Source organism: Lotus japonicus, chromosome 5 (genome assembly GCF_012489685.1).
Source record: "Lotus japonicus ecotype B-129 chromosome 5, LjGifu_v1.2".
In the NCBI taxonomy this organism is placed as follows: domain Eukaryota; kingdom Viridiplantae; phylum Streptophyta; class Magnoliopsida; order Fabales; family Fabaceae; genus Lotus; species Lotus japonicus.
Window position 1 is genome coordinate 53,057,490 of NC_080045.1, and position 72,089 is coordinate 53,129,578.

Here is a 72,089-nt window from a genome sequence, read left to right on the forward strand (position 1 = left end):
AAATGTTCGTGAAAGGGTAACCAAGAAGAAAAAAATAAAAACTTAATTTTCAATGTTATATAGAAATCTTGTTATGTTTTATATAACTCTTAAACCCTACTTGAAGAGACATGATCATTAAAAATAATTTCAAGTACCGTAGAATTTATATTTAAGGTTATCTAGGCCGGTTAGCAACTTTATTTCAAAAAAAAAAAGGTTAGCAACTTTCTTATACAATTAAATTTAAAATTGAATTGAATTAATGAGTTGTGTATGTTAATATACAAAGAATTTCACGAAAATTTTCACTTTAATTAAAATAAAAAATTAAGGTAAATATTGATCCGACGTCACATAGTGTAATTAGCAGGGCTGGTCCCGACATTTTGGAGGCCCTGGGCAAATAATAAAAATGGACCCCTAATAAAGAAAAATATCTCTTGGAGATACAACTGCCAGATACCTTTACATAAAAGTAACATAAATACTCCCTCCGGTCCTATTTATAAGCAATAAAAAAAAATTCACATAGTTTAAGAAATGTAGTTAAACTAGATAAAATGCATTAAATTTGTCTTAAATTAAAATGAACTTCCAAAATTACCCTTTGTTATTAGTGTTGGAAAGTGGAAAAGAGAGAGAATAATTAATGAGACACATTTTACAAGTTAGAATTAATAAGGACATCATTGGAAAAAATTAATTAATATAGCTCAAACTTTCATTTGGTTCTTATAAAAAAGACCAAGATTTTTCTTCTCTTTCATGCTTATAAATAGGACCGGAGGGAGTAGTTGCTAACCACTAAACCAACTAGAGTCATTAATAACATCTTAAACATTAATTATTATAACTAAATTGTTTTTTTTGAGAAAAGTTTAATGTAAAATTTTTTTTTGGGGCTCCTTCTTTTTGGAGGCCCTGGGTTGTGGGCCTGCTTGCACAGGCCCACAGCCGGCCCTACTGATTAGATGTCAATGTAAAATTATTTTTGATTTTACACTGAAACTAGCTAGCAGTTTCTTGTTGTTTATTTTTTGATACATAGGAAATTAATTTTTTTATATATTATCAAAGCGTATTTTTAATTTATTTTTTGTCCCAATTTTCAAAATTTAATAAAAGTAAGTAAAATATTATTTTATCATCATTAACAAGAATATGTTTGGCAATACCTAGCTAATACTGTAAGTTAATTGAAAACTGAAATTTTAGCTGAAATTTTTTAAGCTAACTAATAGGTAAAGACTGAAAGCTGAAAAGGTAGTTGATTGCGAAACTAACGGTTAAACAAATTTAATTTTTAAATCAAATGATACAAAAAACAATACTTATATATTTACACATGAATACCAATACGATATTAGTTTTAAATTTACACGATAAATACAACAAATACCAATGAACAGTAGTTTTTATATTTAATATTATTTCATTTACCCATAAATACCAATACGATATTAATTTTAAAATAATTATCACTTAGCATATTTTAATTTAATTTTAATTGTTTTTTATTTTATTTTTATTTTTATAAATTTTATTATACTAATAGGATAATAAAAGTAAAATTATATTTTATTAATAAATTATTGAACAATCAAGGGCTTATACGATGGCACGTGTTTCTCAATTTCTTTGTTAACGTTTCTAACCCAGTAGGTTCTAGCTCGCGACGTGGCGTCTTAGTGGTTGGTGGAGGCTTAGATCTAGATGGAGGACAGGGAGATGACGACGAACTGATGAAAGAGGGAGATGATGCGACTGAGGTTTCCAAAACTTGTTGATTACTACTAGATTCATGAAATTTTGCCCAAATCGGGACGCTCGTGAATGTGTGTAAGATCAAGTTTTGATCGAGTAGTACAACTCTATGTTTTGATGATTACAAGTTAACATTTTAGTATGAACAATTATGGTACTCTAACGTGTTTTTCTGAGTGTGCTATTTACAGGCTCTGACCTCAATTTATCTCACACAAATCAGAAGCACTGTGCTTAAAGAGTGACCCAAGCAACGCTTTCGCAACATCTATGTTCTCTCTGAACAGTAGAAAAGCTTCAGAAGATCTGAAGCCTTACAAGCTCTGATATGGACTCAGTCACTTGAAGTTCTGAAGATCCAGACGTTCTGACAACCCAGACACTCTGAAGGTTCAGATGTTCTGATGGTGTAGAAGACTATGAAGATCCAGAAGCTGAAAAGTGGAAACTCTGATGTCCAGAAGCAAGATGACTCTGAAGACCATGTACTTCCCTCTGAGTTCAGAATCAGAAGATACAACGGTCAGAGGATCTCTGCTTCCCTCCGACTCTGATCAACGAGCTTCACAAGTTCCAATATGAAGCCTTCCTCTGATCAGAAGTCTACTAGGTTAAAGGTCAAGTCACTTTCCAAAGTACAAAAGCAAATGTACTATCCTGACGACCTACCTAACATTCTCAGCCACAGCAGAAGCTGGAATTTCCAGAACTGCCCTCCAACGGTAGCATTCTCATGCAGCGTTCAAACCCTAATCCTTGGAGTATAAATAGAGGCTGAAGATTGAAAGATGTGGTTGGAAGAATCTCACACGCGCAAGCTATATTCAAAAATCTTCTAAGCATTCTTTCATCTGAATTCATTGTGTTTACTATTAGCTTTTCAGAAGCAAATTTCTTTGTAAACATTCTTTCTTAAACAGTTGTTTAGTTACCTTTAGGAGATCAAGTTTGATCGGATCCTAGAGAAGACTAAGAGAGTGAATCTTAGTGTGAGCTAAGTCAGTGTATTGTTAGTCACTTGTAGGTTTCAAGTGCAGTTGTAACATTTACCTGATTAGTGGATTGCCTTCATTCTAAGAAGGAAGAAATCACCTTAACGGCTGGACTGGATTAGCTTTAGTGATTCATCAAGTGAACCAGGATAAAATCCTTGTGTGCTTTTCTATCTCTTATCTTAAGCACTTAGTTCTCGAAAGATTTGTTAACATCTTTAAGGTGGAAGTTTTATTCTGAAAACGTTATTCAAACCCCCCCTTTCTACCGTTTTTCATACCTTCAATTGGTATCAAAGCGCAAGTTCTGATTACCACACCTAACAGTGTTCAGTGATCCGGGCCGGTGTGAAAAACAATGGCTACCACCAGTGAAACGCAAAAAGATGGTTACAATGCAAAGCCTCCCATGTTCGACGGTCAAAGGTTCGAATATTGGAAAGATAGACTTGAAAGTTTCTTTCTGGGTTTCGATGCAGATCTCTGAGATATTATTGTGGATGGCTATGAGCGTCCAGTTGATGCAGAAGGCAAGAAGATCCCAAGGTCAGAGATGACTGCAGAGCAAAAGAAGCTTTACTCACAACACCACAAAGCTCGAGCTATTCTTCTAAGTGCTATCTCTTATGAAGAGTACCAGAAGATTACCTATCGTGAGTTTGCTAAGGGCATCTTTGAATCCTTAAAGATGTCTCATGAAGGAAACAAGAAAGTGAAGGAATCGAAGGCGTTGTCCTTGATTCAAAAGTATGAATCCTTCATCATGGAGCCAAACGAGTTCATTGAAGAAATGTTCTCCAGATTTCAGTTGCTTGTAGTTGGAATACGACCTCTCAACAAGAGCTACACAACAAAAGATCATGTCATAAGGGTCATCAGAAGTCTTCCTGAAAGCTGGATGCCCTTGGTGACCTCAATAGAGCTTACAAGAGATGTTGAGCGTATGAGTTTAGAAGAACTCATCAGCATACTGAAGTGTCATGAGCTGAAACGCTCAGAGATGCAAGATCTGAGGAAAAAGTCAATAGCCTTGAAATCCAAATCTGAGAAGGCTAAAGCTGAGAAGTCAAAAGCTCTCCCAGCTGAAGCAGAAGAATCTGAAGAAGCATCAGAAGATTCTGATGAAGATGAGCTGACTCTGATCTCTAAAAGACTCAACCGCATCTGGAAGCACAGGCAGAGCAAGTACAAAGGCTCTGGAAAGGCAAAAGGAAAGTTTGAATCATTAGGCCAGAAGAAGTCCTCAATTAAGGAAGTCACATGCTTTGAGTGCAAAGAATCTGGGCACTACAAGAGTGACTGTCCAAAACTGAAAAAGGACAAGAGGCCAAAGAAGCACTTCAAGACCAAGAAAAGTCTGATGGTGACTTTTGACGAATCAGAATCAGAGGATGTTGACTCTGATGGTGAAGTCCAAGGACTCATGGCTATTGTCAAAGACAAAGGAGCAGAGTCAAAGGATGCTGTTGACTCTGACTCAGAATAAGAAGGAGATCCTAACTCAGACGATGAAAATGAGGTATTCGCTTCTTTCTCAACCTCTGAACTGAAACATGCTTTGTCTGATATCATGGATAAGTATAACTCTTTATTGTCTAAGCATAAAAAGTTGAAAAAGGACTTATCTGCTGCTTCTAAGACTCCTTCTGAACATGAGAAAATCATTTCTGATTTGAAAAATGATAACCATGCTTTAATAAATTCTAACTCTGTGCTTAAGAATCAAATTGCTAAGTTAGAAGAAGTTATTGCCTGCGATGCCTGTGATAGTAAGCATGAATCTAAGTATGAAAAAGCTTTTCAAAGATTCCTGGCTAAAAGCGTAGACAGAAGCTTGATGACTCCAATGATCTATGGCGTAAGCAGAAATGGAATGCATGACATTGGCTATTCTAAACCAATTAGAAATGAGCCTTCTATGCCTAAAGCTAAATCTTTGTATGAATGCTTTGTTCCCTCTGGTACCATATTGCCTGATCCTTTACCTGCTGAAGTTGCTAAACCCCCTCTTAAAAAAGGATCTTTCTCCATGTCTAAATATCATGCAAAAATTCCTTTACATTACCATGTTGAGAAACCCAAGGCGATCAGAACCTCTAGGGTAACTAACAAGAGAGGACCCAGAAAGTGGGTACCTAAGGATAAGATTATCTATGTTGCAGATATCCTTGATAGCTCCACTGAAACACCAATCATGGTATCTGGACAGTGGATGCTCGCGTCACATGACGGGAGAAAGGCGTATGTTCCAAGAGCTAAAACTTAAGCCTGGAGGCGAAGTTGGCTTTGGTGGCAACGAAAAGGGTAAAATTGTTGGTACTGGTACTATTTGTGTAGATAGTAGTCCATGCATTGACAATGTTTTATTGGTAGACGGCTTAACTCATAACTTATTGTCTATAAGTCAATTAGTTGACAAGGGTTATGATGTTATCTTTAATCAAAAGTCCTGCCGGGCTGTAAGTCAGATCGATGGCTCTGTTCTGTTTAACAGCAAGAGGAAGAACAACATTTATAAGATCAGATTATCTGAGTTGGAGGCTCAGAATGTGAAGTGCCTTCTGTCTGTTAATGAAGAGAAATGGGTATGACATAGACGGTTAGGGCATGCCAGTATGAGAAAGATTTCTCAGCTGAGTAAGCTAAACCTTGTCAGGGGCTTACCCACTCTGAAGTTCTGTTCAGACGCTCTTTATGAAGTATGTCAGAAAGGCAAATTCACAAAAGTCCCTTTCAAGGCAAAGAATGTTGTCTCAACCTCAAGGCTGTTGGAACTTCTGCATATCGACCTGTTTGGACCAGTGAAAACTGAGTCTATAGGTGGCAAGAGATATGAGATGGTCATTGTTGACGACTATAGCCGCTGGACATGGGTAAAATTTCTAACCCGCAAGGATGAGTCTCATGCTGTGTTCTCTACCTTCATAGCCCAAGTGCAAAATGAGAAGGCTTGTAGGATGTGCGTGTCAGAAGTGACCATGGTGGAGAGTTTGAGAATGACAAGTTTGAGAGTTTGTTTGATTCCTATGGAATTGCACATGATTTCTCTTGTCCCAGAACTCCTCAACAAAATGGTGTTGTTGAGAGGAAGAACAGAACTCTTCAGGAGATGGCTAGAACCATGCTCCAAGAAACCGGCATGGCTAAGCACTTTTGGGCAGAGGCAGTAAACATAGCGTGTTACATTCAGAACAGAATCTCTGTGAGACCAATTCTGAATAAGACTCCCTATGAATTGTGGAAGAATATAAAACCCAACATTTCTTACTTTCATCCTTTTGGTTGTGTTTATTATGTTCTTAATACAAAGGATAGATTGCATAAGTTTGATGCTAAATCGTCTAAATGTCTATTACTTGGTTATTCTGATAGATCTAAAGGTTTTAGATTTTATAATACTGATGCTAAAAGAATTGAAGAATCTATACATGTTAGATTTGATGATAAGCTTGACTTTGATCAGTCAAAGCTAGTTGAGAAGTTTGTAGATTTAAGTATAAGTATTTCTGACAAAGGCAAAGCTCCAGAGGAAGCTGAGCCAGAGGAAGATGAACCAGAAGAAACTGGTCCCTCTGATTCACAATCTCAGAAGAAGAGCAGAATCACTGCGGCTCATCCTAAGGAATTGATTCTGGGCAACAAAGACGAACCAGTCAGAACCAGATCAGCCTTCAGACCCTCTGAAGAGACTTTGCTTAGTCTAAAAGGATTGGTGTCCTTAATTGAACCCAAGTCAATTGATGAAGCTCTTCAGGACAAGTTCTGGATTCTGGCTATGGAAGAAGAACTGAATCAATTTTCCAAGAATGATGTTTGGAGCCTAGTGAAGAAACCTCAAAGTGTCCATGTAATTGGAACCAAATGGGTGTTCAGAAACAAGTTGAATGAGAAAGGTGATGTAGTCAGAAACAAGGCAAGACTAGTTGCTCAAGGCTAAAGTCAGCAGGAAGGAATAGACTACACTGAAACATTTGCTCCAGTAGCAAGACTAGAAGCAATCAGACTGCTGATCTCCTTCTCAGTGAATCACAACATAATTCTACATCAAATGGATGTTAAGAGTGCCTTCCTAAATGGATACATATCAGAGGAAGTCTACGTTCATCAACCCCCAGGTTTTGAGGATGAGAAGAACCCAGACCATGTCTTCAAGCTGAAGAAATCTCTTTATGGTCTGAAGCAAGCTCCCAGAGCAAGGTATGAGAGACTCAGCTCATTCCTTCTAGAGAATGAGTTTGTAAGGGGTAAAGTAGATACAACTCTCTTTTGCAAAACTTACAAAGATGATATCTTAATTGTGCAAATTTATGTTGATGATATTATATTTGGTTCTGCTAATCAATCTCTATGCTAAGAATTTTCTGAGATGATGCAGGCTGAATTTGAGATGAGTATGATGGGAGAACTCAAGTACTTTCTGGGAATACAAGTTGATCAAACACCAGAAGGAACATATATCCATCAGAGCAAGTACACTAAAGAACTTCTGAAGAAGTTCAATATGCTGGAATCTACAGTTGCTAAGACTCCAATGCATCCTACATGCATTCTGGAGAAAGAAGATGCAAGTGGTAAAGTTTGTCAGAAGCTCTATCGTGGTATGATAGGATCACTTCTATACTTAACTGCATCTAGGCCAGATATATTGTTTAATGTTCATTTATGTGCTCGTTTCCAATCAGATCCAAGGGAAACCCACTTAACTGTTGTTAAGAGGATCCTAAGATATCTGAAAGGCACCACTAACCTTGGCTTGATGTATAAGAAAACATCAGAGTATAAGCTTTCAGGTTATTGTGATGCTGATTATGCTGGAGATAGAACAGAGAGAAAAAGCACTTCTGGAAATTGTCAATTTCTGAGAAGCAACTTAGTCTCATGGGCAAGCAAGAGGCAATCAACCATTGCACTATCTACTGCAGAGGCAGAATATATCTCAGCAGCAATATGCAGCACTCAGATGCTCTGGATGAAACATCAGCTGGAGGATTATCAAATCCTCGAGAGCAATATCCCAATCTATTGTGATAACACTGCTGCAATTTCATTGAGTAAGAATCCTATCTTACACTCAAGGGCAAAACACATTGAGGTAAAGTATCATTTTATTCGAGATTATGTACAGAAGGGCGTACTTCTTCTGAAGTTTGTTGATACTGACCATCAATGGGCAGATATCTTTACAAAGCCCTTAGCAGAGGATAGATTTAATTTCATTCTGAAAATCTGAATATGGACTTCTGTCCAGCATGAAGATGGATCAGAACCTCTGACTATGATACTTCTCTATCAGAAGATGTCTAGTTCAGAAGGTAACTCTATCAGAGTTTAAGTACCCATTGGTGCTGACTCTGAAGCTCAGACAGTAAATGCGTGTCAGTATCTCTGATACATAGTTCCTTGTGCCCGTGCTGACAGTCTGTCGTAATGAGTGTTGATGTGCTTCTCTCCTGCGTGTGATATGTGTATTAACTGTTACTATGATGTCTTTAATTTTTAACCGTTGATTTTAATTTGATTTTTGATCAACAACGGTTATTTTCAAAAACCCACTATACACACACGTTCTCCTACACTTACGGTTTTACCTTCTCTCTCTTCAGTTTTTCAAATCCTTATCCCCACGATCTCTCTCTCTCTCTCTATTCATCCTTTTCCTTTCTACCCAAAACCTTCAACCGCCTTCAAGATGGTTAGACCCAACAGAAGTGAAACTGCAGATGTATCCAGATTTCCTACTATGGTAGTAGGCCAAGCTACAGGTCAATCGGGTCCTGAAACTCAAAGTCAAGGTCAAGCTCAAGAGAAGATGATTCCAATTGCAGAACGGGGTTGTGCCGTTCACTGCGTCTTTGCACCTGAAGAACTCCAGGTTCTTGCTGAATGGAGATTCGACCTGGATAATATAGCTGCTAATGGGTATGATCTTCGTCCTAAAGTTCATGTTCAAGGATGGGAACAATACTTCAACAGACTTCGAGGTCCAATCTATGACAAATTGGTCAAGGAATTCTGGAAACATGCCGACTGCGATGACACACAAGTGGTTTCTTTCATTGCTGGTAGAAGGATAATCATCACTGAGAAGTCAATTGTTGACCTTCTGGGTGCGCACACCGGGACAGGCTATAGATTCCAACTGACGGAATCAAAGGTGAAACCCAGAACAAAGGACCAAACCAACCAGGCTCTCTACACCAACTACAAACCTGGCAAGAGTGACTACAAAGTGGTGGATCTTCATCCCAAGCTAAGGATCTGGCACAAGATTCTGCTCCACTGCTTCAACCAGAGGCCAAAGGGAAGCTCTCCTGATTACATCAACTTCTGTCAGAAGGTGATGCTGTTCTTCATTCAGGATCATAGGAAGATCTGCCTTCCTTTCTTCTTGTTCTCTTACCTGAAAGAGTGTATCAGGAAATCCAGAACCACTGCTTCCATCAAGTCTGCTATCAAGTACATCCCTTTTGGGAGACTGCTTTCAGACCTCTTCACTGAGAGCAAATTCATAGAAGATCTGATCAAGGCAGGATGCACAGAGGATCTATCGACAATTGTTAGTGATGTCTTCACATCCACATCTTTGAAGAAGATGAGATTAATCAAGAAAAAGGTTGCCCCTGCTCATGAAGATACTTCTGATGAAGTAAGACAAAGAAGGGTGCCTCTGATTGATTACCCTCTGTGGTCTCAAGCAGATAATCCGAATGCAATCCTGTGTTACATTGATGATCTGAGGCAACAAGGGTATGAGATAGATGTGGACGAGTTCTTCAGAAACTTGCCACCAGCTCCAGAGTTTGACTCTCCTCCCAAGAAGAAAACTCAGAGAAAAATGGTCTTGGAGGAATCCTCTGAAGAGTCTGATGATCAGAAGAAGAAGAAGAAGGCTGGCAAATCTAAGAGGAAGCACGAGGAACCCACCAAACCAGATGCTTCATCTGATGGTGATGATGGTGATGCTCCTCCTCCTAAGAAGAAAAAGAAGCAAGTTAGAATTGTGGAGAAGCCAACTCGTGTGGAACCAGCTGCTCAAGTAATCAGAATGGAGACTTCTGCCAGAGTTACTCGGTCTGCCGTGCGATCATCAAGTAAGTCTGCTGTTATTGAATCTGATGATGATTTGAATTCACTTGATGCACTCCCCATCTCTTCACTCCTTAACTGCACTGCCACCCAACTCACTCCTATCCCAGAGTCTCAACCAGCTGACCAAACCACATCTCCACCAAATTCACCTAGGTCTTCATTTTTCCAACCTTCCCAACAGGAAGCACCTCTTTGGAACATGCTTCAGACTCCACGTCCCTCTGAACCAACCTCACCCATAACCATTCAATACAACCCATTAACCTCTGAACCCATTATTCTCGAACAGTCTGGACCTGAACCCAGAACTTCTGATCACTCTGTCCCCAAAGCATCAGAACGTCCTGTTCGCAGAACCACTAATACAGATTCTTCAACACCCTATACTTCTGTATCTTTTCCTACCAATGTTGCTGACTCCTCACCTTCAAACAACTCTAAATCTAATCGCAAATTTATTCAAATTGCGAAAGAGAAAGAGTCTGCCATTCCTGAGTACTACCTCACAGTACCTAGCCCTAGGAGATACCCTGGACCTAGACCAGAACGTCTAGTTGACCCAGATCATCCTATCCAAGCAGACCCTCTGAATGCTGCAGACCCTTTAGCCCAACAAGTTCAACCAGACCAAGTTCAACAAGAACCCATTCAACCAGAACCAGAAAACTCAGTGTCTAACCACTCTTCGGTTAGATCACCACACCCTCAGGTTGAAACCTCTGAACCAAACCTTGAGACCCACACCTCAAACGTCCAAACCTTCGATGTTGGTTCTTCTCAAGGTGCCTCTGAGGCTAATAGCAGCAATCACCCCACCTCTCCTGAAACCAATCTCTCCATTGTTCCCTATACCTACCTCAAGCCAAACACTCTTTCTGAGTGCATCAGTGTTTTTAATCATGAAGCATCACTGATGATTCGCAATGTGCAAGGTCACACTGACCTTAGTGAGAACTCTGACTCTGTTGCTGAAGAATGGAATCGTCTGAGTAATTGGTTAGTTGCTCAAGTTCCTGTTATGATGAGTCATCTCACTGCGAAAAGGGATCAGAGGATTGAGGCTGCTAGGCAGCGGTTTAACAGAAGAGTGGCTCTGCATGAACAACAGCAAAGAAATAAGTTACTTGAAGCTGTTGAGGAAGCCAGAAGAAAGAAAGAACAAGTAGAAGAAGCTGCACGTCAAGAGGCTGCACAAGTTGAAAATGCAAGGTTAAAAGCTGAGAGACTACAGGCTGAAGCTGAAGCTCTTAGATGTCAAGCTCTTGCACCAGTACCTTTCACACATGCTGATTCTGATTCCACTCAAGCTCCTCACTCTGCTCAGAATGTCCCCTCTACCTCTACACAGCCAAGTTCTTCCAGACTTGACATTATGGAACAACATCTCAACTCTCATGAGATTCTGTTGATGGAAATGAATCGAGCTCTTAAAGAACTTCTGCGTCGCTCTGACAAGCCATAATTTTTAGGATTTCTTTCGTTTTTCTTTCTTAATTTATTTTACTTTTATTTTTCATTTGCATTATTTGCTATACTTTTGCTTACTCGTCAGTTCTCATTGCATATATATATATATATATATATATATATATATATATATATATATATATATATATATATATATATATATATATAACACTGTGTTTGCAAATATTTTTTCTTTATTAATATCAATCATGTTTATTACATCATACATTATTCCCTATATCTAGAATGGAGGATCCTTCCTCATTCTTCTGCATTCTTGGCGCTGCTCCACTCTCTCCTTCTCCAGACGATCCAGTGAATACTCTATGTTACTGAGTTTGATGCTCAAATAATCTCTCTCCAGACTATCTTCTGTCGTCTTGAGTCTCTTTTCAACAGCTTCCTTCTCTTCTAGCAGATTCAGCTCAAGCTGGCACAGCTCCTGAATCTCCTCCACGAAGCAGAGGAATTCTTTCAGATCTTTCTCCATCTCTGGACCAAGATCTTCTTCCAGCAGTGTCTTCGTCAGCTCTTGTATGGTCTTTGTATCATCAGGATGCCTTATATTGAGGAACATATCTTCCTCAAAAGCCTTCCTACTGAGCTCTTCTAATGTCATTCTGTATGATGCCATTTTCTCTTAATTGGTATTGATCGAGTTGTGAAGCTTACCCTCTTCTAAATCGCTTTATATAAGCTTCATTCTCTCTTTGGAAGTTATTGCTCCTACAGTTTCTCGAGGTTAAGTCCTTGGTAACTGAAGCTTCTTTTTACTCCCGTGGCCGGTGGTAAACGTTCTTCTTTTGCATTAACTCCCTTCTTTAATTCGCTTAACTCTCATTCATGCATCGTTTATTTCTCCATCCTTTTGAAACTTAGACCTTCTCTAAGGGGGAGTACCTTGTACTTCAAGCTAAGTTTTTCACACCCCATTCTTTTTGCTTATGACAAAAAGGGGGAGTACACCCATTTTTTGATGTGTAAGCTGTGTTAGTGTGATTTATTTTTCTTTTGGAGAATTTAAGAGTTCCACCTTTATGACCATAGATGTGTCACTGGGCAAATACAAGGAATACATTTCACTTCTTCTGAAGTGATTCTATTTGACTCTGATACCACTTATTGTTGACTCTGAATACTTATGTGCTCTGATTATTTCAAATTCATCTATGTCATACATTTTCACTCTGAACTCTTATATTATTTAGCTCAGAATCTAGACATTTCTAACGTTTTCATTAAGTCTTAGATTCAGGGGGAGCTATGCTCAGAATCAAGCTGTGACTTGGATTCAGAATGAGCAAAATAAACTATTCACATCAGGATAAGTCTAACTCTATCTCTCTAAACTCTGAGTGAATTTAGTTTATTGTTTAAGAATTGTTCATCAAAATACTTGGTTTTGTCATCATCAAAAAGGGGGAGATTGTAAGATCAAGTTTTGATCGAGTAGTACAACTCTATGTTTTGATGATTACAAGTTAACATTTTAATATGAACAATTATGCTACTCTAACGTGTTTTTCTGAGTGTGCTATTTACAGGCTCTGACCTCAATTTATCTCACACAAATCAGAAGCACTGTGCTTAAAGAGTGACCCAAGCAACGCTTTCGCAACATCTATGTTCTCTCTGAACAGTAGAAAAGCTTCAGAAGATCTGAAGCCTTACAAGCTCTGATATGGACTCAGTCACTTGAAGTTCTGAAGATCCAGACGTTCTGACAACCCAGACACTCTGAAGGTTCAGATGTTCTGATGGTGTAGAAGACTATGAAGATCCAGAAGCTGAAAAGTGGAAACTCTGATGTCCAGAAGCAAGATGACTCTGAAGACCATGTACTTCCCTCTGAGTTCAGAATCAGAAGATACAACGGTCAGAGGATCTCTGCTTCCCTCCGACTCTGATCATCGAGCTTCACAAGTTCCAATATGAAGCCTTCCTCTGATCAGAAGTCTACTAGGTTAAAGGTCAAGTCACTTTCCAAAGTACAAAAGCAAATGTACTATCCTGACGACCTACCTAACATTCTCAGCCACAGCAGAAGCTGGAATTTCCAGAACTGCCCTCCAACGGTAGCATTCTCATGCAGCGTTCAAACCCTAATCCTTGGAGTATAAATAGAGGCTGAAGATTGAAAGATGTGGTTGGAAGAATCTCACACGCGCAAGCTATATTCAAAAATCTTCTAAGCATTCTTTCATCTGAATTCATTGTGTTTACTATTAGCTTTTCAGAAGCAAATTTCTTTGTAAACATTCTTTCTTAAACAATTGTTTAGTTACCTTTAGGAGATCAAGTTTGATCGAATCCTAGAGAAGACTAAGAGAGTGAATCTTAGTGTGAGCTAAGTCAGTGTATTGTTAGTCACTTGTAGGTTTCAAGTGCAGTTGTAACATTTACCTGATTAGTGGATTGCCTTCATTCTAAGAAGGAAGAAATCACCTTAACAGGTGAACTGGATAAGCTTGAGTGATTCATCAAGTGAACCAGGATAAAATCCTTGTGTGCTTTTCTATCTCTTATCTTAAGCACTTAGTTCTCGAAAGATTTGTTAAAATCTTTAAGGTGGAAGTTTTATTCTGAAAACGTTATTCAAACCCCCTTTCTACCGTTTTTCATACCTTCAATGTGTTCGTGCAGAGGCAGAGGAAGATTAGGAGGATATCTCAGTTTGGATTTGTGCGGTATTCATCTTCGGAGCTTGCATCTCGGGCGATCAGTCTCTTGAGCGGTGCTCGAGTGGTTGGTTCGGTCTTGAATTTCTCTAGCGAGACTTTTTGCGATATGTGTGTTCTTGTTAGAGAGAGGAGGCGCTCAGAGCTAAGGTCTCCCTTGAGAAATTTGAGGCCTTTCCTTCCTCAAACGGTGGGAGGTCTTTCTTTTCCTCTTGGAGGGATGTCGTTGTTCGGGAAGCGAAGGCTCGGTGTATGGCTTCTTTCTCTAAGGATGAAGAGAGGATTATTTCCAGTCTATCAATGGTTTTCTCGTCGTGCTCAAGATTTCTGATCACGACTCGTTTCCCAAAAATTGTTCTTGATAGGAAGATTAGGAGGATATCTCAGTTTGAATTTTTGTGGTATTCATCTTCGAAGCTTGCATCTCGGGCGATCAGCCTCTTGAGCGGTGCTCAAGTGGTTGGTTCGGTCTTGACAATGGCTCTAGCGAGATTTTCGCGATATGTGTGTTCTTGTTAGAGAGAGAAGGCACTCAGAGCTAAGGTCTCGCCTGAGAAATTTGGGGCTTTTCCTTCCTCAAACGGTGGGAGGTCTTTCTTTTCCTCCTGGAGGGATGTCGTTGTTCGGGAAGCAAAGGCTTGGTGTATGGCTTCTTTCTCTAATGATGAAGAGAGGATTACTTCTGGTCTATCAATGGTTTGCTCGTCGTGCTCAAGATTTCTGATCATGACTCGTTTCCCAAAAATTGTTCTTGATGGTTGTAGGGTTGTTGTTATTTTGGTACTAGAAGAGGAGGTTGTTATCCCTCGTATAAAGGTTACTTCGGTTCGTGATGGTGGTTGCATCTCTGTGAGGGTTATTCTTGTTTTGGTTTTCTCTAGTTTGTTTTATTTATGTTTCTTTAGGTTCTTGGTCTATGGCGTTCTATGGGTATTTTGTTGTTTGGTCTTTCTGGTTTGCACAGCTGGGTTTTGTTTCGATTTTGGTAGATTTCGTGCGGATTGATAGAATCTGATTCGGTTGAACTTGTCTGCCAGTGTTGTTCGGTGCTTATTTTGACGTTTTGGTGGGTTATTTTTTTGGCGGTAAAAGATGTGATTATGCTTGTGGCTTTTGTGGGTTTTTTATGTAATAGTTTGATTTTTGCTAGTTTGATCATTGTACTCATGTTGAGTGTTGAGAATTCAAGTGTGAGCTAGAGTCCCACATTGGTTGAGAATGAGTGAAGTGAATACTCTATAAGTGATGTGACCCATAAACTCAATACCTTAATGTTTTGGATAAATATGTGGTATCCAAATCTCTTGGTGGTTTTTAGTACTAGCACATTAGTGCATGATCTCATGCTTTGAGATACCTCTATTTTTCCAACAAATTGTATCAGAGTGAATGGTTGTGTACCCGTGATTACGACTCCTTATGTCGAAAGTCTTCTTAGCGGTATAGATAGGTTGCGTGTCCCGTTAACGTGGTGAAGCGAATGATAGGGCAAGTGTTAATAGGCGGCGTGTCCCGCTAGCGTGGAGGGAGAGCATGGTAATGTAGTGGTGACTCGTATTTGAGGAGAGAATGTTAAGAATTGAAGTGTGAGTTGGAGTCTCATAATGGTGAAGAATAAGTGATGTGAAGACTTTATAAGAGATGTGATGTCCAAATATCTTGGTGGTCTTTGATGATGGCCTATTGGTGCATGGTCGCATGCTTTGAGCTCCTCCTATGAGTTGAAGTCTCACATTCGTTAAGAATGAGTAAGGTGAAGACATTATAAGAGATGCGTGACTCATAAACCAAATGCATTAAGATTTTGAGTTCTCTTAGTGTTTTGTTTCCTTTACCCATAGGCTCTCTATGTCTCCTCAACAAGTGTTATCAGCGTCGATAGTTGGTGTAACCATGATGATGACTTATTGTATCGAAAGTCTTTCTGATAGTGTCACGACTAGGCGGAGTGTCTCGTTGACGCGGTGAAGCGAGTGGTGGTGCAAGTGTGGATAGCTTCAGGGGAGGAGCTGAGGAGGAGTATGGTGATGTGACGGTGATTCACACTTGAGGAGGAGAATGTTGAGGATTCAAGTGTGAGTTGAAGTCCCACATTGGATAAAAATGAGTGAAGTGACTTTGTAAGAAATGTGACTCATATATCCAACGTCTTAAAGTTTTTGGTTAAGATGTGACATCAAGTTCTCTTAGTGTCTTATTTCTTCGACTCATTAGCTCCCCCAATCTCCTCAATATTATTGTAAAAGGTTGTTTCTCAACTTTATATATTTCGATGAATTTTCCCTTTTGAAAAAAAATCTCGCAAACTCCTACTATAATGTGATGATAAAACTCTCTCTTACTTTATAAATATCTTTAAACATAATGACATATAAATTAAGAAATGTAAGAGCCTGTTTTGTTTGAGAAAACATTTTCTGTTTTCATTTTCTGATTTCATTTTCTGAAAATGATTTTCATTTTCAAATTTTTAATATTTAGAAAACACGTTTGGTTCAACTTCCCCATTTTTCATTTTCTGAAAATGCAAACATTGAAAATGTGTTTGATTCAACTATTTTCAAACTAAATAAGAAATAAATTTTATATAAAAAAGATATGTACACAATATTAATGATTTTTTTTGAAAATCATTAATGAATAATTTACATGTTTACATTATATATATATATATATATATTTATTTATTTAATAAACAGATAAAAATGTTTGTATATATATTTTATCATATTTTTCTATTAGAGATTCATGTATATTGTTGATCTATTTGTTTTTTCTGTTTTTCTAATTTTGATGTATGTCGTCACTCATTCGGGAACGATTATTACAATCTTTTTTTGGTTATAGGAGGAAGATTAAAGACATAACAAAACTAACTAGATGCATCTAAATAAAGTGAAGCATAAACATTAGATGGAGGGTTACTCCAAACACATCGCTGCGAGCCCTCACTAGCCGCTTCCCTTGCCATGATTAATACAATCTAATAATATATATCTTTTTCTTTCGGAAAAAAAATACATATTTAATATATTTACCAAAATGATTAATACAATCCTCTTGACATGCATCTAATCATTAATTTTATCATTAATTTATTTTTTTTATTGATGCAATGCAAGAGTCAAGATTGCAAACCAAAACCATTGGTGGAGTCTCCCACAAAATGGGGTGCACCGGTGTCCCTTACAAAAAAACTTTCATAAAAAGGGGGACACAGTATGTATATGAATTTTACACCGTAGATATATTAATTAAGTATTTAAACGGTTTAGATTAAAGTTATGGATTTACTAAATTGCCCTGCCTTTCACTAAAACAATTCCTCTTCTTCCTTCCTGGTTATGGTTGTCTCGTCCTACTCCACTCACAACAATGCCGCTTTCCACCTCCCACCTGTTTCTCGCACCGGCAACCCAACTTCTCTACCTTAGCATAAACTTAATTTATTGGAGAGCATTTTGACCCTTTCTATTCTCCATTTCAAACCCTAATATGTGGAAGAATATGGGTCTCTCACTCTCTCAGTATCAGCTTCGTGGTGGATTTCATCCAATATCGCATCAACTGAGAAAATATTTCAGGCATGAGGGAAAAGGGAGTCCAATTCAGAAAAGTTACTTCCCAATTTAATGAATCAGAGCAAAACAACGTCAATAACTTGGCTTTGTATTTGTTGATTTTCATTTTTAAATCGGTGTTTTGGTTCCAATCTCTCCTCTGTTTTCTTAAATTGATATTCTAGAGTCTTAATTTTTTAATTCAGAAAGAAGAGTGAACCCAGATGAGAGGAAGGGTTAGAGCTATATGAAGACATGATGTTAGGAAAAAGGAAAGAAAGAAGAAACCACACACGAAGAGAAGGAAGAAGAGAAAATTTCTGGGTGTCGCCCACTGAAGGTTATAACCGCCAGCAATGCATTAGGGATAAATTTGTAATCTTACTTCAAAATTATGGGGGACACAAGTGCACCCCTTTTTATGGGTGACACCATAGACTCCCATCAAAGTAACGAAGGAACAACAATGCAAAAAAAACAAAAAACGAAGGAACAGACATTTAAAAAAAAAAAAAAAGTAACGGAGAAACTATTTCAAAAGTCTAGGTTCGAACTCGCTACTTGGAAGAAGAAAGAATCTGTTTTAAATAAAGTTCCCTCTATTCACAAAATTGCCACCGTGTTTTACCATTTTCATTTTCTCAGTGTTTCACAGAAAACGTTGGAAACGATTTTTATTTGTTTTCAAATTTAGACCTGTTTTCAGAAATATTTTCAGTGGAAACATTTTCTAAAATGTAAACAAACACATTTTCAGCTCTATTTTCAATTTTCAGTGGAAATGGAAATAGAAAACAAGTAAACCAAACAGGCCCTAAGCAATCTGTTCGCTCATGCACAAAATCTTTTTGAAATTTTCAACATACCCATCTTTTTAATCTATTACCTTTCTATAATTATATGCTTGTTGCTAAAACATGAATGCTATATCACATGACCTATAAGGTGCACTGCACACACAACCAAGTATATTTTAAAATAGGAGAACGATTAAAGCTAAAAAAAGTAGCAATTTTATTTTTATATTTAGAGTTAATGACTAATCAGATTCATTCGTGCATGATAGTGCTTTTACTTTATCGTGAGCTAAAGCATTTTCCTTCCTAAATAACATCATCAGTTTTAAATTGAAAGTTTTAAACAAGAATATTTTTATAATATACTTAAAATTGAATGATAAAAGAATTTATTATTTAAATTCTATAATGAATGCCTGAAAGAACATTTGTTAAAAATAAATAAAAAAAAGTATCGATAGTAAGTACAATGCTGATTTTTGTTTACCTTCAGCGGGTACCTTTTATCGCACGCATCACTTTGATGATTATGAAAGACATACATACGTACATAAAACTAACAATATCTATATGCAAAACATTTAGATTTGAATATTCTATGAGCTAGGATGTAATTTAAAGAATAAAAATACCAAAAACACCAGTTAGTAATAAAATGAAAGATACATTATCAATTTAAAATGAATGCTTATAAATTCGCGTCTCCTATGTAGCTAGATAGTAGAAATTTCCCTTGTAAGGTGAAGAGAGAAATTAATTAGCTACTAAAGGCTTGCAAAATGGAGATCCAAGAGTCATGGCTGGATACGAGGTTCACTTGCAGCAATAGCAATGGCGGCTGTGACAAGCTCAAGGTCGATCGATACAAATCCGGAGCAACTCATTCCCTCCAATGTTTCAGGGTCCTGACAAAAAACGTTGTCCTTGAAGGTTGGTCGGAGGTTGAGAAGCGCTTTGACGGGTTGGCAATTGAGGGAAAACTACTCAAGACTCGCTTCAACGAATGCATAGGTACATATTAATTTCATCATTACTTTCACATTTGCATTGTGTATACCACATTTGAGTATTTGCTTATGCAGTTTAATTAAGTGTTTATGTAAATAATTTTTTATCCTATGAGAGTTAAAGTTGTAATTAAGTCTTTATATTTTGAGTTAATTTTCAAGTACTTAGCTTACAAGTTTATTAAAATTATAAGCTCGCATGCATACATTAGTGTAAATGTGAGCTTTTGTTCTTGCTTTTTACGACCTGAAACTGCAAATTAATTGTTATATAAATGGTTCAATCACATTAGTTCTCTCTCAATGATTTAATAAACTCTTATTGAGACTAATGTTATTGGTGATTTTAATCTGGGTGGAAATCGCAATTAGGAATGAGCGAGTTGAAGGATTTTGCTTGTAAGTTGTTTGATGCATTAGCTCGTCGTCGAGGCATAACATCAGCTTCCATAACCAAAGATGAGTTGCGTGAAATTTGGGAGCAGATTACAAATCAAAGCTTTGATTCAAGGGTTCAGACCTTTTTTGACTTGTGAGAGTTCCTTTATTTTTTATGAATTCCTTTTCTCCTTCCAATTATATTTTTATGATTCAAACTATTTGAATATTCACGCTTGTATTGTCCATAAACATTTATTTTAAAAACTTAAGCTGTTAAGTAAATTGTGCATAAATAATTATATTGTTAATTTTTGTTCAAAAAAAATTATATTGTTAATTCAGTTCTGATACTATATTAAGAACAAATTATAAAAAAACTTACGTTATTTAATATGAGTCACGTGAAGATTTTATATTAATATTTCTAACATATACTTCTAAGCAAGTTTCATTATATGAGTAAAATAGTAAAAAAATAAAACAAATAAGAATAGTATTATATTTGTGGATTAACAAACCAATGGACAATGGTTATGGATCCTCATGCTCCTAACATGAACCACTTTCAAAGTGGGCCAAAATCACCAGTGAAACTTAGGGGATATACTAAGTTATACCTTTTTGACATAAAATAAAAAATAAAATATTCACCCCATTACTCTGTTTGGTAACTCTTTCAAAATAAGAGTTTAGAATTACTCAATTCATTATGTAGAGCATAAAAGACTAATTCATAAATTATAAATTTCGTTATAAAAGAAATCATGAAAAGTTAAGTTTAAAGGATATGAAACCCTTCACTTGAGGAGGAGGAGGAAGGGGCAGAGCTCGTCGAACACTACCGTCACAGTGTGACTCCTGAGTAAAGAGAAGAAAATGTTGAATTTTTTAAAACCATTAAAATGTTGGACTGCAATTTTTTTTTTATTGAAAGACTCTACTTTTCCTCTTTATTCATGATGAATTTTCTTTGTTGTAAACTTACCTCATAACAGGGTAGACAAGAATGCTGATGGACGAATTAATGAAGAACAAGTAAAAGAGGTAAAAAAAAAAATATTACTGTCATTTTTCATATATAAGAATATGTGAATCCTTAATTTTTTAAATTGGAATAGGGAAAACGTCAACTTGTTACTAAGTCCGTGACCATTAGACTATTGGAATACAAATTTCATTCTTTTCTCTTTGCATTGTCTAGAATTGGGTGTTTTAAAACTCTTGTATAAGGCCTCTATGAATTTTTAAGGCTAGGTAAGTGAGTGTGGTTGTGTAACTCTCTTAGTCCTAGAACTTTTGTATATGGGTTGGAATATTCCTTGTACTCCTTAAGGTATTTATAAGTTTCTGTTGTTGTTTAAAAGCAAAATTTGAAATACTAATTTCTATATGGTAGATATCTTATTTTACTAGAGACTTGTGGAAGTTTGAAGATTGTTGTATTTATGATTCATTTTACAGATTATCTCCCTTAGTGCTTCATCTAATAAGTTGTCAAAAATACAAGAACGCTCTGGGGAATATGCTTCCCTTATCATGGAGGAGCTGGATCCGGACAACCTTGGATACATTGAGGTTTGTACTCTGCACACAAAATAATTGAAAACAGATCAAGTTGATCAATTAGAAAATGGACTTGTAATTGGTTTGCAAGTAAATAATGTGCGATTTCATGCAGTTGTACAGCTTGGAAATGCTTCTATTGCAAGCCTCAGCACAATCAACCACAGATAGTAAGGTGGTGAGTCAAATGTTGAGCCAAAAGTTTGTTCCTACCAAAGAGAGGAACCCCATCAAGCGGGGGCTCCAAGCACTAGCATACTTTATACAGGACAATTGGAAACGTATTTGGGTTATGGCCCTGTGGCTCTCTATTTGTGTAGCACTTTTCACTTGGAAATTTTTCCAGTACAAAAACCGTGCCGTATTCGATGTCATGGGATATTGTGTTGTAGTAGCTAAGGGTGGCGCTGAGACACTCAAATTTAACATGGCCTTAATCTTGTTTCCCATCTGTAGAAACACCATAACTTGGCTCAGAAGCAAGACCAAGTTAGGAATGGTAGTCCCATTTGATGACAACGTTAACTTTCATAAGGTAATATAAATTTACATCATATTTGTTTCACTTTTCCCCCTTTATGATGTTACTCACTACTAAAACCAAGTTACCAAATATTGAACACTATAATAATCATGAATAGTAGTCAAACATAGGATGAAAGTTACATAATGTTAGGATACTAATCTAAGTTCCATTCGACTATAGGCTACCCTGTGAGTTCTAATATCCATTGATCACAAGATGAATATTCTAAGAAACATCAGTTGCACTAATGTTTTATAAATTATATTGAGAGAAGAACAAAATCATAGAAAATAATGTAGCAAACATTTACACATTTTTTATATTTATTTAGGTTATCGCTTTCGGCATTGCAATTGGGATTGGATTGCATGCAGTTGCACATTTGACTTGTGACTTCCCAAGGTTATTACACACAACTGCAGCAGAATATGAACCTTTGAAACCATTTTTTGGGAAGAACAAACCCGACAACTATTGGTGGTTCTTGAAAGGGACCGAGGGTTGGACCGGAGTGCTCATGGTGGTGCTTATGGCCATACCTTTTATTTTGGCTCAACCTTGGGCTCGTAGGAACAGACTCAAACTCCCTAAACCTTTGAAGAAACTCACTGGTTTCAATGCCTTTTGGTACTCCCATCACCTTTTGATCATTGTCTATGTGCTTCTTGTCATTCACGGACACTTCCTTTACCTTAGCAAGAAATGGTATAAGAATACGGTATGTTGTCTCATTCATATACTCTCATGTGATAACTTCAAACATGGCATTGTTATGTTTTTATCTGTATATCATAACCATTGAATTTATGAGATCTTTTGAATATTTATGAAGAAAGATAGACACAATGTTTCACTTGACAATATCACATGTAACGTGAGAAAATTCTAATTCATTATCATCGATTTGGATTCTCTATGTGTAGAATTCAGGCAGGCGCTCTTTATTCCCTTTTTTTTTTTTGCTTGCAAATATGTTTTTCATCTTATTGATTGCTGAATTTGGCTTAAAAAAATTCTCTGATATAGACGTGGATGTATCTCGCCGTTCCTATGATACTATATGAAAGCGAAAGGCTAATTCGTGCTTTCAGGTCTTGCTTCAAATATGTGAGGATTCAATCGGTAAATATTTTTAAAAATCTTCACTATCTTTTTAAATTTATTTGTGTTATTAATGGTGTTGTGAATGAAATTTCAACGTTGTTCTTTTTAAAATCCAGGTTTCCTGGTACACAGGAAATGTATTTGCATTGAAAATGTCTAAACCACAAGGATTTAAGTACATGAGTGGCCAGTATATTTATGTTAACTGTTCAGACATCTCCCCATTTGAATGGTATGCAACTAATTTAATTTAAAAATTCCTATTCCTATTGTTATTATTTCCATTCATATAGAAAGGTGACTTGATTATGTTATACTGGTTTCTTTCATCAGGCATCCCTTTTCTATTACATCAGCTCCAGAAGATGACTACTTAAGCGTTCATATTCGAACTTTAGGTGACTGGACCTCTCAGCTGCAAGCTATTTTGGAAAAAGTAAATCTTCTACAATAGCATTATGTTTTTTCAAGAGATTCTTATGATGTTACAAATTGTATGTTTCTAATTAAATGTTCATGAAAATTCCTGGATCATCTTGAATTGATACAGGCATGTCAACCATCAAGTGATGACCAAAAATGTATTCTACAAGCTAATACATTAGCAGACACCAGCAAACCAAGGTATGCTAAGTTGTATTTGATGGTTGGGTTTTAGTGCAACAATGCCACTCACTTGTATGGATATGTATTGGCTTGATCAACATATGTTTAGAAATAGAAAGGTGAATTATGTTTGGATATTTGTAGTGAAATTATGCATGTCTTAGGAATGATTTCTTTGTTGTGACTTGTGAGTAACATTTTAGAAAAGGTACAATTGATGTCTTGTAAAGGTTAATAGTTGCAGCCATGCAGGTGCAGAGCATCATATATAGTTCCCCTAATCTCTTGTGGTTTGAAAACCCCCTTTTTTTTAAGGTTTGACCTCTGTATTTGATAAGGTTCTATGCTCTGGTGTTGGCTTATGTCTAGTTTTGTGTTTGTAAAATGAGTCTGAATGGGTATTTTAGTACCTCTTTTGATTACACACATTTTTACTTGAATTTTCAATAATAATACTATTAGATTGGTCTATATATCTAGGATGGAATTATTTTATACCACAGGGTGTGTTGGACAACTCCTTATAAAAATTCAAGCAAACAAGTGGGTGTAATTCCCAACACACACAAATTGGTTCATCTAAGATGATGTTATTTAATATTTGAGGTAAGTTAGAAAACCCCTAACTCAAATAAATATTGCAGGATTCCAAGGCTCTGGATTGATGGACCTTATGGGTCTCCAGCACAAGACTACAAAAACTATGAAGTCCTCCTTCTCGTGGGGCTAGGAATTGGTGCCACCCCTTTGATTAGCATACTCAAAGGCATGCTAAATAACATTAAGCAGCAACAAGACATAGAAAATGGAGTGCTCGAAAGTAGAGTCAAGACTAACAAGAAAAAACATTTTGCCACCAAGCAAGCCTATTTCTATTGGGTTACTCGGGAGCAAGGTTCCTTCGAATGGTTCAAAGGGTTGATGAATGAGATAGCAGAGAATGATAAGGAAGGAGTGATTGAGCTTCACAACTATTGCACCGGTGTGTATAAAGAGGGAGATGATGGTTCTGCTTTGATCACAATGCTTCAATCCCTCTACCAATCCAAATATGGCGTGGATAAAGTTTCTGAGACAAGGGTCAAGACACATTTTGGTAGACCAAATTGGCGAAATGTCTTTGAACATGTTTCTCTCAAACACCCTGACAAAAGAGTCGGTAAGTATTGATTTTGTTCTTTTATTGCTTAAATTTAACTTATAAGTCTTGCATAGCTAACTTCTAATAAACTAATTTATTTGTAGGTGTTTTTTACTGCGGGGCTCATGGATTGATTGGAGAACTAAAAAGGCTTTCCCTAGACTTTTCAAGAAAAACCAGCACAAAGTTTGATTTTCACAAAGAGAATTTTTAGACACCTGTCATATTTTTTTCCCTTTCAATGTGACAATACATAGATATATATAGTTCATAGTTGGATCAAATTTGCAGTAGAGCTACATGTTTAGCTAGGTGCTTTTGCCAAGTGATATTGTCTTCACATGTAGTATGAAGTGGATCGTGAAGTTGAGTGCTCTTAGATAAATCATCAATTAACTATGAGTTATCTATTTATGTAATAATTTTGTAGAATAAATATGATTTTTTCCTCTTTTCGTTTCTATCATTTTATTATATGCCACACTCAGATACTCGTCTAAAATGCATGATTTATACCTTATTTTTCTCATGTTTTTACACTTAATTGTTGCAATTTTTTATTCATAAATTTCTTAATTAACTTATGAATAAACACTTGAACTGCTTTCTCAAAAGCAACTGCAGTCAAATATCTATGAGCAAAATTGAGACTTAATATTGCAATGAAATCCGCTAGTTTATATTTAACAGGTCATACAATTTCTATATGTCAACATCTTAGCGGTGTAAACAGCGTATAATACCAATGATGAAGCTAATCATCTTGTATCTTTTGTTTATGCTTCTTGATGAATGTTATTCAGCCTTGACCACTTGTTAATACCATTACGAGCTATGTTAACCTACACATAATGATTTCATCATGTTAATCATTATACACTTAATAGGAATGTAATAAAAAATTGAAGAAATCAATTTAGTCAAATGCCTGCTCGTCCCAATCAGTTTTGTAGGTGATTATAGTTAACACTATAGTTTGAACTAGAGATCCAAACAACATTTCAATCCAAATTCCCTATGAAAGTGAATATGGATTTCTATAAGGATTTTTTGATGCGGATGTTAATGAATATGGACCATTTTAATGCAGGTGGTGTGCCTCAACTTCTATTATAATGAAAACATTACAAAAATATAAGAGCATTATTCGTAATCAAACAACACACAAACATAACTAAGACACCTCATCACCACAATATACCAGAATTTTTTATAGAATCATACCGGATAAATCAATTTATCAAATTACTTTAATACATACTCAAAAAATGTCATTGTATTTTAAAATGATTTAAGAAATTTATTTAATAAATTAGCCTTTAGTACTATTTAATGGCCAATTTATAGACTTTATCTTCAATGGTAGTATCTAATGTTAAATACATGCTCATATGAGTATCTATTATTATTGGAGTACATATTCAATTCTAACATAACAAAGATGAGTATGTGGGAATAGATACTATACACGTATTATACTTGAAAAATGAGCTTGTATTTATTACAAGCACTTACAATTAATTAAAATGGAGATAAATAATAAAATATACAAATGTGATGTTGATGGTGAGATCCACTATATAAACTTTTAAGAGTTGTTGGATTGGAGTAAAAAGTTAGTAAAGTGGTGTAGATGATGTGACATTATGGAAAATTGTAAAAATGAAGTTTAGGTATTTTAGTGGGTGCGTTTAATGTGCACCAGTCAATTAGATGGTGTATCCATACACCATCAAATTTCTGTGGGAAAATACCAAGTTGTCCCTGTCTTCTACCTTCCAACCCTAGTAGAGTATGTCTATGTCAGATTCTGATTTTCCTCCTATGTCGCCGACTACAAATATTTCAAGAAAATTATCCGCGACCGTAAGCCCTCTCTTCTCTTCCCAGACCTTCCTTTATCACTATCGATTCATCAAATTCCTCATTTGCTTCATAACTTGCTTTCTTTCGTTCCATCAATATATCTGCACTAGCAAGAACTTCCTCATTTGTTTAAAACATGCTGATTTTGCCAACTTTATCTTCATGGGATAAACTATTTGATTTCTGCGTGATGATATTGCCTCCAGGATTATTACATGAAATGGTCAGGTCAGTAAAAACAGAGGATTCAAAATCAACTTGGAAGGTATATTATGATGCAATTAGTTCTAAAACCCAACATCGATAGCACCACAGATCTGGGTTCTTCCACCTGAATCATTTTCTTAAACTGATTGAGGACAAATTTGAATGGTGGATGGCGCTATGTGCAGTAGGGGTGGAAAACCTGCAATTGATGAATCCAGTGACTGGGCTGAAGACGCTGGCGGAAAAGGACGGTGGAAGAAAGGTTGTGGAAAGCGAAATCTATGGGGGAGAAACTGAGCTGCTTTATTCGCCGCCGTCGCCGCTCACCTCCTCCGCAGCAACGCCGATGAAGTTCTTCTGTGTGAGACCCAAGTTTTTAAGCTTAGAATAAACCGATAAAATTCCTATTCACGATTAGTTTCGATGTAACGTGAAGGAAAACCTGAACAAGTGTTTATCAAATGGAATTAATTTATGAAGGAGAAAGTTCAGGAAAAGGCTAAGGATAGTATTAAAGTCGATATAGGTTATAGCGCAAGTAGTATTCGCTTATACGTAGGACGAGAGCGTTAGTAAACGACTAATTTGCACTTAAAGACACAATGGAAACTAATTCCAAAAATCTTCAGATAAATGTTAGAACTTCTCTTAATCTTTCCATGACAAGCATTTCGATACGAAACCCTGAAATGTACGAACGTCCGATTCTAGTTCTCGGAGGTTTGCCGAAACTAAATCCCTGATAACTCAAGAAACTTAAAATAAACGGTCGATGAAGACTTTTTCTATTAGGAGCTTCAAACGAAGATTTCACACGCGTGCACCTATTTATTTCGAGGTTTCTAACCTTTCTTCAGAAAGAAGTTTTCTCATCCGACATCAACTGCAAAAAGTAGTTTTTCGGGTAAAATAGATTTACACCGACTTTGGATCGTTTGTCTTAATTCCAAGAAACCTATTCTGAGTTTTGGAATTCTGTCGCCAGAACCTATCTTAGAATTCACAGAGGAAGGCACAGGAAAAATTGGAATCGCGAAATTTTCATTTTTCCGCATTTTCCATTAACTATAAATAGCTTGAAAAAAATCAAAAAAATTCTCACCACCATTAACACCAAACCCACGAGCTTGAGAGGAGGAGGGGGAGAAAAGATTTTTTGCCGTTTCTTGCCTGATCGATGCACCGTTCATTGCTGCTCGAAGACCTCGAGGTATAGATGTTATTCCTTACTTATGATCGTCAATTCTGTCGCTTTTCTCTATGTCTTTCTGTGCTCAAAGTTTTGAGCTTTTCGTAAAACTGTCCAAATAACTTGATTTCTCTGTCTAAACTTATTCCCTGCATGCCCAAGAGCATGTTTAGCGGATTACATTTTGCCGAATCTCGCCGAATTGCCGCCGAGTTTCAATTCTGCTCGAAAAAACCCATTTTTGGCCAAAGCTTCGTCCTTTAGACTTAAAACTCTCGACTTAGCTTAGCGCTAGTAGGATTAATTGTCATAAACGTCGTTGGTGACGTCCCCATCTAATTTGTTTTTCGAAATTCCAATTTTGAAATTCCGAGCTAAAAACACTGACCAAAATACCCCTGCGACAGTTTTCGATCCGATAATTTTTCCGAGCTTTAATTCGCCTTAGTTACGACTAATGATAACCTAGGAACCAAGTCTGATCGAAGAAAAAGCGGCGCAAACAATTAGTGTGTGTGGTCGAGAGCACCCTTTAATGGGGGAGGAAATTTCTTTTTTCGAAAACTTGTCTTATCGCGTTAGATTATCGTACTTCGAAGTTTATGATGCTTCGTGTAACTTTAGTAATTGTTGTCTGCTGAGTTTCTGACTGATTGTGATTGAATTCTGTGGTTTTCGCTCTAAGGTTCGTTTGAGGAATTCCAAGGAGTGGAAGGAGGAGATTGTGAAGGAACGCTACAGGATCACACTGGAGGAGCTACAGGTGAGGGCTACTCACTGAATACTAGATAATGCTTTAGGTGTCGATGAATTTGACTTGATTTACTGTTTATGCACTTGATTGTGATTTACTGGGAAATGTTTTCTGAGGCTTCGGCTGACAATGATGATTATTTATCGCTGGATTTGTTTTTGATATTGATTCACATGCTATGTGCTAAATGGTTAATCTAGGATGTGTTGATATTGATTCACATGCTATGTGCTAAATGGTTAATCTATGATGTGTTGATATATGTGTCATGAATGTTCGATTGTGCCATTTGATTATGCAATTACACATATATCTGTTGTACGTCAGAGTGAGGATCACGGGCTGTTATGCCACACTTATCATGAGATTTTGGGAAAGTTTGACGGGACGAACGGAGGTTCGGGCCTCGTTATTGTTTTAGTGGATCGAGACCTTCTCTGGGAGTTACTTGGGATTATGCGATCTTTCAAACTCATAAGATTAGAGATAAAACTAAATGGAAACTATTTTACAAGGTAAATTCATAAGACACTAAACAACCTCTGAACCCTTTAAATAATGATAACAATCTCAGATGAAAGCTTAGGGTTTGAATATTAGTTTTGGAAAATGAGAAGTGTCGTCGAATCCAAGTTTTGGGGAAACTAATAAGTTTCTGAGTATGTTGATACTCTTTTGCTCGATGAGCAGTCTTGTTGTTTGGCTATCTAAAAGATAAGCCGGGAAACGGATAGTTTCCGAGTATGTCGATACTCTTTGCTCGCTGAGCAGTTTTTGACCATCGGATGGAGATGAGTCGGATGATTCGAGAAGTCATCATGAGATAATACACTTTTTATAATTAATTGTCTTTTGTCGCAGAATCGACATTTACCTTAGGGTATTCTTTTAAGAGACAATAAGTTAGCTAGAACACGTGACGACGTGACGAGTGAGGTCGGAGACGTTGTTTGGCTAATCACTTTGCATTCATGCACACATTTTGAGGTTTATACACGGTGGGATGCCGGACCTCGGTGGATTCCAAAATGGTCATAAGACCCGGATTTCCACATAAGAACACTGCGGTGATTCTTAGTAGCAGACGGAAATGGCAGGCCTGCGGGTATACTGCTGATCTGACTACATTTTGTTTGGTATAAGAGACACCCGAGCAGAAATGGTCCCACTTTGGCCGGTGCTAGGATTTACTCGTTGGTGCCCATCCTTCCGGATTGCATCTTGTTCCTCGTCATCTCATTCATGCACCATGCATACTGACTTAGTTGTCGAGTGTGATTGTTAATTGTCATTATTTGTCATTTATATTTCTTGGAAGATATACAATTTATAATGCTATCAAACTTCTAAGCCTAAGTAGCTATCCCTTAAACTTTATCTACTGGGTGTATTACTTATGTAATTCTTTGGAGTTGACCCTCGCGCCTTCTGTTTGTGTTTTGGCGGACTACGCCCATTGTCAGATGTCCATGGCGGATTGGTTCACGATGGTCCACCCTTCGGGGGGACTAGGTTTGAGATGCTTGATCAGGAGATCCCCGGCTCATGGGTGGTCGACCCCGCTGGCCACAGAGCGATCTACTCGGGGAGAATAATGGAAGATCGTGTCGACAGTCTGGGACACTTGCCGGAGGGAGTTCTGAGGCAAGGCATTACACTGTCAGCTTCAACCTGCCACCCGGCGTGCACTGTGGACCCGGTGTAGTAGTACCACCACCACCGTCGTCTTCTGACGACGAGGACCCCTCAGAGGAGGAGCCTGTGGGAGGGACTTCATCGGACTCTATCTCACCTACTGTTGTCGTTGCTGATGACCTTGGTTCGGGTCCTGGACCCGTGAGACCAGCATAGGAGCATGTTGCAGTAGTGAGAGGAGGGATGGTTGCAGACATTGACCTAGTCGTCATGGATTCTGATTCGGACGATGATCACGCTAGCATGTAGTTGTGAGTGCTGGGGTGTACTCCTCTGGACAGGATTAGGGTAGGAGTAGAGTTATAGCTCTGGTTGTCATGTTCGTATTTTGGGGCAGGGTAGGTTCCCGACCGTTAGCTTTTTGTGTGGTTTTCTTTATGGAAATCACAGAGAGTTGGTTGGACTAGGAGGTCTTATTCAGGCTGTTTTGGGCTGACCTACTTTCATTTTGGAGGACTGTATTGCGAACACTTGACCTTTCACTTTGGTTTGTACATATTGCCCACGGGCACTACTTTCGGTTACTTCCCGTCACTGGAGGATACCCGTGACGTGATTCACTACTTAAAGCGGGGGCTGTAAATATATTGTACATTAGTTATGTTTATCATTCGCTGAAGAGTCTTTATTTCGACAAGTCTTTAAGTTTATTTTTCTTAAAACGAATCAAAAAAATATATATTCACGTTTTTCCGCTTTATTTTCTTTTTGGTTACTAAAGTGACGCCACCGAAATCGGGGTGTTACATTCTGCTTCACAACTATTTTTTCATTTTATTATTATAAGGGTATGAAAGTAATTTAAACCACCTATCTATCTTCAATCTCTACCATTAATTTTTTTAATATTATATCCTGTGCTTTATTTTTGTGGTGTATGGATACACCACCTAATTAGCTGATGCACATTAAACGCACCCTATTTTAGTGAGTATGATGAATGTATACTCTGAGAAACACAAGCAATGCAGCACATAATCATATATATGATAATATAAAATAAATATATTTAATTCAAATACATTTATAATTTAAAATATATAATGGGGAAAACCTGAAAACAATTATTGAAAGCATTTATTTTTTTGAGTTTTCAAAATATAAATGCTTCAGAGAAAGCCCAACCCAAGTAAACTTAGAGAGGAAGCCCATGTGAAATGGAAAAACAAACATTACATACCGTGAATAGTGTAAAGTGGGCTTGGAGAAGTTTGGAAATTATGGGGTAGATATTATTTTTTAATTTGTTTTCATTTTTCACATTTTTATTACATCAATAGATAGTAAAAAGTAACATTATTAATTTAATTAATATACAAATTCATATTTACCTAAATAACAAAATATTTAAGACGGCCATGGAAACTTCACGTATAGCTTATGAGTTTGATAGGAAAATATCATACTTAGTATATAAGGTTTTTTTTAAAATATAAAATAATAGTGATAATAAGTTTTGAGAGCATATGAGTTTAATAAGGATCATTTCAAAAAAAAAAAGAGCTTAATCAGGATAAAAAAAAATGAAATCAAATCAATAAGTTTTGAGCTACAAAATCTATCTCAAAAACTTTTTAAGAAAATTATAAAACTACTAAAATGAAGTCCTTTACCAAACATTTTAAATGAGTTTTTAAACTTATTAATAAATCAATAAAATCAGTTTTTTTTATACATCGGAAAACTACCAAAATAAAAAAACTAAACAACACTGAGGAAATCCTTCAAGAGAAGGATTTTCAATTCACTATGAGGAACCTCAATCTCATGAATCCATGTAGTAGGGAGAAAGGGGCCACATTTTGCCAACCAATCTGCAACCATGTTTCCTTCCCGGGCTACCCATGAAAGCTCAACTCTCAAGTTCCAACGCAGCATGTCCTGAATCTCACTGAGAGTGACACGGTGAACGTGAACACGCACCCACTCCATATCATCCAGATTATTAACCAGCTCCTTGCAAACCGATTCACACAGCAAACAACGACAACCCCGCTCCCAAGCAAGTCGGAGGCCATCCCGCAGCGCCATCGCCTCCGCAAGAAAAGCACTGTCGGCGAGCCCATGAGACATAAAACTAGCGAGTCACCTTCCCGAGCTATCCCGCATGACTCCACCACCACCCATCAGACCTTCGCCTACTATATACTTGCCATCAACGTTCAACTTCAAGAACATTGTCGGGGGTGGCCTCCAGGCCATGTTCAACCACTCATTTTTTTCGTGCATCATATCAGGTTGAAGAAACCTGAGTAAATCGTCGTGTTTGTGAGCGACCTTCCGCCACGCAGTCCACAGAGAACCATCCAGGACCATGTTGCAGCGCCCTTTCCACACTCCCCACAAACCCGCTAGAAACCTCACAACATGCCATGTTTAGATTCCAGAAATTAGGCCACCCCTATGCACCCACCTTGCCCCATAATTCACAAGAATGGGGACAATCCCTGAGACTATGTATCCCATCTCCCCGAGTGCATGAGCACCTAGAGCAAGCTTTCGAAGTAGCCAATTAACACCTGAAACGATTTGAGTTTACCGGAAGAGCATCATGGAGGCAGAGCCAAACAAATAACTTCTTCCTCTCCGGAATTCAAAACTTCCACATTCAATCCCAGTTCTGCGATACCGTCAACGCCTGATTTTGGTCACTAAGCCAAGAATAACAATTTCTAACCGTGCATCTCCCCGAATCCTGGCCCTCCCACGTCCAAACATCAGCGCCAGAAGCCTCCATAGTTGGGGAAACCGCCAAAAACCGATTTGTCATCTCCGCGGGAATCACTATATGGAGCCTATTCAAAGCCCAGCTATTATTCACCACCAAACTAACTAAAATGTAAATTCAAAAAAAAAAACTAAAATGTTTAACTTTAGTGCCTATGACCTATGTTATTGTTATATCTCCTCTCTTGTATCCTTCTGTTTTCCCTCTTTCTGTCCTTCATTGAACAAAGTGTCAGAAATTAAAGAAGACTAACCAACCACGGCAATTGAATGAGTGACATACAAAGAGAAAAAGTTTATATATGCCACGATATTTTGTCTTTGCTTTTTTCATAATGTCCTTCACTCCTTTTCATAAAGCCTTTACTTTCATTAATTCACTTTTAAATACTAATAAATTACCTGCTCATGTCTCATTCCCTTATTCTCTGCTTTTTAAGCATTCTCATCAGTTTCAGACTACCCTTCCCCTCTCTTCTCTTTCTCTGCAAACCGACTCTGCTGCTACCACAATCTTTGAAGTCCAAATCAAATGGCCGCAACAGAATCAAAAGCAGAAGCTAAAGAGGTGGAGCAACATTCAGAACCTCTCACAGGCAAGGTAAATATCTGCTTAACTCTCATTCATTTGTTTAACAACTCTTTGGTTTTTTCTCCAACATGTTCTGAACTTGTTACTATTTTTTGTCCCAGATCACTACGTTGAGAGTCTCCATTCACTGCGAAGGCTGCAAGAGAAAAGTGAAGAAAATTTTACAGAGCGTATATGGTAATCATCTTCAAAATCCAACCATTTTTTCTGGGTATTTGATTTCATTTGTATTGATTTTCTCAACAAAGTTTAACCTTGTGCTTAACACTGACCTTAATCTTCTCTGTAATCAAGGTGTTGATGACATAAACATTGATTTGAGGCAACACAAAGTGGTGGTAACAGGGAACGTTGACAGCTACACTTTGATTAAGAGATTGACAAAGGCAGGGAAGCACGCAGAGTTATGGCCGGAGAAAGCAGAGTCGAAAAAGAAGAAAGAAAAACCTGCAGAAAACAGAGAGAAACAGAGTGATCCAGAAAGCAGGGAAGAAACCACCCAAAGCGGAGAACACCATGAAGAAACCGTTAAAGTCGTTGACGCATCAAAAAACGTTGAAGCCGCCACCACCGCCGTTAAAAACAGCGACGGTTGCGGTGGGGTTAACGTTAACAAAGCTAATGAAGGAGGTGTAACCGGCAAACCCGGTGTGCAGTTTCAAGAACCGAAGGCAGCGGAGGTGAGGCAAACCGTGGTGTTACCGGCGGGACCGGTGACCGGGAAGAAGGTCAGCGTGGCTGTGCAAGTTCCTCAGGAAATTGAAGCACCGGGGAATGAACAAATTGGCGGCGGCGGTGGTGGTGGTAGCACCGGAGAGAAAAAGAAGAAAAAGAAAGGGAAAGCAAAAGTGAATAGCAACAACGGCAATGAGGGTGTTGCTGCTGTTACAGCTGAACACCCTGGTGGTGGTGAAGCGGCAGCTACCGGTGGTTTGGGTAACCGGTCAAAAGGTCAAGGCCATGTCCATGTCCCGGGACCTACAACTTCGGTTCCAATTTCAAGACCAGCCAATGAGAGTCCTCCACATCATCACATGTACCCACCTGACAATGTGAGTGCTCCACGTCATCACATGTATCCACCACATTACTATGCTCCCCCTCAGCCGGCTCCGGTTTATACCATGAGCTACCACACGACGCATCCTAGTAGCAGCAGCGGCTATGGTGCGGCGTATTATGCACCTCCACAACCGTATTCATATGCCCACGTGGTGCATCCGGGGAATGAAATGGAGCCTCCACCGTATACCTACGAATCAGAATCGTATGCCTCATCACAGCCGTCGGAATCATTCGAATACTTTAGTGATGAAAATCCTAATGCGTGTTCGGTCATGTGATGTGGTGTTGAGCACAATCATTCTATTGTTGAAGTGCTTTTTGGTCTTTTTTCACACATACAACTTGTATGAGCATTGAGGTAATTTTGTAATGCCTGTAGATATAGGGGAATATTATCAAAAGCTTCAAAAAGCAGAGTTAGGAAAAGGAACACAATTTGTTTGCTTTGAATTGAACAAATGAAAAGTTGGGGAGGACAATTATGGGGCTCTGGGGTCTCTGGTTTTTGTTCAGTGGTTCTTCTTGGTTCTTCATGATGATATATCATATATGTATTATTATACTTGAATTAGATAATTAATTAATTATTGGCCTTCTCATGCTAGTGCTTGAGTGCTGCCCCACATTGTCCATAACTCCATATCACGGTGCTATTGTATTGTGGCTTAATTGATTGTGCAGGGTCTGTATGCTTTTTATATTTTTAGGCACTGGAATGTTGTAAAACGTTATTGGTTATAGGAGTATGAGCATATGAGGTGGGCCATATGGAACATATTCTGAAAAATGTGTTGAGGTACGTGTTAAAAAATAAGCGGTTCAAAAAAGGTGAGATTATCAAAATCAAATTTACAAGATGATAATATTAAGAACTCTTGGATTCTTGGATTAGAGCTATGCTGAAAATAGTCTTTATGTATGAAAAAACAATCTCCACATTTTACTTGCATTTTGCATTTAGGGTAGAGTTATGTCTTTTAAATCCTAATATGATATTAAAATTTATCCTATATCTGTTTAATAGAGACCACATATATATACTCAAAATGCTCATTTTTTGGCGTGAATATGTGTGTTGAGAAATTCAACATTGACTTGCGATACAACCAAAAAGTCTTTATGTAGGGGAAGTCAATAGTCACCTCTTGAGCTAACTTTTAGATAATTAAGTTTCACAAATTCTATTATATAAATTAATTTATTAATTATTACCGCCTTGTCATGCTAGGGGTGGCACCCGCCATATGCGAGGGTGGGGAGTGCTTCCCCGCTCCTCATCCCTACATCTTTCTTTTGTTCCCGTCCCCATCTCAATTTCGGTCGTGAAATGAATTTGTACATGGGTAGCGCATCCACGTCCAAATTAATGTAAATATATAATAAAGTTCCAATAATATTAAATTAAATTTATAATATTATATGTGAAGTCTACAAAATAAGTAATTTGAAATGTAAAATTCAACATTTAACTCATTCAAAAAGTGAAGTTTTTATTATAATCTAATATTTATAAGACGTATTATATTTTCAATTATATATACGGTGTAGAGATGTCATTGGCGGAGAAAATGATCTCCATCCTCACCCCAAAATTTTTATCAGGTGAACTTTCATCCCAATTCTCAAAAAAAATTCTCTAAGCAATGCTATTGGCATCCCACCTTGAGGTGGAAATTATCACCCCTATATCATACCCAGTAGGACTTTAGGAGTTTAAAAGTTTTAATTTAAGAAATATGATATACATATATGTGCTGTTAATGAGACTAGCTGGTCAATTGACACATGAACTTGACAGTTGACACCCAATGGTGTGTTTAAATTTTCGTTACATTTGTCTAAAAGTGCTCTCATTTCAATAACTTCCGTTAAAAGTGCTTTATTTTGTTGTGTATGGTTGGTTGTATCAACTTCAATGACTGTCTTGTGTGGTCAGTGGTGGAATTTACATTTGTAAAGGAGAACGAAAGCTACCCTCTCTATGTTGCTTTTGCTTTATAATTTTGTCAAAAAATAATGTGAGCTTCCCTTCGTTGGACAGGTTTCCTTTTGAAAAGAATTGGTAGTTCCTTTGCATAATGCATTTTCCCCCCTTTTTCTTTGCCACTGATCTTCTAGTTAACAATTTTCAGCTGCCCCCTAGTGTAACTAAATAAGGCTTATGTGTACTTTCTATGAAAAGCAACCCTATTTGATGTTAGAAAACACATCAACATCTTATATTTCTTTGTATAATTCCTGAACTTTCGTTGTCCTCATCTTGTTAAGAGGCAGCTAGGCTCCACATTGATGTTTAAAGCAACTCTTTTTATAAGGAAAAAAATAAATTCTTTTGCTTTTTGGGCGTCCGGGTAGTTGAACTTTGTACTTATTTTCATTATTTGGAAAAAGTACTTAAGGCAAATGAAGTTTCCTTCTTTTGCTTAAAGTTAAATAATTAAAAGATGGGGAGCATATCAGGTGAGAGGAGTGGTTTATGGTGAGAGATGAGAGCATTGATTTGTAACCGTTTGATTAAAATAGATGGTCCAGATTTGATTTTTATTAAAACACTGTCACGTGGTCTACCCTGTTTTTTCCATTAATTTTTGTGGCCCTGAAGCATCATCTTCTCCTCACTCTCGCACTCTCTCAAGTCTCAACCCAGGGCATCGATGAGGGATTTGGACGACAACGATGGTGTTGATCCTGGCGTGAACGAGCAATGGCGGTATTGGAATCAGAGGGGACGAGGCGGCGGCGCTGTACTCGACAAGGAGAAGCGGCGGGGGTCTTAGAATGGAGGAGGAGAGTGGCGGCGATGCGCTAGCAGAGCGTGGTGGTGGTTCGCCGGAACCAGAGGAGGTGATGGTGGCCGGTTCAGATCTGAAAATAGAAGGGGACACTGGCCGACGGCTACGAGGAGGTTTCAGATTGTTCATGTTGACGATGACCCCCCTTTTGCCTTGCGGCTCCACTTCACAGCCACATGGAATCATGGATCTTAATTGCGACATCGAGGAGGCTACCGTCTCAGTCTCTGACGGCGGCGAGGAGGTTTCAAATCGTTCAATTATTCAATTTCCTCAAGAATTAAGCAGAAAATCTCAATTCTCAACCCCAATTTGATAAAATTAACCTAATTTCTCAATTCTCAACCACCCACATCAGAAATTCCTCAGACCATTTTTCCGGCCACATCTCCGCCAAAACTCCATAGCCGCGGTCAAGCTCCACCCCTCAAACCATTTAATTAACAGATAAGCGAATGAGGATGATGAATAGAGAGGATTGGAGGAAGAACAACAGAATAAAGGCGATGACTTTTGGTAAGATTTAGGGAAGAACAATAGAGAGTAAGAAGGGTTGCTTGAGATGAGGGAAGAAGAAAATGGAATGAAAAAAAAAAGGTGAAGAACTGAGCTTCTTACCTGGAGAGGAACGATAGAGAAGGCAACGGTTTGAGAGGGACGAGAAACAGGGGTTGCATCGTGTATGAGAAGGGGTCACGTGATTGTGTTAAAAGTGGGATTTAATCTGAGCCATCAATTTTGATCCAAGGGCTCTTAAATATTCCTCTCATCTCTCACCATAAACCACTCCTCTCACCTGATATGCTCCCTTAAAAGATGATAACTGATTAAAGAGTGTGTTTGGAAAACAGTTTGTTTATGCCAAGGCTTAATTGCAACTTTGGTCCCCGACGTTTACCAATGCCACGATTTTGGTCCCCCACCTAATTTAATTACATGGATGGTCCCCGACGTTGTAGGCCGTGTGCAACGTTAGTCCTACCGTTTATTTCTTAATGGAGGAGGTTTACGTGGACGTCCAGTTAGAGAGAGAAAGGAGGTATGAGGAGAGAGGGAAGCACGTGAGTATCACGTGACCCTTATCTGAACCCATTATACCCAAACCCCTGACCTCCCTGGAACGAAGAAGGTAACTCGATTTAGATCCCTAGGGTTTCAGATTTGGGTATAATGAGTTCATATAAGGTTCACGTGAGTTCACGTCATACTCACGTGCTTCCCTCTCTCCTCAGATCTCCTTTTTCTCTCCAACTAGACGTCCACGTAAGCCTCCTCCATTAAGAAATAAACGGTAGGACTAACGTTGCACACGACCTACAACGTCGGGGACCATCCATGTAATTAAATTAGGTCGGGGACCAAAATCGTGGCATTGGTAAACGTTGGGGACCAAAGTTGTAATTAAGCCTTATGACAATAAGTGTTTGGTTATTATTTTGGCATTGTACGGTGTGCGTGTTTTCAAATTTCATACACTTAACTCAACTCAACTTATTCAGGTAAAATTATAACCAAACGCTCAATTTAAACCTTTTGATTCTTTACTGGAAGAAGCATCTTAAATTTGGTTTAGGCTTAATTGCACTTTTCGTCCCTTATGTATATCCGTTGTGCAATTTTGGTCCCCTTTATTTAAAACGAGTAATTTTGGTACAACATAGATCTAGATGTGACAATTGGGTCCTTCCGTTAGTTTTCCGTCAAATTTCAAACAGAATATTCTTATCTTGATTCTTTTTTACTAACTACACCACCTTAAATGACATGTCAGTAAATTAAAAAATAAAAAATAAAACAAATTATTTACAATATGAAAGATTATCCTAAAATCACTCTTCTACCATCTTGACCCTATCACCACGTTAAAAAAAAAACTTCATTATCAATCTTCCACACATTCACCCAAAAATTCAGAAAATCACAAAATCCAGAATTTTTAATGATCTTCATCTCCCCTTTCATCCTCAATCCTGCCCCTTCATCCCTTTCCTCTAACAACCCACAAAACCCAGAATTTTTTTAACGCTCCTCATCTTCATCTTCATCTTCCCCTTCATCCTCAACCATCCACCTTCATCTAAAAAAAATGGCTTAAATGCATTTGGTGCCCCTGATGTTTCATGGGAGTGTAAATGATACCCCTCTTCTAATTTTGTCAATGTTTGTACCCTCCATGAAACAAAACAGTGTAGTGTTTGCCCTTCTGTCAGTTCAACGTTAGTTTACTAACGGAGGGGCTGACGTGGAATTTTATTAAAATGTGATATGGATTTTCTCTGTTTTTTAATTCAAAATCAGATTACTTATATTTAAAATTATATATTAATTAAAAAAAACCTTAACTTTTTTTTCTGAATCATTAATCTTCATCCCCTTCACCATATCATCTTCTTCTTCATGTTCTTCATAGCCGCCACCCCAACCACGTCACGCCGCCATCCATTGCTCTGCTTCTTCTGGATGTAGCCAGTTTGGTCGCCCTCCATCACCATCAAGCCCCCTTAATCACCATCCTCTTTCTCTGCCCTTCGATCTCCTCTCGGTTGTCTCACAATTTCGATTCACAGATCTGGTTGCAGGCGGGGGTAGGTTGGGGCGGTGCCGATTGAAGGTGGGGGTGGTTCCGATTGCAGGTGGAGTTGGGGTGGTTCCGATTGCAGGTGGGGAGTCACGGGTTTCAGTTGTGGTGGTGGGTGGGTTTGTGCTTTGTGAATTTGTCAGATCTCATTTGAATCTTGCTTAGATTTATGGTGATTTTGCTTTCATTCATAAATGTGTTTGATCCCAAAGTTTCATCTTTTACTTGATTTTCCTTAGTTGCTTATGAATGATTGAGATTGTGAATAAGGAATTAGGGTGTAGAAAAAGAAATGCATTGGTGAAGCTTGTTTTGCTTCAATTTGTTGAAGTCGTTGCTTGTGTTGTTAACAGGAAAAAAAGAAAATTTTAATTTTTAGTTGTTGTTTTATCTGAATCATGCTTGTCCCCTCCTCTTCCTTCTTCTTCTCCTGCAAGTTCTGGTTTCGGGTCATGCTCTGCTTCCCTTCCCTTGCGATTTTTAGTGTTCTGGTTTATTTTGTTCTGGAAATTGAGTTGGAGGAAGAAGATGATGGGTGTTGACCTTCCCCTGGTTTTGTAATAGTTTTTTTTTTGCAAATAGGAAAAGCAAAATAAAATTCCACGTCAGCCCCTCCGTTAGTAAACTAACGTTGAACTGACAGAAGGGCAAACGCTACACTGTTTTGTTTCATGGAGGGTACAAACGTTGACAAAATTAGAAGAGGGGTATCATTTGCACTCCCATGAAACATCAGGGGCACCAAATGCATTTAAGCCAAAAAAAATCCAACGCTTTTAACAACACCCTCCAACACTCTATGTGAGTTAGCACCATAGATTGATATTTGCAACAGAACAAGAATCAAGAGAAATTGATCTCTTAGGGTGAATGGGTACTCACACCACCCCTGCATCTGTGCCTTCAGTTTCACAAACCCTAGACCCACCTTCAACTTCCAAGTTCCAATTGGCCTTCATCATCTACCATATTCCTCAATTCAGCAAAATCAGAAACACTATTTTCCATTCCTTCACCAGATTCACCACTATTTTTCAATCTCCCCCTTTCATCCTCAACAGTCAGCCCTCCCCCTTCATCCCTTACCTCTGACAATCATGATTTGAAACCCATAAAATCCAGGAACCACTGCGCTGTCCTCCTTATCTACGCCTATTACCACCGCGTGATTGCCCTCTTCATAACCACCATCATCCAAACTCAAGCCCAAAACCACAGATCTGTGCCACCCCCTTGCCTCCACAGATTTGGTACAGAAGATGGGCGTGGTGATGGATTCAATGGAGATTGGGGTTTTTGAGTTCTGGGCAGATAGAGGGTGACGCTTGAAGAAGAAAAAGAAAAAGATGGTCAGATGAATGTAGTTTGGAGAAGAAGAAGAGGTGGTACCGTGATATGTTGAAGAAGATGGAGATTTAGAAGAAAAAGGAAAAATAAAAGAAAAGGAATTAGAATTAGAGATAATTTATTTTTAAAAGAAAAAAATATGACATGGCATCCTATAGCATCCTAGTGGCACACACTGTCAGGTCCACCTCATTAATAAGGTCCACATAGGCAACGTCTGTTAGCAATTGGACGGTAGGCAACGTCTGTTAGCAATTGGACGGTAGGGACCCAATTGTCACAAATTGATCTTTCGTGTACCAAAATCGCTCCTTTTAAACAAAGGGGATCAAAATTGCACAGGGGCTTAAAATCAGGGACGAAAAGTGCAATTAAGCCTTTGGTTTATTCAAGACTAAGAAATAGCGTGTAATTGGACAGCATAAATGAACACAGCTAAGAACTTTTTCTTTGCAAGGCTGCACTGATAAGCTTGCTTCATTTTTCTTACTAGAACAGGTTTATAACACTAACAATTCATACTAGAAGAACAAGTCTAATAAAACAATCATTAAACTGCCAACAAAAAATTGTGCAAAGAAACATTTACTGTATCCTGGCTGCCTTCAACATAACATCTCACTCATGGCTTTGAGACATGAGGAGTAGATGGGCTTGTTCACCCAAGAAGTAAAAAATCCACAACTATTGGGACTAGAAATATATACATAGAATGAAGAAACCACAGAGCACCAACTGCCTATCCAACAAGTAGGCATGCAGATTTCTCCAGGCTCCTAAAATCCACAAGTTTAAACCCAAAATTGAACCGGATTTTCAATCACTATGTCGCGTCAGGGTCATCTTCATAATCAAAATCTTGTTCACTAGAAGCCCTTGCTCTCTTTGCATCTCTTGGCGCACCTCTTCCTTTCTTTGGTTTACCCCTATGGCAGACAAAAGAATTTTTAGCTTACAACATGTATTTTTTACATCTTTGCCAAGACTTGTGGAACAGATTTCCGTAAATTAAGCAATTGCTTAAGTCAACAAGATTAAAGCAAAATCATATTAGTTCAGTGCTTACTGTCCATTTGCATAAATTCCACCACCCTTTGAACGACCAGGACCAAAATCTGATCTTCCATCTGTGAGATAAACAGAAATACAATGAATGGGCAATGAAGTCAATGCCAGGAAAGTCATCAAAATGCTCACTTATAGGAACTCACCATCTCGTCCAGCAGCAAGCTCTTCTGCCTAGAGGAAACATATGAAGAAAATAAAGGTCACAGTTCAGAAATAACCTAGTTGTGCATACAAACCTTTAATAAATGGAGTAGTGCATCATGAGTCATGATTCATGACTAAACAGAGTTGGAGGAAAGTAAAAAACGAAAGATTCATGTAACGGAAGGGGTGTTAAGTGGGTGGATTGGTGGAAGGTTCATATGCCCAGTAAAGGATCCAGAATTGGACCGTATGGAGATCGGTTTTGCTAACTTGAACTCAGATACATCCCATCCAACACAAAAACTGCTATTATTTCTCAATAAATGATTGGATTTTGATGATCTTGAGTTTAAAGATAACTAATATTTACTCCTCCAATATGGTAATAACACTGGGCAAAGTCGAAATCAAATGACAGGACATGACTCATGTAAAGCATTTAACTTCTCTTCTGTCCGTGGGAAATAAACTTCTCATCATATATAACCAAGACTTCAAGTACTTCTTGTATCAAACACCAAATATACAGAACAATCATAAATGAGATCCAAGAGGAAAATCTATGCTATTATTGTTTTTAAATTCCACAAAAAAAAGAAAAAAAAAAAACCTCTGAAATGCTTTATATTCCAAGTTGATTAAAATGGCGCCATCATATTAGCCATTCTTCGCCAAACTCATAATTGGGCTCTAATGATTGATGGGATTATTTCAAGGTAGCACAGAATTACAGATGTATTGCAGTCCAAAAAAATTGGAAAATGATGCTCCAACCCGTTTTAACTGTATCTTCGTAAGATTAACATATTAATAATGCCAAAAATCAAGAATCACACAAAAGTATTACTACCACTTTTAATAAGGATGTAAAAAGTAAAAACTGCATAAGAAATGAACAGTTATGAAGCTATCTTCAATTCTTCCTAGAGCTAGTCACTCATATTACCTAGTGCTCACTATTGGACATCTTTTTTCAGTTTTTCTATTCCTATTTAGATGCTAATACTGAATATCAAAAACACACCGCTGGCGAAGTCACTGAAGATAATGAAAAGAGTCTATCTTCGGGCTGAAACTTTCTAGACCGCTTCAAGCTGCCATGAAGAAAATAGATTCACCAGTCAAACAAACCATAAACAAGAAAACAGCATGTCATTAACTAAGGATGAATAGAGGCACACAGCTATACAAAACTATTTATTTTTACATGCAACTCAGATGTGTAGACATAATTGTTCAGGCTATTCATTATGCTTACAGCTGCACCCTATGGGCTGCACTTGCTTCACATTATTTCAGACAATTCTACTCCCTCATCTAAAATCTTGGAAAGATTCAATTACTAATGCATATAGGCAAGTCTCAGCAAGATATCACTGTCTGGGGCACTTCTTTAGCAATCAATATCAACATAAGAAACAAAACTCATGAGTTCGCTTTCCCCAACCGTCAATGAATAAAAATCACAGGAAGACCCAAAGAAATCCCTAATAACTAAGGTTTATGATCAAGTATAGCAGATCGTACACCTGAAAGATGCCATGACTAATGATTACCCACCCTATTTTCATTAGGACTATCAAAATCTATGATTCTGACAAAATATGGATGATATTATTTGTTCTCAGCAGAAATGAAACATCCTTTAGAAACGACACGGACTGACAGAACATGTTGTTTCCTTATGAGACATCAAGATAGGGAGGACAAAACTTATATAAGTATTTAAGAGATAAAGAAAGGTATAAAGAAGGAATTTATACAGAGCAGTGTTCTTTGATGAAGATAGGAACCCTTCAAATCCTTTTAATACATTGCCACACTGTCCGGGATCTTGTAAATAACTTGTCTCCATATCATAAACCTGCATCAGTGGAAAAAATGTAATCTACTGCTATAGAACAAGTGATTTGTGTGAAAATGAATCAGTAAGTATTATTGACTCACCTGTATGTTTATATACAGGTAATTTACATCACACATTTCAACCTAATCTGAATTACATTTGTTAACTGATTTAGTTAACTGTCTAACTGAACACATAACAGTCCTAACTAACTAGTAACTGCATTTTAGCATGCCCAATTAAACAAGAAACCTCAGTCCAATAGAATTTAAAATTATGTGAATCTAAGAGGATAAATTGATAAACCCAGATGGTAATATAGACAAAGGTACCTGCTTTTCAATGTTACGAAGCTCCTCGTGAAGCTTGTGTCTCTTACTAAGCAGGGTAGCCAACATTGCTGACGGGTTCAGCGTACCCTTTTGCCCTAAAACAAGATCATCAAGGGTTACGAATAGCAACGCAGAATTGTATAATCGGTTCAATAACGAGGATAAAAGATCAATTCGATTCTCGTGTAACAAAATTAAAGGGCTATTACCTTCTGATTCCATATTCGCGCGAAGGATTGATTTGGCGAGTCCGGACGAGGAAACCCTAAATCCCCAATTTTCGTTTGGTTTACTCTGTTTCAATGTGACTGTGTTTTAGGCGCGTTCTTCTGCAGTCAATTTTTTCACGAACAGAAGGACTAACCAAACGTGATACGCCACGTCAGCCAATGCATTTTAAAAGTGATTTAGTATTTTTTATTTTTTTATCCTTTAGAATTAAGTAAAAGTGATTTAAAAATAAGAAATAATCCGCCATCAAAATTATATCTTTCACTTAGAACTTCATGTTTTTTATTATTTATCACTCATCAATAATTTTTAATATTTTAAAATAAAAAATATAAATAATCACACTTTAAAAATATAATAAGTCTATATTCACACTCTTCATCACATACATGCAAGAAAAATGGAAGAAATGAGAGACACGATACATGATATAATACTCCCTCCGTTCCTTATTAACTGCCCACTTTGAAGAAAAAAAATTTGTTCTTATATATCTGTCCACTTAGAGTTTCAAGAGAGTATTAAATGATGTTTTTTCAAGAAAGACCCTTGCAGGAACAAAAAATGAGGAAAGATAATATACATTTTAAAGGGTGAAATAGGAAATCAAATAATACTTTTATGAAAAGTAACAAAATTAATTGCACTTCTTAATATGTGTTTCTTCTCTTCCTAGACAGTTAAATAGGAACGGAGGGAGTATAATATAGAAAGAAGAGAAAGATATAAGAAAAAAAAATGTGTTGAAATGTGATGCAAGAAAAAATAGAATGTGAATGAATTAAAACGCTTTCTTAATTTATCCCACAATTTTTCGTTTCTTGTCTTTGTTTATTCATATCACCACTGAAGGATCGAACCGTAAACTACATGTTTATCGAGTCCAACCATCTATTTGGTGTGCTACATCTATTTCTTAAATTACAAATAACCATAAGTTTAGTATGTGTATAATACTATCTTCCGATATAAAAAAAAGTATGTGTATAATACTACTCCATCAACAAAAGGAGGTGAGTACCGGGGTAATATTACATGCGAATTTAAGAAAGTAAATTCCAGATTTCAAAAAGAATTAAAATCAAAATTCCAATTCCCGAAACAAAGTAACGTGAAGCAGCTCCACGTTCAAAATGGCACATATGTAATAAAATGGCATCACACTGTCCATTTACGTCACAACGCAAGCTTCTATTTATACCTTCAAAAAACTCGCAGCTGGCTCAACACTGAAAAAGGGAATGGCCAAGTCACCTTCGCTACCTTTCTTCATGATCTCCGCCGTCGCCACCATTCTACTGGCGGCGAGTATGGTGGTCGCCGGCGGGGACAGCCTCATGGCGACAGGGTGGGTAACGGGCCCACACTGCAAGGGCTCCATCGCTGAGTGCCTGGAAGGTGAAGAAGGTGAGGAGTTCGAGCTGGATTCCGAGATCAACCGGCGCATCTTAGCTGATACTCGCTACATCAGCTACGGCGCTTTGCGGAAGAACACCGTCCCGTGCTCTCGACGCGGCGCTTCCTACTACAATTGCCGACCAGGGGCTCAGGCTAACCCTTACAACCGTGGTTGCAGCGCCATTGCAAGGTGCCGGGGCGGTTAAACTTCAATTTCTTTTTTTCTTTTTTTGTTTAAATTGGTCATTGTGGTTCACTGTAGTTGTAATTGTGAGAATTGATGAATATACAATCAATGCTTCTGAATAATAATACTGCTATTTAATTTGGATTTGATTGTTTGTGTAAAATGGGGTCAAAATTAAGTCAACTTGGTCTCTTCTTCACTGTTCTTCTGTCATGTTCTGTGTTACTCAGACACTGAATCTGAGTGGGCGAGGAAAAAACAGTGACAGTGTCATTGTATTGGTGATGGGTATCAGCAATATTAATGGTCTCGTGTTTTCGACTTTTGAAAGTCTACTACTGCTGCTACTGTGCAAAATTGGTCAAATGTGTTTCTTTTTTTTTCTTCTATTTATAATTCCCCTAAATTCAACTGGGTTTCATTTATGAGTAATTTGGGTTCATAACATTGCAATTTCATTACTGCTCGATTAGTTAACAATTGGATGAGATAAAACTCGCTTGTGGCTGTCTCAGCTACTAACACAGTGTCCACTTAGTTGTGGAACCTTCCAATCGCCTTCTGAAAATATTGAGCTAATAGTCTTTTTGGCGGATCAAAACGGCTTTTGTTAGTGCTTTGCTAAGATAGGCTAAACGTTTACATCCTTCAATTCACTTTCCATGCTAGCCTTAAAGCATAAATAAAAATTTTTTAAGTTTGAAGTTGAACTTTGAATATTTTGTTGGATTGAGGAAACTTTTATTTCAAAATTGAAGGCATAAAGGAAAAGGTTGGAGTGAAATAGTGAAGTGAGAAACGAATAAAGTGGCAAGTTTTAAAGGGGTAGCGGGGTATATGCGTGAAATGTGCAAGGGAATCATCCTTTCCCACCATGAAATGTGGTTATATGTTTTAAGGAAGAGGACTTTTGGCTTTTTGGGTTTGTTTTGTTGTGAGGAAGGTGTATCTCAATATGAGAAAGTTCAGGTCTTAGAAAGAAAAGAAAGTGAATTATAGGTCATCAAGGATATGAAGCAAAAGTAGTAGTAGTAGTAACTAGTAACCATCCTTAATTTGAAAATTCCTTGTGCACCCAAAAAAGAAGAAAATTACAGAAGTAGCTAGATGTTAAAAAATGCAAAAGAATAGACAGTTTTATTTATTTATCTTGGAGGGAAAAAATGAGCAGATAGATTAATAGAAAAGTAAAAGTTGCCGCCTTGCCGGCTTGAAATTTTTTTTATGGGGGGAATTAATTAGAGTTGTCAATTATATGCTATTTTTCTACTCCCTCCGGTCCTTTTTATAAGAAACATTTTGGAGATTTTTCTTGGTCCTTTTTATAAGAAACACTCTTATAAAATTAAGTCAAATAATCAATACCAATGCAAAGGGAATTATTCCCAATACAAAAATATGGAGGGAAATTGCAAGCACTCAATAGGTATGATCAACATTTATGGTAATTAGTATGATTGTTCTTGTAAAAAGGAAAAAAACATCATTGAAATTAAGCATAGTAGTTAATTTTATAAAAAATATTAGTTTCCTTAGTTTGTGTGATTTTGTCCAAGTTTTTCTTATAAAAAGAACTGGAGGGAGTATTATTTAGCAGTTGGTTACTTGTCAATGGAAGGTTCCATTACATTCCAATATGAATACCCTTTTCTAAGGCATTCCCAATTTTAAAGGCAAAGAGTGGCCCCCTTGGGGAACCGTAGGTTCTTTTCTTCTATACATTATGGCCCCCACACATGATTTCCATATCTTTTTCAAAAATCTTAAGTTGGTAACAAGGTTTCATTAGCTTTGTTTACAGTCATCAAGATGTGAGATTCTATGGATCACTAAAGCCCTGAAATTGTTAATTAAGCAACTTGTTAATTGATCTTTGCACATGATAGTTCATAATCATATAATAATATTAACAACGTAACATTTCGGAATTAGCTGTGTAATTCACTTTCTGGGATTCGCATGTTTAAAGAAAGATTAAATAGAGACTAGTTGTGACTTATGGTCAACATTTGTTTACCACTTGAGCAAAAAAATGAGTCATATTCGCTACTCAAGGAATCACATACCAATATCTGGTTTACATTGCATATATTGTCGAATATTTGACATTCCTTCACACGTCTCTGACCTTGAGTTCAAAGGATCATATGATCTTGTTACGCAAAGTTACACCGACATGGGTTAATGCCACAATTTTGTTGCACATTAATACGTAGACTATTGGTAGTAGTTGTAAAAAAACAAGATAAAGACGACAACAACCACCTTATCTCACTCAAGGCATCCATGTCCTTTCAAAGTTTGGACCATTCATACATTTACCTGAAAAAACATATTTCTCTTAATTAACACCAACCTTGAGGAAATGGCATTCCGTAAATGCTCTATTTTACAACCATTTTTGCCTTTCATAAACATGATGCATATTATGGTCCCACTCAATGTACAAATGGTACGTTGCCTTTTGTTGTTTGACTTTGAAAAATAACGTTGGAAAAAAAGATTCCATTGCCGGGAATCGAACCCGGGTCTCCTGGGTGAAAGCCAGATATCCTAACCGCTGGACGACAATGGAATTGATGATGGTTTTCACTACTTAATATATAATATATTAATATGCGATTTATTACGAATGAAGATTTCGTGAATCCAGCAAATTAAATAATAATTTGGGCCAAGAATTTCTCGCATAATGGATATGGGCTAGGTTATAGAAGATTGGGCTATGCCTTAGTTTAGTAACATTGGCCCATAAACCATTTGGTAATTGTTTTTATCGCTCGTTTGGAAAACATATATATATTTGGTAATTGTTGATGTAGAAAACAAGTTAAAAGGAAAATCTATTTAAGTTTCTCAATTTCTTCGATTGTTGTTTGTTTTCAGTGAATCTATTCCATTCGATTATCCGACATGGTAGAGGATATGAGCTTCAAAGATGATCAGCTAGCGAGCATGACCAACGGCGACATCGTCAGAGCCCCTTGTCTTCTCGACAAGGAGAACATCAGGGAGAATCAGGAGAAGATTAAGCTCAATAAACAGTTGCCATTCCTCGTTGCCAACATGGTCAAGGTTGCTTGCTCTATACTCTTTAGGTTCTATATTTGAAATTTTTAGAGACTTTTTAGTGATGAATTTTTTCTAGTTGCTAATGACATGATAATTATTTGTATTTTAGATATTGGAAATGAACCCAGAAGTTGAAGCGGATGAAGATGGTGCCAATATTGATCTTGATTCACAAAGGAAAGGCAAATGTGATGTGCTAAAGACATCTACTAGACAGGTGACATTGACTATTTCATAAAATTTTGAAAGGGGATAAAGATGTTTTGACATTTCAATATATGTTATTCCTATATCAAATTCTTTTTGTTTCCAATTGTAGGTGAACCATGAGGACTTCAATAAAGGCATCATTCAAGTCCAAGCAAAGAAGAAAGCAAGCCTAAATTATTACGCATAGGCTGGATTCTGGAACAAGCTATTTTCACTTCTCTCAAGCCAATGGAAAATTTCATATGATGCTTGACATTTGTTTGCTGTTTCCATATTTAAGCCATACAGTTCCTCAGAATCATCTGTTAGAGACACAATTTGGTCGTCAATTTCATAGGCTTTTGATAGAAATTTCATCTGCTTGCAATATTTAAGTCCTGTTGATCGAATTTCGCAATTCTCTATGATGAATGACTCATGAAACAATTAACATCCGTGGACTAGAGCAAGGCTGTAAACCGAATCTAATTTAACACGTGAGATGATTGAGTTCAATACAACAATCAAGTTGTACAAGCTGTATTCATATGTAGTAATCATGTGAGGATTGTCACAACCCTGTTACATCGTCAGCTACAAAGTCATATAATACCAGTTCAACAACTGCTAGGTACAAACTCTGTACTCTTTTAATGCAGAAATACTCTCTTCTAAGCTCGAGGAAAAGCTTGACGAAACATTAAACATGCACTTTAGAATCAGTGAAAATTATCAACAATCCAAAAGGACACCTCTGAGATTATGGAAGCAGGTTCCCGGGAATATTGATGCTAAAAATGGATATTTGACATTTGTTACAAGATTAGCAATTCAGATTCTTAAGTATCAATCATTCTTAGGAGTGCAATAACATCAATTTTCCTTTCATTTCATTCTCATCAAATAGGTTGAGAATTTATATTCCCTCAAAAAATGAGTTACTACTTTGAACCTACTTCTCACTTTCAACATTCTATCACTTTCAATTAATACTAGTCCTTTCTTATAATCTTGAACACCCCAACTTGCGCATCTGATGTTTTTACCACACATATACTGTGCCTAATTCGTTAATTACCTTCCTCACGTTTTCACTCAACATACACTTTGTGCCTAATTCGTTACATTCATTTACCTTGTCATCATCACCTTTTTTTACTGCAAACTTGTTTGTTTTTCTCTTTATTTGCCAATGAACTGAGAGGTTCATCAAGATAACAATAGAACTTAATTTCGCAAATAAAACAATAGAACTTAATTAATTTGGCAAATAAAACACAAAAATAACTAGCAGACATGTTACTGGGTTAAATCACTATATGACAATTTGTTCCACACATAACAACCAAACGATAAACCATTTAAAAAATCAAACTCTTGAAACAACCTAAATATAACATAATGAGCTCATAAAGCCCGATTAGTATCTAAAGACCAAAACCCAGAAACACAAGGATTCCACATCACGAACAAAGCCTAAACCATGTGTTCAGCACTTGATCTCCTTCAACCCATGGGCAAAGTAGATGAAAGTTGGATCAGTGGCACCTTCCTTGTAGTATGCAAAGACCAGGCTTCCATCATCGTGCATGCTCTCCCCAACAAAACTGCCACATCAAATCTCAATCAGTAAGGATTATTTATGCATAACGAAAGCAACCAAATAACTATGTAAAGAAATAGGGAATTCAAAAGTGGACCATAATAAAAACTAGAACACAAATGAACCATGTTTTTACTACTAGTATTATTTAAGTACATACTATTTACAATATGTTCTTTACGTGCTAAAAATTAATTTGCAGAGAAACTATTTTAACTTATGAACCAAAATTTTCTTGGTCCAAAGGAGAATTCAGATTCTCTACGGCCTCTACAACCAATAAATCACCATAAACTCTTCAATTTAAAAAATTATTTTGGAGGGGCTATAGAGAATCTATGTTGGAGAGGGGATCCAAATTGGCCTATAATGAATTTAGATTCTCCACAGGCCCTATTGCCTGAAGCCAATAAATCATCGTAAACTATCATATCAAAATATAATAAAACCAAAGAAGTAGAAAGATAATGAAGCACCACATACAATTGGAGGTCACTGAGCTTTGAGAGTAGGAACTTAGTTGCTCCCTCAATGTGCTTCTTAAACAACTCTTGCTTCTCTGCCTCTAACTTGGGTGTCAGCAATTTAATATATCTCTTCACAAATGTGACAAATTGTTTCTTATCAAAAGGAGGTTGCTCCTGGAAAAAAAAAAAGAAAAAAATTATTTGTACTGACTGCATAAGATGTCAACAAATGGTTAACTAGAAATAAGAAATGCTATATACCTGAAGCCTAAAAGTGTCAACAATATCAACTACTTTGACAGTTTGGTCATCAACACCTTCATCCTCATCTCCACCCTCTGCAGAAGGGTTAGCACCAATATCTACATCCAATGCACCTTGAACGACCCACTGCAGAAAGCCACATTGCCCAACAAAGTTGAGGTATGATTCATTGGTGAGCCACAAAAACATGAGAAATAAAGCATGCAAAGAAAAGAAACACATGATTCAAATTATAGAAATCATGCCTAACCTTTCCTTCCACTTCCCACAGGATTCCATTCTCAATTTCCTTGTAGGGGAATGAGTCAGAGAGAAGCTCATCACCTAAAAATTCATCAAAATAATGAAGTTCATAAGTTGAAGCATTTTAATATGATCATATGAACATGATCTAGCCACGGTAATTGCAATGTGATTTTACAGTCACATGTTCAAGTTGCGAAATAACAGACCGTCTACATTTTGATCTACAAAGTGGATTCAGCCCCTCTCGGGACATTGGACCCTCTTTAGACATGTTGGACATAGCAAGAGCTTTATAGCATCGACTTACCCTTTTTTAGATGAACAATGATTTATTTATTTTTTTTGGTTAAAAGATGAACAATGATTTACTCACTTAATCCTTATCTCAACCAATAGAAATAATCTTAGATCTTAACATTATCTCCAACTAGCAATCATACTAACTAAAAATCATACAATTTAGGTAACATCATCCTTAAGGTTAAAAACAACTAGTGTGCACTTCCTCACAAAATCAGAAAATTGCACTTTTGCCAAAATCACAAATACAACAAATATATATATATATATATATATATATATTATTTGAAATTAGACCAACAAGTTCTATTGTAATTTTGAATAATTATGGAAGTCTCTTCCAAATCCAAAGCTAAGTTAACAAGAAGCGTTCAGGGTTCACCCCTAGAGAACACACAAACAACTCTGTATTCGTTAAAAAGGTTCAAACTACTCTGTTTTTTTTTTTTCTCCTTCTGCTATCTTAAATCACAATTGTGGCAAATACAACAATTTCAAGCTTGAAAATTGTATAAAATTAAATGATTTTAGCGTTCATCAAGGAAACAACTAACAACAAGGCTAAGATATCCAAAACTACACAATAACACAAAACAGGGGAGGGAAAAAAGAAAAGGAAAAGAATCTCAATTGGGTTGCAAAGGAAAAGATAAAAGGGTTGTAGATGAAAGCTTTACCTGTAAGAAGATCCTGGTAGACAAGCATGGTTGCAGTTGTTGTTGTTCTCTGCTTCAAAACACAGAAACCAAAATCTAATTCGAAAATTATAGGAAGAAGAGAGAGAGAACAGAGTTTATGAAGGTGGTGAGGGAATTTCGGGAAAACAGAGACGGTGAGATTTTATAGAAAAACAGAGAGAGTTTAAGGGAGAGTGGGATTCCTGATATTTAGATTGCAATCATATATAGTTCCTGATTTTTCTCCAGAGTTCTTCTGATTCTAAATTTATTTTTACTAAACTTTTGTTATTTTTACTAGATATGATCATGATCATATTTTTTTTTTTAAATCCATGATCATATCTATTATTTTAATTTGAAAGATATTTATAAATCTTCTTAATACAAGTTTCATGATGATTAATTGATAGATTGATAATAGTGAATATCTAATCTAATCTAATCTAATAATATATAGTTTGAGACTCATTGAAAGCTTAGGTGTCAATAATCTACCGCTTCCACAATTGTAGGGACATGTGTCAAGCTAATAAAACTCATGACATAATATACAGTCAAGCTTCACAATATTCACCAACCTATATACTATTTGAAATTCAAAATATAGAAGGAAAGAAAAAACAAACGTAACAAACCTATACTTCAGTGGTCAAAAGTTTTGAATTTAATTTTTTTAACTAACTCTGAATTTGTGGATTAGTTTAGATTTAGTCAAATAGAAGTATTTGAGAATGCACCTGATCTTATATTCATCCATCTTCAACTCACAAAAAGAGGCAAATTCAAAATACAAAATTTAAAATATTTTTTTTTAAAAAAAACTTCATTATAAAAAAACTACTATCACACACTTCAGAATTCACGTTTTCCATCTCAAAAATTCTCACACAACTTTCTCTACTTCTCTCTTCTTCCTCTCAACGGTGTTCTTCCTCTCAACCATGACTGACCTCATATCAGAATTCACTTCAGTTAAATTTTTCGTTATAAATTTATCCCCATCACAATTGAGATTTGAGAGTGCACGTTCTTCAAACTCAAAAACGAGTTTCTCACTTCTTGCTTCAACCTCTTTGTTCCAGGTATTTCAAAAACAATGCTTTGTGGCTTTATAGACTAAGGACCTTTATAACCCAAAGGCATATCGTTTCCTCATATGCTCGGTAGTCCTTCTTCTTCAATTTTAATGATTCTTAAAGCATATTTTAACCCATTCTATGTTTCATTATTGTGTTGTAATGTTCATCTAAGCATCTATTGATGTGTTTGTTGATAAAAAAAATTTAATATTGATAGATGAACATCACATTTATTTTTTTTCATTGTTATGTATGTGATTTCAACATTTATCTACGTTTCTTTTATAGGTATATATACGAAGGCAAGAGCTTATTTGAAGGTTGGCTTTCCTTTTATCATAAATTTATATTGAAGATATTAGGTAATCTTTATTTATTCCTATTGAATCCTTTCGGTCTGTGTTGTATTGAAGATTTTTGAAAGCAGTGAAGGAGCATTCGTGATTTTTTTTTATACCAATTCTTATTTTAACAATACAGGCTTTTATCCACTGTAATGTGTTCTTTTATTTTAATTGTCAAGTTGGAGCATTTTAATTGTCAAGTTGGAGCAGGTTTCGTGGTCACTGCTGGTAGTGATTACAAAGGCAAGGTCTTGGCTAAGAAATGAAACAGGTGTGAAAATCCAAGATGGGGAAATACATAGCAAATTGACTTTATTCTGCTTCAGCAGAGGTTGGAGCAAATTTTGAGACTTTTGCTGTCAATGCTTACAATCTGGTGATCTTGGCAGGAGGATCAAGCAAATTCTAATACTTCCAATTTGTATTTCTATCTTTGCATTTTCATTTTCTTACTACTCAGTTTGAAAATGCCTTCACTTGGTGTTGAGGTTTTATTTGTATAAATGACAACCCATTGTTTCCTCTTAATGAGAGTTTTCTGCCTTCATTTTTTTTTATATATATTGCCTAATGTCTCTTCTTTACACTAACAATGCACATCCATTAAACTAAAAAAATGGAGCATCCTCTAATCAAATTCACACGTTGCTAATTTTTTTGAATTTTTTATTAAGATATTTAAATTTCTATAATTTATGGTGTGAACAATAACATATCTTTTGAATTTCAAACTCAATTTGTTAGTTTTTTTTTTAAAAAAACTTTGAACAAGTCTGAAGATAGGATATTTATGAAGTTTGTTATGATGTTAGTCTGATTATGTTTAAATCTGTTTAGAGCTACCGTTCAATTAGTTTTCAAATTCTGTAGATTATAGATTTTATGCAGGTTTAATTTTTAGATTAAGTTGTTAGTCAATTATTGTATTTAAAAAAGTAAGATGAATAAAAATGAAGGCTTCCATCAGAACTATTTTCACCCTACATTAGTCTTTTCTCCCATCTTTCATCTTCACATTTAGAAAAACCAACAATGGATGCTACTCTACCGTCTACATGATTTGCACAATGCCTATACGAATTTTTTTTAAATCACCTTGATTTCGAATAGGAAACATCATTGAAAGCTTTTTTTAGTACATCGGAAAGATAAATTGCACTCGACAGGATCGATCTTTGGACCTCCCCATATCCAACTCATATGTCCTCCAGCTCCTACCACTTGAGCTAGCCTACGGGGACATCATTGAAGTTTAGTAATATACGAAGTATAAAAGATAAATAATTAAGTATGTACTAAAATTTAAAATGAATCTTAATCATATTAATTTTTAAATTGTTCTCTAAATGATTATTTTATTTTATTTGTTTAAATATCACATATTCATTAAAAAATTAGATAGAATCATTTATCAAGCAAGTTTTTCATATATTCTTTTAATATTTATTTTACAATTTTTTTTTACTTTTAGCATCTTAAATTTGGATACAGTATATAATTTAATTAAAATGCTCTCACAAGGAGAAATATTTTACGGGACAACACATTCATGTTCAAAAAATATAGACATGAAATTAATTTCCATTAATATAATCATATAATTATTTATTATTTAAAATAATTTTGAATATAATTTCATGTTAAATGTATACTATATAACAATATTATCTACTTTAATTTTCCTACAAATTAAAGTGTAAGAAGTTACAACGGAAGGAACATTTTACATGAAATTACTTTAATGTTTATAAAACTACCATGAAGAGAAATATCTCATATTAAAACTAATAGAATAATGTGCATAAGATTAATGACATGTTTTCCATCAAGGATATAGTCACGTAAAATTTCTGCTATTAATTTATATTCGTGCTTATGAGTTCATTGATTTTACTTGCTGGGTGGATTAACTCTGGTAGAGTTATAATCTACGGGTATCTCTATAATCTCAACTCAATTATTACTTTGTGCATTATAGGCGTTGTTTCAATTACACCTACACTTATAAGCAAGAAAGAGTCATAGACTCATAGCATTCATGAGTTAGTTTATACTTTGAAGACTTGAAGGTCAACAAAGGAACTCTCATGCACATACCACAAGAGACCTAGCTGGATAGACAAGCTTTGGTTTATTGCATTGCATTTTAATATCTCTGTTTCTTTTGTTTCTTTTGATACATTATATATATAGTCTATTTTATCAAAGGATGTAGATCTTCTCAAGTGCATGTAAACTTTCTCTCAAACTTTCTTAAGTTAAAATTTTATGTCTATTTATCTCTTTATATTTATTAAATAGGAGGGACGCATCCATATTAATAAAAAAGAAGATAATTAAACACAATGTTTCACTTGACATTTTCATTATTTATTCAATTTTCAAATTTCAAAGTAAAACACACACGGGAAAGAACATTTTAAATAAAAAATTCAGAACTAATAAATAAATAAAATGTAATATAATTTCATAAATTTTTTATATATTATTTAAAAAAATTTAGGAGTATATATATATATATATATATATATGAATATATACTCCCTCCGTTCCTATTTATAAGAACCAAATGAAGAGTGTAGCTTGGTCCTTTTTATAAGAACCAATTCAAATTTCAAGATGCATTAATTATTTTTGGGCAACAATACCCTCATTTAATAGATGTTTCTCTTTCTTTCCACTATGCAACTCATTAATGATAAGTAGAAATAAAAAAAAAAAAGTTGGGGTAGTTTTGAAAGTTGAGATGAATTTGAACAAATTTAATACTACCAACCACTTTCTTAAGGGGCGTGAAATGTTAGTTTGGTTCTTATAAATAGGAACGGATGGAGTATTATATATTAAGTATGATAATATAATATGCATTTATATGTTTCTTGGGGATTGTATAATCATGTTGAAGATTTCCTGATCAAAGAAGTGCCTCAAAAGAGTTATTTATAAAACATTTTCCTTTTTTTTTGGTCAACAACATTTTGTTTAATTATGGTGGTTTTTTTTTTGTGACCACCTGATTAATCTAAAAAGTAACATTCCTTTTTTTTCTCAAGTATGATAATCTAATGGTATTTTTTTTATACATTGGAAAACTGATAATCTAATGGTATTGAAAACATATCATATGAGATTGTACCAAAAAAAAACATATCATATGAGAAAATGAATATTTTAAATGAATTTAGTTTCAAAAAGATATCTTTGTATAATTACCTCACATGAAACATGTTATTTTTTACTTCAGAAAGTATAATTATCTTTGTATAATTGCACCCTTTTATTCATCCCTAGACCTCCCACATCCAACTTATATATCTCCTAACTCTTACAATTTGAGCTATCATTTAGGGTCGACACATTGAACATGTTTACTGAAGAATATAAAATTTATTTATTTTAGTATCATAACCGTAACCATTTTTTATTTCAATTGTAGTTATAAGCGAAAAATGATTCAAAAGTGTTATTACCTATATTTTCTTAATTGAATTATTAACTTTCTCAATCATATGAAAAAAAATTTCATTTTTTTCATATGCATGAAAATGGTTCTTCATCCATTGCACAACATTGCACAAGTACACACACTATGTTTTATTTTTCTTCATTATTCACCACCCGTGCAGGGCACGGGTACAAATACTAGTAGAATTTGTTTAAGGATTGTAAATCAGAAAATTATATTTTAGTAATCTGAGTAGATTATGGGAAATTTTAGGGATAAGATAAGACACTGAATTAGATTTAAATGAGTTTCATTGGCCTCTGTTTTTCCGTTCAAGTTTTTCTTTTTTGACTAATTATTGTTATTTACTTTCAAAAAAAGACTAATTATTGTTATTTTACATAGGAAAATAGAAAATACTAATTATCTACTGTACTTGATGAATTTTGAAATTTACAATAAAACTAGAATAGTTTTTTTTTTCTTTACGGGAAAACTAAAATAGTTGATAGTTGAGGAAAAATAATTCTATCTCAAAAGTGATTATTATACTTTAAATTTTGAACTACACTTTTTTTAGGGTTAATCCTCAAATTAGTCCCTGTCTTTGTGTCGCCGTCTGAACCAGGTCCCTGACCGGAAAAATTTGTGGAATACATCCCCATTTTTGCAAAGCGTTTGGAGCCAGTCCTCGCCGGAGCCCGGAGCACCGGCGAGTGATGAAATGACATGATGACTGTGTAAATGAAGCTGACGTGGAATTTAAAAAAAATAAAAAAAAATCATATTACTAAACTATCCTTTATCCTCCCCTTCTCCGTACCACACAACACGTTTTGTTCTGCTTCAATGTCTTTTGCTTCTTTGTCTATCTTTTTTCGTTTATTCCATTCCATAAAAATTCTACTCATCCATTGTAAGAAATTTCATACAGAAGTACAGAAAAGTTTACCCAGATATTCTATACTGGTACTGTTATTCACTATTAATCATAAATTTCTCTTAATTGCTTGTTTGTTCCTTACATTTGGAAAAACGCACAAAAACCAGATCCTCCGTCGGAAAACGCAGACAAACGATCTCGATTCTCCGCCGTAAAACGCACACAAACCCAGATTCTCGCCGGAAAAACTCACACGAACCCAGATCTTCTTCCAAAGATATGCACTGTCGGAGGATCTGAGTCAATAATATTCTAATGAGTAAAAATGACACAAATTTTACTGCCACTGTTATCAATCCTTTCGCACCTTTCTCCAACAAAACAAACACAGACAACCCCTTCCTTTCAGTTTCAGTTTCAGAAGGGGTGATATAAGATTAGATGCGGTGGCGGAGGAGCCTTCGCTCCGGCAATAACGGGACGACAACCTGGGCACCATAACCCTCGCTGGAAAAATGCTAACGAACTCAGATCCTCTACCGAGCCACCCAAATCTAAACAACCTCAATTGCTCCAATCGAAACCCACATAGATGCAATTCCTATTTTCTCCGCCTCCATCACCCACACAGCTGCAAACACCACATTTGGGGCTTCAAGTTTACAATCGAACCCAGCAAACCAACCATAGTGATGGACTGATGGTTGGGGGTTCCGAGAACCACGAAATAGTCCGACGAGGGAGCGTGGATCCGGCGAGGTTTGTGCTGGAGGCGATGTCGGAGGCAGCCATGGCCACTTTTTGAAGCTTCTCTGGACCTAATTCTGCGCACGTTATTTTTGTTGCCAATCTGGTGATGTTTGAGATTCAGAGGGTGATGTTTGAGAAGAAAGGAGAAGAAGAAAGGAAGAAGAAGAAGAATGGCAGAGGAAGAAGAAGAAGAAGAAGATTGGGAAGGAGAACAAGAGGAGAGGAAGAACAGATGAACCCTAATTTCTAAGTTGATGCAATTGGGAATTGGGGTAATTTGGGGGAATTAGGATTAGTGTGAGGGGAATTAAGATTTGTTAATTAGATTTGGGTTAGAATTAGAAATATGTTTAAGTATGTTAATTATATGATGTGTAAATGAATTTTTTTTAATTCTTTTTTTAATGTCATGTCAGCTTCATTTACACAGTCATCATGTCATTTCATCACTCGCCGGAGCTCGGGGCTCCGGGCTCCGGCGAGGACTGCCTCCAAAAGTTTTGAAAAAATGGGGATATATTCCACAAATTTTTCCGGTCAGGGACCTGGTTCAGACGGCGACACAAAGACAGGGACTAATTTGAGGATTAAGCCCTTTTTTTATATGCAAATGTTTTTTTTTCTTAAACTCAGGAATTAGTTGTTACAAATGTTAGTAAATTAGTCTCTCTCACCCTTATGTTTCTAGCTCTTACCACTTGAACTACACTTAATTTATGATTTTAATTTTGATGCACTGATTGTATAAAGATTTTCATGCGTTCAAAATAGATTTTAAAGATATTATATCAATCAACTAAATTGAATAAAATATGGTGTTTCGTATTTGTTTTTTCTTAATGAGAGGATTGTTCTCTTGAGGTTCTTTTCTATTCAATAAAATTCTTGTGTTTCTAAAAAAAAACTAAATTGAATAAAATATACTGTTCTATTTTTTTCATATCTTTAAAATTTGATTAGATTATACAAATATTTAGCTATTTACACTTTCGAGTGTATGACTATGTTTGACACACCTAGTTGATAAGCTACCTGAAAGCTGATAAGCTAGCTGAAAAGCTACGTAATTGGAACAAAAGCGTTTGGTAAAACTAGATGTTGAAGAAGCTGAAATTGTAAAATGACATAAAAGGACATACTTGTATAATTCTTTTTATATTTAACATTACTTTATCTTCACACTAATACCTATATGATATTGATATTAAAATTATTATAAATATTTTAATTTCAGTCAAGTTATTTATTATCTTAAAAATATAATATAATTTTTACTTATTTAATCTTCAATATTTTTATTAAATTAAATAGAATAAAACAAATAATTTGTAATTTGTAATATAAAATTATTTGTTTTATTCCAAAGTAGTAATTATTTGTGTGTGGGAACGGTGTGCATATGAGACAAGTGTGATAACTGATAAGTAAATAGATTTAGTAAAAAACATATAAGGCTAAAGTTGAAATTTTAATAAAATAATAAGGATAAAAATGAGAATATATTTAATAAGTTATAAGCTTTAAGCTACATGAGATAGCTTACAGCTTAAAGCTGTAAGCTACTGAAATAAGCTCCTTCACCAAACACTTTTAAAGAGCTTTTAAGCTAGTCAAATAAGCTTTAAACTAGTCAAATAAGCTATAAGCTAGCTGATAGGCTAGCTGAAAGCTGAAAAGCTAGCTGAAAGCTTATAAGCTAGCTGATAGCTGAAAGCTGAAAAGCTACGTGATTGAAACAAAACTGTTTGGTAAAACTAGCTGTTAAATAAGCTGAAATTGTAAAAGGACATAAAAGGACATACTTATATAAATATTTTTATATTTAACATTACTTTATTTTCATATTAATACCTATATGATAGTAACATTAAAATTATTATCACTTTAAATATTTTTATTAACTCAAGTTATTTATCATCTTAAAAATATAATATTGATTTTTACTTATTTTTATTAATATAATATTTTTAATACTTATGGTGCGCAGCGGTGTGGTGGGAACTGCATACGTAAGTGTGAGGGGAAAATATGTTTAGTATTTTTATAAATATATAAGGGTAATGGTGGAATTTTAATAAAATAATAAGCTTTAAGCTATAAGCTTTAAAGCTTTAAGCTACTGAAATAAGCTCATTCACCAAACACTTTTGAAGAGCTTTTAAGCTAGTCAAATAAGCTTTAGGCTATGTTTGGCATGCCATTTCAGCTAGCTTATAGCTTATTTGACTAGCTTAAAGCTTATTTGACTAGTTTAAAAGCTCTTCAAAAGTGTTTGGTGAATGAGCTTATTTCAGTAGCTTAAAGCTTTAAGCTATAAGCTATCTCAGGTAGCTTATAGCTTAAAGCTTATAGCTTATTAAATTTATTCTCATTTTTATCCTTATTATTTTATTAAAATTCCACCAATTACCCTTATATATTTATAAAAACACTAAACATATTTTTCCCTCACACTTACGTATACAGTTTCCGCCACACCGCTGCGCATCATAAGTACTAAAAATATTATATTAATAAAAATAAGTAAAAATCAATATTATATTTTTAAGATGATAAATAACTTGAGTTAATAAAATATTTAAAGTGATAATAATTTTAATATTAATATCATATATGTATTAACGTGAAAATAAAGTAATGTTAAATATAAAAATAATTATACAAGTATATCCTTTTATGTCATTTTACAATTTTAGCTTATTTAACAGTTCGTTTTACCAAACACTTTTGTTTCAATCACGTAGCTTTTCAGCTTTCAGCTAGCTTATAGCTTATTTGACTATCTTAAAGCTATGTTTGGCATGTTTAGCTGATAAGCTAGCTGAAAGCTGAAAAGCTAGCTGAAAGCTTATAAGCTAGCTGATAGCTGAAAGCTGATAAGTTAGCTGAAAGCTGATAGCTGAAAGCTGAAAAGCTACGTGATTGAAACAAAACTGTTTGGTAAAACTAGCTGTTAAACAAGCTGAAATTGTAAAATGACATAAAAGGACATACTTATATAAATATTTTTATATTTAACATTACTTTATTTTCATATTAATACCTATATGATAGTAATATTAAAATTATTATCACTTTAAATATTTTTATTAACTCAAGTTATTTATCATCTTAAAAATATAATATTAATTTTTACTTATTTTTATTAATATAATATTTTTAATACTTATGGTGCGCAGCGGTGTGGTGGGAACTGCATACGTAAGTGTGAGGGGAAAATATGTTTAATATTTTTATAAATATATAAGGGTAATGGTGGAATTTTAATAAAATAATAAGGATAAAAATGAGAATAAATTTAATAAGCTATAAGCTTTAAGCTATAAGCTACCTGAGATAGCTTATAGCTTAAAGCTTTAAGCTACTGAAATAAGCTCATTCACCAAACACTTTTGAAGAGCTTTTAAGCTAGTCAAATAAGCTTTAAGCTAGTCAAATAAGCTATAAGCTAGCTGAAATGACATGCCAAACATAGCATACTTTTTTTTCTCGTAATTTATTAGTCGTCTGGCTCTGTTGATTTTCCGCAACTGAATACACAGACATAGGAGAGGATAATAAATGGAACATGATATTTAGATTGAGTGAAATTAGTGTGTTTTAGTAAAAAATAAATTAATTAAATAAGAGTTTATGGTTATAAGCGCTCGCTGTATAAATGAATCAGAATACGATTTTAAAGAGTTGCACTTTTAGAGAGATATTTGACGTTTATCACACTTATGCAAGAATTATGAGAGCAATTCAACACATTAAAAAATATCATAGAATTATTAGATGATAAAATATTTGTAATAAATTAAAATATTTAAAATGATGTTTATGATTTTAAAATTAATATTATGTAGATATTGATGTGTAATTAGTAAAATAATATTAAATGAAAAATAATAATTATAATGATATTATTTCATATGTTCCAACTTCCAACTCTCCTTAAAAAAAAAACTTCCAACTCGTTCAACTACTAATTTTAATTTTATACGTACAAAAAAGTATTGATTTTATATAAAGCACTTTTCAATCAATTTACTAATCAACTTTCAGTTTTAACTTAGCTTATTGGTTAATTTGTTAAATGTATTCATGTGCTCCTCTGATGGGAACCATGTTAGACTCATTTCACGGAGTTTATGATCTGGGGAAGTTACTCGAGTAGGATACAGCAATAAATTTGTGGAAGCAACTTGTTAGTTTTTTTTTTTTTAAATAACTTGTTAGTTGTTATGTACGTACTATGTTGCATGGAATATCCACATCCTCTTTTTGTATAATATGGAATGGAATATCCACATCTTGTGAGACATATTATTTTTTCCATTTCTCCATGATATGCATTGGCTAGTGGGATAAGAATAAAAAATAAAGGAATTGTTGACTCTTGGACCGCCAATCATGACTGAATTTTCAAGTTGAGTAAACAAATTTTGATGGGAAATAATACTTACATCAAATTTCATCTCACACCTAGTGAGTAGGAATGGAAGAAAAAGAAATGAGTTATGTGAAAAATAAAGTACGAATTAAGAAGGAAAATTGGGGTTTGAGTAATTTTGAGGAGAATTTAAATGTGAATATATCAAAATATACCCTTTCTAAGTATGATAACATTTAATTTACTTCTTTTTATAGCTTAAATTGAAGCTAACAAAGTTTTTTAAGGAATTAAATTGATTATATCCTTATCTTTACAAAATGAAAATAGTAGCAATATTTTATACCTTTTATGGACTAAACAAATATTTATCTTCTTCATATATACCATTGCGAATTTGACAAAAACTCAGTGCTTACTAAGTAGTAGATTCACGTAAAGATGTTAGAGAATCTTCTCATAGTGGATTCAGTGGACATCACAGGCTGCTGATCTTTCTTAAAAACTTCATAATTACTAATCCACTCAAGTGGAATTAGTTCTTCAAGTTCCTTTGTGGGAATCTGCTTGGGAATCTGGATAATACATGGAGCATGATTTTCAGAATTTGCTATGATCATCAAAGCATTTGGCAATGATACTTTCAAAAAAAAAAGAATGTCATCACGCAATGATGAGTTCGACTAATCCTTGGAAATAGCTGTCATCATCCATGACTGCTAGGTTTTAGCTTCTAGATTTAGAAAGGTAGAATTCTTGCATGTCTACAGCATACTATAGCTTCTCTTACGGTTAATTATCTTTGTAATTTGTGGTTGGAGATTATCCCCTCCTAATGTAGCGCACACTCTCTTTGCAAACACGGCATTTTCATCTTAATATATTGCATATTCACACTAAAAAAAAGACAACTAAAAATTAGAAATTTGGCTTATAAAAAAAACTAAAAATTAGAAATGCTATTTCAATAATTATTTAAAATGAAAAAACCAAATAACTCAAAACATTATGGAGGCATGTTGTACCCTACTCGGTCGGACTAAGGAACATACCTACTCTTAGATGGGGATCTCGAATCCAGACAAGGCATAGTAAGATCAACACAAGTGTGATCGCTTTTCAGCATCCAACTAAGGCCTATATATACCCGATCGGGTTACGATTTATACCCGGAGTATATACCATGTCGTGAAGGTATCCCAACTCCAATTCGAGTTCACCTATATCCACAAGATTCATTTGAAGAATGTTATATCTCTTCACTCTGCTAGTAATGATTTAGGGGATGACAACAATAAAGAAGAAGAAAATCCCTAAGATATAAGAGTAAGATACAACATGAAGCAAGGATCCATTGGACAAATGAGACAAATAGTATGTATCCACGTGTTTCTTGACAACTCATAAACTCAAGAAAAAAAGGAAGACACCACTAAAATACAAACAGATGGAGCAACTGACGTTTAGTGGCGGGTTTTTTTACAGTTACTAGCGGTTTATAATATAGTTACTGGCGGTTTTTTGACTGAGGGACTAAAATCAACCGTTTTTACAAATACTGGGACTAATATGACCTCTATCCCTATAATGTTCAATGCAAAAATCTATATCTATATATACATATATATATATATATATATAACTTTCAAAAAAAAAATTATATCGAATTTTGGTATTTGGTATACATATTAATGGCATTTTGATTTGTACACAAAATTTGTATTATTCACACAATTTTAGCCTTACACAATAAATTGTTCATAAACAAAAACACACAAATATAATGTGCAATGCACAAATATATATATATATATATATATATAATAAAGAATACATTTTTGCAACTTTAAGTAAAACAGTAATTTAAGAAATCAATGTACATGAAGGTGAATTTGTGCAAGGATATTTAGGTAAATTACAAAACAATAAAAAAAATGTAATCAAAGTTGTTATGCATTACAATCTCAAAACTTTCCTTTTTCTATCATTCAAAACATTCAACGTTCAAGTCTTATGGGAAAAAGGTTTGAAGATAAAAGTCGTAACAGAAAGAACAAGGTTAATTTGTGTGCTATGTTTTAGTTGCGCGTATAGTGTCGGTTGCAGCTGATTCCGTTGCGAATTATGAGTCACTGTGTAAACATAATTTTTTACTAACTAGATATATGGTAACAGTAATTGCTAAAATCCAGTGCCATCATCTGTCACTAACTAGATACTTTAACCGCAATTGCAAATTTGTGAGCAGCATAGTCTGTAATTAATCAATTATTTCAAAATCCTAAACTACTAGATACAAATATGTGCACACCCCTAATTTTATGCTACTCTACCAAAGATGAAGATTATTAATAAAAGTGACCACGAGTGACTAATGAGACCATAAAAGTAAAGAGAGAATTGACAAAATAGACCTTATGATCACTGATAGTCTCTTTTATAAAAGGATCACCCCAGTATTCATCATTTAATTGTAAATTGAAAAACATAATTATTAATCTTATTCTTTTTTAATTACTTTTAATCTTTTTATTGGATACTGATACTGATCACTAGCGGAGTAATTTGTTATATTATAGATTAATAAGTGATAATAAGGGTACTATAATTTTAAAATGATAATTAATGTTATATATCTTGAAAATAAGTGGGGACAATATTTTCTCTTTCTAGACAGATAGATAGATAGGGGGTTAAAGGGTTTTTGACTCACCCAAAGAAAAAGATAGATAGAAATTTATTTCTTGGTACAAAAAGGAAAACTAAGATAGATAGATAGATATACTTGAGGTGGTCGCATTTCTCTAATTAACACAAAAAAATTAAGTAATGGGCTAGGGGTTGGTACATATTAACCAAAAGTCTTCGATATTACTCATAATGGAAGTTTGTTTCAATGTTTAAGATAGGATTATTAGGAATGTGATTTCTGGATAAAGCTAATAAGTATGTTTGGTAAATTTTTAGTACTCTCACGAATGCTTTGAATCTTATTTAACTTATAAAATTAGAAAAATATGATAGAATGTGGAAATAATGAGAAGTTGTGCTTAAAATAACTTCTTTTCATGGGAATGTAAGAAGTTGTTTGGTTTTTTTAGATAAAGGAAGTTAAGGAAGTATAAAAAAGAAAATTACAATCTAAGGGTCAAGGTGCTCGAATAATCACACACTAAGACCGCCACCAAACTCACAGGGGTTGATCGTAGATCACTGGACCTACCCTAGAGGAGGCCCCAAGCTTAGCCAAAACATTTGTAGTTGTATTTCCCTCACACAAAATATACACAAATGACGCATCCCAAGCTTTGGGTGCAAGCTCTATAACATTACTAATAATGGACGAATATGGATGAAAGACGGAAGAATTATGCCCAATCAGCTGCAACATCAGAGCCGAATTCGGGAATAATGGAGTTTGCTGAGAAGCTTTGGTGGAGGATACAGAAGCATAATGAGCCCTTGTGTCACTAAATTTGGAACTAAATGAATAGCTAAATATTTGGGAGCAAAATTAATGATGGATATTTTAGTGACGGAAAATTTTGTCCTGACCCAAATATTTTACTCATGTGCCTTTAGAGCAACATAATACGCGGGCATCTATTAGAGGTTTTTTCTCATACTACTGCCTCTTTAGCTCTTAGTTCTTCATTTGATCTTATTAGTTGTATGAAACTACTTTGACCATTTAAGAACTATTGTTTTAAAGGAACACTAGCTTGCTTACCATTAGACTAGTACCTTACTAATATTTTGAAGGGTTAGCACCAAATATAATGTGCAATACATATATATATATAATATCTTTCAATATATATATAACAAAGAAGAAATTTTTGCAACTTTAAAGGTAAAATTGTAATTTAAGAAATCAACGTACATGAAGGTGAATTTGTGCAAGGACATTTCAGTAAATTAAAAAAAACAAATTTAATTAAAGTTGTTATGAATTGCAGTCTCGAAACTTTCCTTTTTCTATCATTCGAGACATTTACCGTGACGAGAAGGAAGAGAAAGGTTAATTTGTGTGCTATGTTTCAGTTGTGTGCAATGTTTACCACTAGATTAGCACCTTCTAAAGGAATACTAGCTTGTTTACCACTAGACTAGCACCTTATGAGCAATATTTAGAAGGTTTCAAATTAACCTTTTATGCAAAAATCAGAGATGAAGACAATATTGTGAAAGTAATGTCTAAAACTTGAAACCATCTATGCATTGTTCGCACCCTATCGAGAACCTCCACCAAGTCTGGCACCTCAGACCGTGCAACTATTCCAGACATATGAGAACCAGTTTTTGATGTCGTCCAAACCAGGTTCATGTCCCTTTTTCCCATAACGTTTTCGATCGCCGGGATTTCCCATTTTATTTTACTTGTTGCGGTTGATTGCGGGGAAAAACAACAACTTAACACTCTGAAACCAAACAAGTTTTTCATCGACGCCACTCAGGTCGTTGCGCACAATTTATTACAATATGTTTTTTTGTTTTATTACAATATACTTAAATAAACAATTATAATTAATCTATTTTTTTTAAAGAAATATAAGGTCAATTGATCAATTAAGAAAGCACCACCCATGAAAGATAGAATTAAAAAACAAACTGAAAACAAATTGAAAGAAAACATTGTTGCCTTGTTGGTTCTCTCTTCCTTCATTCAAAATAAACTCAAACAAAGAACATGTTAGATCTCACATAGACAAATCTATGTAGCTTTCTCATCCTGTCCTAACTGAGACATTAAACGAATTTGAATTACTAAAGTACATGTCATAACTGTTGTGATTTTTTTATATCATTATTAATATCTACATAGTATATACAAACTAAACACAAAAGAGCTTGGAACAAACTCATCATTGAAGAGCGGTAATCAGTACTCTGTCGTGGTGAAGACAATTCTTTCGAGTGTATTGGTCATTGAAAAGTAAGCTCATTTGATATGTCAATCTGAATGACCTGCAAGTGAAACTTTCAGTATATAGCTCATTTTATACTGTTGTACATTTTTTATTTGTCCATTTCAAAAACCTTTAATCAAGGAATAAATTTCCCAAAATAAATATACAAAACTAGTTTATTTTGTTTTTATGTTGTAAAAAAAGTTGTGCTCAGTTGCTTTTGGATGTGGCATTTTATTACTTTTATAGTATTTTTTTTTTTTCAAAATGCGTATTTATGGTTAATCTTCGGTTGTTTTTTACTATATTTATTTTTACAGTATTCTTTTTTTCTAAAATGTATATCAATGATGTCCAATATCAACCTACTCAAAGGGTAAGACTGATGATCATAATATTATATGGAAGAAGTGACAAACTGATATGGGAGATGCTCGAGGGTCCAACTCCTCTATATGAAGACATATTGGGACAGACAACTCTAAGTACCTACTAGTTGAAAAAGAGAAACCTCTAGAGTACCACAAAAAACTTAAAAAATCAAAGAATTGTGAAAATACTAACGGGTGGCTGAGGACACAATCATATCCAATGCTCATAAGTGCATGAGACACAACATCAAAATTTTCCTTAGAGAATTTGAAAAAGCACTTAAGTTGCTCCTACAAGTTACAGAGCATTTAGGAGAGCACGGTCGCTTTTGATACAACTCTCGATGTTTCCTTAACTAATAGGATGGTAGTAATGACCAAAATAATGTATTTTTTCTCTTTTGATCATCATACACAAGGTGATAATAATGACTGAAATATTCATATTTTGTTTGATTAAGTGGTTGGTCTGTGGTTGTAAGTTCCAATTGAAGAAGTATAATGCTTTGAACTTATATAAGAACCTATAGTTACTTTTGTAGAGAGGCAATAATAATAGTTAGTTAGATACAAAATAGATTTGAGATTTTTTTCCTAGCAAGTCTAGTTGTATTGAACTAGTATATGACCCGTGCCTTGCACGGGGGATTTAAAATTATATGTTAGTTTTATTGTGTTTATTAAGAGATTGTGAAAGTTTATTCTGTAATTATTTTGTAAATTTTATTTATTTTATCACACATGTGTTTATTTCGTCTTGGTTGCAGTGAATAATCTTAATATGTTAATTAAAATCTACAAAAATATTGTTTTTTAAAAAAAATCAATCTTGACAAAGTTGATGTCGTAAAGTACGATGTTTTAGGGCCAATTTGTCGACGGTGTAATGTTAAGTTCTTTTGTAAACTATAGAATATGTGTTAGGTAGATTGAATAAATGAAGCAAGATGAGTAATTATAGACATTCATTTGAAATAATGAACCCTTCAAAAAGTGCCATGCCATACTAAATTAGTTAATATTCAAAGGCTAGAAAAACCAAAAAATAATTAGATAAAATGTGCAAACAACTTTCTGAATTTTTTTCCAAACGCAAGTTCAAAACTCTATAATGTTCACAACAAAGATAAATAATTATAATGACATGAAATATTTATAAAAAAAATCAATACTGCAACCATTATCTAAATTGCCATGATTTAGCAATAGAAGAATATAATTTAACCTTGGAATTGAACTTTGAAATTAAACTTGAGTCTTTGAAAATTTTTAGAACGTTAAATGCTGAACCAAATGCCCTCCCGAATTTGTCATTCCCGTCAACCTTGGACATGAATTTTTTGTGAACTAAATCACATATTTATCTAGGAGGGTGTGTCATGCAGTCGTTCTAGATCAAGTGAAAACAAACGAAAAAAATCAATATCTAATTAATTTATTGATAAATTGAAATGAAGTTGTATATACATGGATATGTTCACTTTTTTCATTTTTTCCAGTATTTCGTTGATTTTTTGATTGAACAGAGCATAACCATCGCGATTAAGATCAGTGATGTAAAAAACATAAATGAAAAACAAATTGAATATAAAACAAATTAATTAAGATACAAAGTTAGTTGAAGTTTACCGGGTGGTAGGATTGATGTGCATGTTACCGTTTGAATAAAAAAAAAAGAGTGTTTTGTCAGAGTATGCAGCTCTGTGACATTTAGTCATTTACAGTCATGATAGAACCATTCATCAGCACTAACAATTTCCTTAATCGTTTCAAACACAATGAATATAGTACGTTGTAAACAATAAATAGATGGATTAAAACATTTTTAAGTAAAAAATAAAATATTTATTAAAAGTGATAATAACATATTGATTTGCACTCCACTAAAATTTTAATGTTTGTGTGTGGTAAAAGTTTGGGAAATTCATCTTCTTCAGCAATATTAAGACGATCAATTACCACATTCATTATTTCACAAACAGATAATAAGATATGAGAAAATAGGAGATGCACTGACAGTGTAAACTTGTTTTACACATGCACCCAATTGATTTCCGCCACATCAGCAATTTATTAATTTACTAATTAAAATTAAAAAGATTTGTAACTACTTAGTCTTATGTAACATAATGTGATTGGACGTCAGTGTAAAACTTCTTTACACTGACAGTGCATATCCATTAATCTCATAAGATATAAATATCTTCTTTTTTCAAATAGATATAAATACATTCTTATTAATTACTCGATTTGAAATATAATTATTTATTTTGAATTACGGTAAATTCATTCTTATTGCATAAATTTTTAGGTAATTTCAAATTTATGAAATAAATTCATATTCTCATACTTCAAAATTAATATTATTTAAAAGTGGCTTCCAGGATGAAAGATAGTGATAGGTTTTTCATATATAAAAGAGTTAAATTACCTGCT

At 35.3% G+C, this 72,089-nt stretch overlaps 5 protein-coding genes and 1 non-coding gene across 7 annotated transcripts; 3 read left to right on the forward strand and 3 right to left on the reverse strand.

Moving 5' to 3' along the window:
• The first annotated feature begins 19,052 nt into the window (after positions 1 to 19,052).
• LOC130716612 (respiratory burst oxidase homolog protein B-like) lies at positions 19,053 to 25,118 on the forward strand. The gene is made up of 12 exons (XM_057566584.1): positions 19,053 to 19,340; positions 19,709 to 19,868; positions 20,713 to 20,761; positions 21,179 to 21,292; positions 21,396 to 21,815; positions 22,138 to 22,524; positions 22,833 to 22,928; positions 23,027 to 23,142; positions 23,244 to 23,346; positions 23,461 to 23,534; positions 24,161 to 24,675; positions 24,762 to 25,118. Exons 1-12 carry the CDS (start codon positions 19,109 to 19,111, stop codon positions 24,869 to 24,871), a joined length of 2,376 nt encoding a protein of 791 aa, XP_057422567.1. The 5' UTR covers positions 19,053 to 19,108; the 3' UTR covers positions 24,872 to 25,118.
• Positions 25,119 to 33,506: 8,388 nt separating this feature from the next.
• Positions 33,507 to 35,231, forward strand: LOC130720636 (heavy metal-associated isoprenylated plant protein 35-like). Its single transcript, XM_057571306.1, has 3 exons — positions 33,507 to 33,696; positions 33,789 to 33,864; positions 33,982 to 35,231. Exons 1-3 carry the CDS (start codon positions 33,628 to 33,630, stop codon positions 35,028 to 35,030), a joined length of 1,194 nt encoding a protein of 397 aa, XP_057427289.1. The 5' UTR covers positions 33,507 to 33,627; the 3' UTR covers positions 35,031 to 35,231.
• A 6,774-nt stretch (positions 35,232 to 42,005) lies between these two features.
• LOC130720711 (uncharacterized) lies at positions 42,006 to 45,205 on the reverse strand. Of its 2 annotated transcripts, none has more exons than XM_057571396.1 (7): positions 45,069 to 45,205; positions 44,860 to 44,954; positions 44,445 to 44,545; positions 43,706 to 43,775; positions 42,681 to 42,704; positions 42,536 to 42,596; positions 42,006 to 42,395 (listed from the first exon to the last, which is right to left on the reverse strand). In XM_057571396.1, the coding sequence occupies exons 1-7, from the start codon at positions 45,079 to 45,081 to the stop codon at positions 42,286 to 42,288; spliced, it is 474 nt and encodes a 157-aa protein (XP_057427379.1). In that variant the 5' UTR covers positions 45,082 to 45,205; the 3' UTR covers positions 42,006 to 42,285. The 2 variants fall into 2 exon arrangements, with proteins under 2 accessions (XP_057427379.1, XP_057427380.1); XM_057571397.1 differs by having other exon boundaries at positions 42,681 to 42,708.
• Positions 45,206 to 46,287: 1,082 nt separating this feature from the next.
• Positions 46,288 to 46,824, forward strand: LOC130718252 (protein RALF-like 33). Its single transcript, XM_057568787.1, has one exon. It carries the CDS (start codon positions 46,332 to 46,334, stop codon positions 46,692 to 46,694), a length of 363 nt encoding a protein of 120 aa, XP_057424770.1. The 5' UTR covers positions 46,288 to 46,331; the 3' UTR covers positions 46,695 to 46,824.
• Positions 46,825 to 49,178: 2,354 nt separating this feature from the next.
• On the reverse strand, positions 49,179 to 49,250 carry TRNAE-UUC (transfer RNA glutamic acid (anticodon UUC)). The gene has a single exon. It is a non-coding gene; the product is annotated as a tRNA-Glu (tRNA).
• A 1,940-nt stretch (positions 49,251 to 51,190) lies between these two features.
• Positions 51,191 to 53,693, reverse strand: LOC130721518 (translationally-controlled tumor protein homolog). Its single transcript, XM_057572321.1, has 5 exons — positions 53,494 to 53,693; positions 52,521 to 52,594; positions 52,268 to 52,396; positions 52,023 to 52,180; positions 51,191 to 51,543 (listed from the first exon to the last, which is right to left on the reverse strand). The coding sequence occupies exons 1-5, from the start codon at positions 53,519 to 53,521 to the stop codon at positions 51,426 to 51,428; spliced, it is 507 nt and encodes a 168-aa protein (XP_057428304.1). The 5' UTR covers positions 53,522 to 53,693; the 3' UTR covers positions 51,191 to 51,425.
• Between the last annotated feature and the right edge of the window lie 18,396 nt (positions 53,694 to 72,089).

Coding starts and splice junctions, on each gene's coding strand:
- LOC130716612 (XM_057566584.1), top strand. CDS start 19,109: ATGGAGATCCAAGAGTCATGGCTGGATACGAGGTTCACTTGCAGCAAT. Junction 21,293..21,395: donor ACAACCTTGGATACATTGAG/GTTTGTACTCTG, acceptor GATTTCATGCAG/TTGTACAGCTTGGAAATGCT. Junction 24,676..24,761: donor ACACCCTGACAAAAGAGTCG/GTAAGTATTGAT, acceptor ATTTATTTGTAG/GTGTTTTTTACTGCGGGGCT.
- LOC130720636 (XM_057571306.1), top strand. CDS start 33,628: ATGGCCGCAACAGAATCAAAAGCAGAAGCTAAAGAGGTGGAGCAACAT. Junction 33,697..33,788: donor CAGAACCTCTCACAGGCAAG/GTAAATATCTGC, acceptor TTTTTGTCCCAG/ATCACTACGTTGAGAGTCTC. Junction 33,865..33,981: donor AATTTTACAGAGCGTATATG/GTAATCATCTTC, acceptor TCTGTAATCAAG/GTGTTGATGACATAAACATT.
- LOC130720711 (XM_057571396.1), bottom strand. Junction 43,776..44,444: donor TCATCAAAGAACACTGCTCT/GTATAAATTCCT, acceptor TCTTCATGGCAG/CTTGAAGCGGTCTAGAAAGT. Junction 42,705..43,705: donor CTTCAGTGACTTCGCCAGCG/GTGTGTTTTTGA, acceptor TCCTCTAGGCAG/AAGAGCTTGCTGCTGGACGA.
- LOC130718252 (XM_057568787.1), top strand. CDS start 46,332: ATGGCCAAGTCACCTTCGCTACCTTTCTTCATGATCTCCGCCGTCGCC.
- LOC130721518 (XM_057572321.1), bottom strand. CDS start 53,521: ATGCTTGTCTACCAGGATCTTCTTACAG. Junction 52,397..52,520: donor TGTGGGAAGTGGAAGGAAAG/GTTAGGCATGAT, acceptor GGCTTTCTGCAG/TGGGTCGTTCAAGGTGCATT. Junction 51,544..52,022: donor AAGCTCAGTGACCTCCAATT/GTATGTGGTGCT, acceptor TTGATGTGGCAG/TTTTGTTGGGGAGAGCATGC.